The following is a 72,089-nucleotide window of genomic DNA, read 5'->3' on the forward strand; positions in this document are numbered from 1 at the left end:
CCCACGTTGTGTTATGTTATGACTTTTAACTACTGTGTCAAGTATGGTCCAAATCGGTTTATAACCTGATATAGCTCCCATATTATAGCAGAATTCATGGTGTTGGATTCGTCCCGGCCGAACTTAGCACGCTTTTACTTGTTTTTAAATAAATTTTATTTGTGTTTACATTAATGGCAATTATGCTCATAAAACGGCATTATCACACCTATCACGGCATGGCGTAATGTAAACTCATCAGATGGGGGAAAATTGAACTCGTGTTTGAACCGGTTGACTATAACTACTTAAATATTCCATATATTTTATTTTACACTGTACAAGAAAACTGCAAAATAGTCATGAAGAGATGCAATAATTTTAATAAAAAATTTTAGGTACAATAATTTGGTAAGCACCAAAGTGCATTGCTAAAAATAGAGTTCGCATCAAGGCTTAAATTTTTTTGCAACTTTAGAGAATGTAGCCATCTGGCTTAAATTCGCTTTGTGTGTCATATAAACATATCTAGGGGGTGTTAAGCCTAGGCTGCCCATATTACCATTATTGGTGTTATACCAAAATCCGACGTCTTCCGCCTGAAAAACTTAATCATTGGTGTTATGTCTGGTGTTATGTCCGATGTCTTCCGCCTCGAAAGCTTAATCAATTGTTACATTTCCAAGCCAAATCATACAGAATAATCAGCTTTGATATTCTTAGAGAGTGCTATTGTTATTTAGTACTACATTGGTTTTTAGCAACATGATATCTCTGATATATTGGGTTGCCCAAAAAGTAATTGCGGATGTTTTAAAAGAAAGTAAATGCATTTTTAATAAAACTTAGAATGAACTTTAATCAAATATACTTTATTTACACTTTTTTTCTAAAGCAAGCTAAAAGTAAGAGCTGATAACTGTCAGAAGAAAGAACGCAATTACAGAGTCACAAGCTGGGAAAAATTTTTCAACGCCGACTATATGAAAAATCCGCAATTACTTTTTGGGCAACCCAATACTATTGTAGGCTAGTGTTATTTTCAGTTAATTCATCTTACTACAATTGAATATGCACCGGTCCACTCAGTAAGAACGTATTGGAAACAAGAAAGTTCGCGACGCAATTCGATTAACATATTTGAAATGCGCGATTCTAAACAGGATCGGCTGTTGACAATTTAAACCCGCAACGAATGCTGCGAGTTGTTAACGACAGTAACATTTTCATTTGCAAATATCCGACCGATTTGAGGTTTGTCATGCGACTAAAATGTTTATGTAAATCAATAACGTCACAGACTTAAACGCCGAAGGTAAGAAATAATGATGGTGGAGACGGTAGGCAGGTGGTGGTTGGGTGGGCGGCAATTGATGGTTGCTTGTTATTGAGAAACCAGAAAAACAAATTCAAATACTTTTCTTCTGCTCCCCCATGATGATAAAAACCGACTGACCTTCAGTATATAAACGCAAAATAAAAAATGGCACAGCAACTGAAAAGGGGACCTACTGCTGCTGCTGCTCCAAATGAACGAGCCCCCATAACACGAAATAAAGAAAAACAGTTGTTGGCTTGTTTGTTTAAGGCAAAGAAAACAAAAAAAAAAAAACATGTTTACATACTATTAACTAGAATATCTATGGAAATATCCCTCATTTGAAAAACAAAATCTGCGAGTTTACGATCGAAGACAAACAAGTGCGGTGGGAACAAGAACCAATCAAAATATCAATAAAATAAACAAATCAGTGAATAAATGAAATGACTCACCTACATATGTCTTTAATTTTTATTTTTGTTTACCATGCAGGAAAATAAGGTTGACCACCCAAAGAAGGTAATTCGCAATTTACTTGCGAAATTAGTAATCATGCGCCTACTGCAACTCAGGACGCATGCGATATAATGAGTTTTTTATGTTACTGTTGCCGCCACGGGCACACACACACACACACACACGCATCTGAAAAATACAATGAATAAACAAAAATAAGATTGACTCAAGTATAGGGATGACAACCGTTAAAAGATTCATAATACGAATAAAAAGTATTGGAATGCAGGAAAATAAGGTTGACCACCCAAAGAAGGCAATTCGCAATTTACTTGCGAAATTAGTAATCATGCGCCTACTGCAACTCAGGACACATGCGATATAATGAGTTTTTTATGTTACTGTTCGCACGAGCACCCACACACACACACGCATCTGAAAAATACAATGAATAAACAAAAATAAGATTGACTCAAGTATAGGGATGACAACCGTTAAAAGATTCATAATACGAATAAAAAGTATTGGAATCGAACCATGCTTTACAATAAACTGCAAGTTTCCCAATCGTATGAAAATTGAGGCTTCTAGAGGCTCAAGAAATTAAATCGGGAATGGGAGCTATATCTGTTTATAGTCCATTTCGGATCATACTTGACACGGATGTTGGAAGTCTTAACTCAAGTCCTTTTTCTAATTTTTAGCCAAATCGGAAGAATATTGAAGCCTCTAACGGCCCAAGAAGTCAAATCCGGGGATTGGTTTATATGGGGGCTTTATCTGTTTATAGATCGATTCGGCAAGCGGCTCGCCACAACGAGGGATACGTGTGCAATCCCACAAAACCCATGCGGTTGGAGCGCTGGGCCAGTAACCCGCCCCGGAAAACTGAGAACTACTATGAGAAACAAAGGAATATTAAAAACGGACCCCCCAACGTTGAAGACCCACGCAAACGAAAAAAAGGACCATGATTTGCGGAATTTCCGCTCTCTTTATAGAGAAGGTGCAGTATACGCGCTGGCGGATATAGTAGAGAAGTACAAGGCAGATATTACCGCCTTACAGGAAGTGCGATGGACTGGACTAATGGCGTCACTACAACACCAAACGGTGACGAACTATACTATAGCTGCCATAACACGAGGCATGATTTTGGCTGCGGTTTTGTGGTTAGTCGAAGACTGAAGCACCTAGTCTCCAGCTTTACTCCGGTGGATGAAAGGCTAGCCACAATCCGCATAAACACCGAATTCTTCAACATCAGCCTTATTTGTGGCCATGCCCCGACGGAAGACAAAGACGACCACACCAAGATCTACAGGAGTCAGAATGAAGTCCGGAAATTCTACCAAAGAATCAAACCAATGTTGGTTCCCAACATTTTCCATTTTCTCCATATGCTCGGTTTAACAAGGCGTTTTGGTTGGTTCGGAGAGATTATTGATTGGTTCGGAGAGATTATTTATAATTCTGATTGAGGAACGTGTGCCATCAAGGGTCATCTTGCAGTCTAATTAATTTTGCAGGGATACCAAACTCTGACATGGCTTGAAATACCTTTGAATGTATAGGGCCGTCGAAAGCGTCTTTGCAGTCAACGAAAGATGCTAAGAGTTTAGTTTACCTTCTCGGGTCATTTCCAGGATTTGGCGCATGGCAAATATCTGGTCTATCGTTGATTTATCAGGATGCCAATTATCTCATTGCCTTTAGATTTTAATCTTGTATACAGTGCGCAAGAGAGTACCTTGTATGCCAAGGGGAGGAGACTTAGTCCTCTGTAATTGGCACATTTCGTTTTGTCTCCTTTCTTGTGTGCGGGATAAAGTATACTGAAGTTCCAATCTTCGGGTATGCGTTCTTCTAGCCAGATCGCGCAGACAAGCTGATACATAGGCCTTATCAGCGTGACGCCTTCGATCTTAAATAGTTCAGCGGATAACCAATCACCTCCTGCTGCCTTGTAGTTCTCCAGTCGGGTCACTGCTATTTGGACCTCATTCTGACTAGGAGGTAAACATTCTATACCATCATCAAGGATTGGTTATGCGGTATCCTCTTCGCCACCAACATCGGACATTAGTAGCTGGGTTAAATGTTATTTCCATATCCTCAGCACACTGTATCAGTTACCAGATTTCCTTTTTTGTCTCTGCGAGGGGATGCGCCTGCACCAAAGCCATTGGTTTTATTCTTTGGTAGAATTTCCGGACTTCATTCTGACTCCTGTAAATCTCAATTCGCTCACACTCACCTCTTTCCATTTCCTTCTTCTTTCTGCGAAATAGACGTTTCTCATCTTTCCTTTTTTCCCGATACCTCTCCTTCATCTGGCGCGTTGCTACTGATCGCAGGGTTGCTCTGTATGCCGCATTCTTGGCTTCAGTAGCATCTCGATACTCTTGGTCGGATCGTACTCCTCTCTCCATACTCAAAGGTGTGCGAATCTTTGCTGCAACAAGGTAATGATTCGAATCTATATTCGCTCCACGGATCGAATAACGATCGTCTAACACGCTAGATGAATGCCTTCCATCTACCACAACGTGATCAAATTGGTTCCATTCTTCTTGATCTAGGGATAACAATGAGGCTTTGTGTATTTTTTATGTTGAAATCTGGTGCTACTTATTACCATGATTTTTGCTGCGGAGAAATCTATTAGCCTCAAACCATTATCGGACGTTATCTCATGGAAGCTATATTTTCGACTGTTGGACCAAAGATATTTTCCTTCGCTAACTTCACCGTAACGCAGAGGTAAGAATGTCCGCCTATGACGCTGAACGCCTGGGTTCGAATCCTGGCGAGAATATCAGACAAATTTTTCAGCGGTGGTTTTGCCCTCCTAACGCTGGCGAGGTACTGTACCACTTGGTACGACAGCCATGTAAAAACTTCTCTACAAAGAGGTGTCGCCCTTATCATTGAGCTTAAACCTGAATCGGCCGGTGAGAAGTTTGCTCTGTTCCTTAATGGAATGTTCATGGGCAAATTTGCAAAAAAATTGCACCTTTGCCCAGAACTATCATGAGTGGATTCTCACCCTAGGCGCTCGTGGAAAATAAACTTGGTCTGCTCGTCCTTATCTTCCGTCGGGGCGTGGACACAAATAAGGCTGATGTGGAAGAATTTGGCCTTTATGAGGATTGTAGTATAGTTCGTCATCCTTTGGTGTTGTTTTGACGCCATTCCCGGTCCATCGCACTTCCTGTAAGGCGGTAATATCACCCTTGTACTTCTACAATACATCCGCCAGTGCGTATACTGCACCCTCTCTATAAAGAATCCAGACATTCCAGGTGCAGATCCGCAGTTAATGGTCCTTTTTCTCATTGGCGTGGGTCGTCAACATTTGGGGAGTACGTTTTTACTATTCTTTTGTTTCTCAGAATAATCATTAAAATTTTCCGGGGGGGTTACTAGCCTAGCGCTTGAAACGCATGATCCAACACGCTCGTCTCCAGCCGACCATAACCTGAAGCAGACGCTGATGTTGGCCATTAGTTATTTGAAGACGCCAATAACTCGCCTTGTCATTTCGAGTATCATTGGCACTCAGTATTTAAGCAAGAGTCGGTGTCTTCTGACCCCTCACTGATACTCTCCTCTCGAAATTGCTGACTGCCCACGGCCGCATTTGCAGGTACTGCCAGCTAAGCTTCTCGTGATAACCATGAACACCACACAAGTCGGAGCTCAAAGCTCAAACCCGTGATCACATTTATCCCGTGTCGGCCGGGCCAGCCGATCTTCCGATTATGCTTCTTGAGCCTATAGAGAATGCAATTCTTATCAGATTTGGCTGAGATGTTGTACTATGATGTTTTTTATGACATTCAACAGAGATACCATATAAACCGATCTCGGAACTTGACTTCTTGTGCCTCTGGAGACACTCTCACAATGACTCCTATGATCTTCAACATACGTGCCAAGAATGGTCTAAATCGGTCTACAACCTGATGTAGCTCACTTATAAATCGATCTCCCGATTATACTTCTTAAGCCTCTAGAGGGGCGCAATTCTAATCCAATTTGGCTGAAATTTTGCACATTGACATTTCTTATAACTTCGACTATACGTAATAAATATGGTCTGAGTCGGTACATAACTTAATATAGCTTCCATATAAACCGATTTCCCGATTCTATTGGGTTGCCCAAAAAGTAATTGCGGATTTTTTAAAAGAAAGTAAATGCATTTTTAATAAAACTTAGAATGAACTTTAATCAAGTATACTTTTTTTACACTTTTTTTCTAAAGCAAGCTAAAAGTAACAGCTGATAACAGACAGAAGAAAGAATGCAATTACACAGTCACAAGCTGTGAAAAAATTTGTCAACGCCGACTATATGAAAAGTCCGCAATTACTTTTTGGGCAACCCAATATTTCTTCAGTCCCTATAGAGCGCAATTCTTTTCCGATTTCCATAGTGGCTTTTTTTATGACCCCAAACATACGTGCCAAATATGATCTAAATCGGTTTATAACCTGATAAAGCTCCCATATAAACTGATCTCCCGATTTTACTTCTTGAACATGTATAGGACGCAATTCTTATCCGATTTTGTTTTCCATGAGTCGTGATTGTCTCGTGAGCCGTGATTTTCTCTTGAGTATCTCCTCAGTCGGGAGTCACCGTAGTGCAGAAGTTTGCATCCGCTATCACGCCAAACGCCTGGGTTCGAATCCTGGCGAGACCATCAGAGAAAGAAAAAAATGTTCAGCTGTGGTTTTCCCCTCCTAATGCTCGCAACATTTGTGAGGTACTATGCCATGTAAAACTTCTGTGCAAAGAGGTGTCGCACTGCGGCACGCCGTTCGGACTTGGCTATAAAAAGGAGGCCCCTTATCATTGAGCTTAAACTTCAATCGAACTGCACTCATTGATATGTGAGAGGTTTGCCCCTGTTCCTTAGTGGACAAAATTTGCAATTTATCTCCTGAGTCGTGAACGTCTCGTGAGTCGTGATTATTCCGTGAGTGTCTCGTTTGTCGTGATTGTCTCGCGAATGTTTCGTGAGTCGTGAGACATTTTGCACAGTAACCTTTTTATGACCCCAAACATACGTGCCAAATGTGGTATCAAAATACAACGGCTGCGTAGGCTAGGTCATGTTATCAAAATGGATGAAGAAGCTCCAGCAAAGAAGTCTTTTGAAGGCAAACACTGTGGTACACGCAAACCGTGAAGACCAAAAGGCCGATGGAAAGATCAAGTGGTGGGAGACACTTCGAAACTTGGTGTCACAGATTTTAGAATGAGCACAGAAGATCGAGGCGCTTGGAACGCTATTCTACAAATGTTCTGTCACAGCCAATACAAGTGAGTCGCGATTGTCTCGTGAGTCCTGATTTTATTGAGAGCGTCTCGTGAGTCATGACTGCCTCGTGAGTAAACACGAGTCGGCATAAAAAAGACGTGCGTGAGTAAGTACCATTTTCTTCTCGTGAGCCTGGGTGGAAAATCACTCCCGCGCACATCTCTATTCTGAATAACAGATTTTTCTTATTTTTGGTCAGAATTCGCATTGAGCTGTTCAGCGGTTTGCTTAAAAATTTGTTTCATAACTTAAAATGGTCGTAACTCTTTAATATTAGCTGTTTTAAGATGTTTCCAGTATTCACACCTTGTTTGCTAAATTCATTCGGTCTTGAAATAATTCATACAATTGGATATTGTCCGGCTGCAGACCGTAGGGGTTTCAGTTTCTATCACGATCTAGAAAATCATTCAGTCCTATTACAGAAACACATTTCTAACTTAAAAAAAAAGGTTTTTTGTTCGGTCTGCAGCCGGACAATATCTGATTGCATTTCCAACATTAATTTGGAGTATGTGACACCAAAAAGTAAAAGGGTGCTAAGTTCGGCAGGGCCGAATCTTATCTACCCTCCACCATGGATCGCATTTGTCAAGTTCTTTGCCCGGTATCTTTTTATGGGCACACAAAGGATAAAGAAAAAATTCTGTATTAATGGAGCTAATCAGGTTATGGACCGAGTCACACTTGGTTTGGATGTTGGAGAACATTGTAAAAGTCAAAATTTCACAATAAATATAAAAAATTAAACTTTTATATAAATTTCTGATTGAGATATATTTGTCAACGTAGTCTTATACTATAAAACGAAAATATGTTTGTTTTGCTATGATACAATATATACAAATACCAATGGGTTAAACTATATATAAATGCTAAAAAAATTAAAAAATAAAATAATGGCAAGTTAATAAAAACATGCTCTAAATTAGTTTTCTGCATAAACGTGTTATTTTAAAAATATGAGCTAGAGCGAACCAATAAAAATTTCCCTTTTCCCCGTACAAACAATGATCAAAAATTTTAAAATTACCATATAATTATAATAAATAATTAGAACACATGAAAAAAACAAAAAAAAAAACACTTAAATATTCGCAGAGGAAAAACAATTACCCCAATAAAAGAAATCAATCTGGTCAGAGTCAATCATATCTGCCATCTGGGTACAATCAGAATAAATTAGCAGTGTTTAGATGAAATTTCAATATTAACTTGTCCCAGATTTTTAACTTTTTCTACTAGGGTATCTTACTTTTACACACATGGACATCACATCACTGACTTGGACAGCACATTTATGGGTCTATGAAAACACATAGGGACGGGAGGAGGGTTAGTTAGGGGCAATCCAATACTACTTTCTTTTGAACATATTGCTCAAACGTCTTTTATTTGTAGGTGGGGTATTCTGCAAAGGATAAATAAGAAGGATTAATTAATAAATTGTATTTTACGATTCTAACCATTCCATTTATTTTTACTAATTTGTAAGTTGTGTCTACTACAATTTTATTAAAATAATAAAAAATTTAAATGCTTAAAAGTATAAAAAAGATACCAAGAACTGCAGTCCGTTAATCTGGGCCAAAATCGTGAATGCCAACCACCAGGAATATATTTCTAATCCCTTGTAATTTCAGAATGTCGCCTTCTATGAACTTAGGAAATTCAATTCAAGATCGATGCAAATGGGTTCAAAACAGACAAGTTGTAGATCTTTAGAGTACACCCCAAAGCCCACCTGGTCGTTTAATGTGGAACCATCCGTATAGAAGTCTATGTAACTTCTATTACCAGGGATATCGTAGTTCCAATCGGTTCTATCAGGAATAGTGGAACAGTAATTTTTATCAAAAAGCGGCTCAGGTTGGGTGTAATCCACACTGCCTGGATCATCGGATATTGTATCAAGGATAACACAGTGTACGCAGCCGCCACATGACCAATGAGAAAGCTTCCTTAACCACATGGCAGTGGTCGCTGCACTTTTGGTAGCCACAATGTCCAGAGGCATAAGATATAGCATTAAATTCAGTGCATCATATGGTGTCGTCCTCAGTGAGCAGTAGGTGGAATATATAGCATTATAGGTCTGACAACTGCAGTATATACCCAATGTGCGATCTAAACCCCCAACTTTTGCCAATGGCTCTCTTGCAGGTGTATAGGACAAGAGTGGCCTTTGAAGTTCAATTTCTTGTACAGCAAAACACCCAGGTATTTTGCGCCTTCTTGAAATGGAATCTCCATCCAAGGAGACAGGTTCCACTGTTGGCAACTTGTATCTCCAGCTGAAAAGAACTACTTCTGTCTTGCACGGATTTATACCCAGACCACTTTCGGTGAAACTAATATAACGATGACCAGAGAAGCTGTGGTCATCCAACACTTCCCAGTCGCATATTCTTCTACTTATATCTTCCGATACAAAGGTAATATCTAGTACCTCCCGCCTGTTCCTGGTAATAAGGGTCGGTTTATCCCCTTTATTACAAATCACCAGATTGCATCTTATAATATATTCAATAAGAAGCTCATCCCTTTCGTTGACATCCGAACTTCCCCATATCTGGTGATGTGCATTAGCATCACTTCCTACAATGAGGCTTTTCTTCCCTACAGAAGCGGCTTCAACCAGTGACTTAAGGTTTGAAGGCGGCATCTCTGAATCGGGTATAGGGGAAGCCAGCCAGTAATGAGATTTGTTTATTTCAAGACTGGCTACTACTAAATCTGCAGTGCTTAGCGACGGAAGAAGAAAAACATTTAGACTACTCTTTGCAAGAATGCAGGCTCTGTGTCTCCCATTTCCCTTACCCTTGAGAAGTTTAAATCCCGGAATTTTTTGTTCACGAACCATTCCTCCATACACCCATGGTTCCTGGAAAAGAACCACTTCAAATCCCCCAACCATCAGGAGGACCTTTAGTGCCGCCGTAGCGGCCTTACAATGGTGGAGATTTATCTGTAGAAACCGGACCATAGTCACGATTCAGATCTTCCACTATTGTTGTGTTAGTCTCGTCCTCTGACTCCACCAGGGGTTCTGGTTCATCCTCACAAGATTCGTAAGAACTTATCATGATGAGCTTCCGTACGCATCCAGGGGCAGGTGAGAAAGCTGTGGAACCACTCTTCCTCAGGACACTGGGCACTTGAAGTGTGGACGATTTCACCTTAGATGCTACACTAACTGCTGCTGTCGAAGTACTTTCTGAGTTCTGTGCTTCCCCGCTGGTGTACACTTTGAGCCCAGTCCAACTTTGTGAACCACCCACACAGTTGTCTCGAAGTTGGGAGGGGGATTTTCAGTCTCCTGATGTGAATCGTCTCCTGATTCCCCAACCCCACCCCTTCTATAGACCTTCAGTTTCAATTTGTTAAATCTGTAGGATACAATCCCTTCAGACTTGATGAGGTTAGCGAGACAGCCGGAGTTTAGTACGAATACTGCATGTCTCCGGTCACCATCAGCCTCTTCCAATCTTCCAGTCGGTGATTGAAAAATTGGGATTACATTCCCTTAGTCTTCCAAGTATCGCTTCAGGATCTAGTGGAATCCTTGGTATCCAAGCATGTACCTTTGGTCGAGAAGGAATATCTTCCTTCTTGACTAAATCTAGTGCTGCACCTGGCCAGATCTCAACAATCTCTTTCAGCGTACAACGATGCATTTCAATTGAGTGTTGGTCGCCGATGGCAATTAGTCTGTATCATCACAAACTGGAGGAGACCCAGGAAATTTCGCAAGGACATCGGATTATACTGATGACAATCCATTGACTATCCCACTCAAATTATACCTAGATATGCTGCCCTGTTCGTTTTCCTTGTCGACAACTGCCATCACCAAACTGTCCCTAGCGACATTAGCAAAGGTTCTTGGACCCACCTTGCTGTTGTTCGCCCTAGTTCTTTTAGGCATGGGATGCCCTCCAGGTGGCCGCAGCCTCTTGGCTGACTGCGGTGCGGTTTCCGAATCTAGCCCTAAATTGGGCCCGCGAATTCCCGAGCCCAATTTAGGGAATCTCTCTCCCTATTGGTGAGAGTCTTAAGATCATTCGCACCAAGTCTCTCAATAAACCTGAGAGCGATGCGTCTTCTATTATTCCAACCTCTTAAAGAGCGTGGTGGAATAATATAGTTCTGATGTAAACCGGTCTCTCGATCATCCTTGTTCGGTTCCTAGAAGAATAATATTATGCCCTTCAACTAAATTTATTTAGTGTACATTTTTAGCAGAATCTATGGTGATGGGTTCCCAAGAGCACGTTTTTACTTGTTGTATAATAAAAGATAAAAGGCGTTCCGGTAGTATTCGTGACTTTGCTGGAGTAATATACCCCTATATCCAATATGCATATTTCGAAATAAAACAATTGTGATAAGTTTTTATTGCTGTCCGTTAAGTTTTTTTCACTTTGACAATTAATAATACGTAGTTACAAAAAAAAATGTCCATTTCTTTTATGAATAAATCCATAAATTACGCATTTGAGTATACAACTGGTATGGTGCGAGGTATATGGGTATAAATAAGAAAATACTGCATAATGTGGGCTGCCGGTATTCATTCAAAGCGAAAACAAATTATTTACTTATAAAGTCTCCAAATAATTGTGATAATAATTTGTTAAAGAGCGACGAGTTACATAAAACACGATATTAAGAAAAAAATATAGATACAAAAAATTTAAATCAAAAACAATTTTTTTTGAATTTGCCTTGGCTTCGTTAAACGAAAAATAATTTGATATAAATTTTTCTTTAAACATAAACAACGACAAAGTTATAGCTACTTCTTTAAGTAACGAATACAACCAAAATGACATTAATTAAACACACATCCTAATATTTGAAAAGCTTTACTTGGTATGGCACTATTCACTGCCATATGCTGAAACTCAATTTCGGCTAATATGTAGCGAATGCCATTTAAATGGCTTTTCCTTGGCGATTACTTTGTTTGCAAAACTTTAAAGTGTTGTTTTTTTTTTATCCCCTCAGTTTTTGGCATAAAACGACAAAAATAATCCCAGCAATGTTGTAAATGAGGCCAGGGCAGCAAAACTCACTATCAAGCGTGCAGAACTATCCATTTGCTTCCACATGCGAGCCAAATCGGCCACCGTAATCGTTTGATTGGTAATCAAAATGACATCATTGCCTGCCATAGAATCGCAGGATAAGTTGTGATTTTTATTTTGAATATAAATCGAGGATTTGCGCACGTACGTTGTGTTAATGTTGGGCAAGCGTCGATTATAGATAACAGTGCCTCCATAGATGATACGCGATAGATTACCCGGATTGCTATTGGGCGAGAAATTATGTAGGGGCGGCGAATCCACTATGACATTGTGATGAGTTGGACCCTCCCTTAAATCTATAGGCGAAGGTGTCACATTGGAATTGGTGGTTAATAGAATTTGTCTTGTCTCCTGCGATTGAGGCATATATGATGACTGGCTACTGCCAGTGACATTAAACTGTATGCGCTTAACTTCAAAGGGAGCACTTGATTCTGTTTCCAAAACAAGTTTTTCAAATTGCTCCGAACTGCCATTGGAGGCATATGTGGTGGTGCTATCCTTGCTTTTGCTAGCTTTGGCTACCACGCTGACATATCTATCGAACTGCTCTAAATCGAAAGATGTTATGAGTTCTTTTTTAATATTATTTTTCTCTTCCTTGCTAAGACTGTCCTCCTGTTCATCAGTTTTGATGTCACTGGCTTCATCCGTGTCATATTCACAAACATTATAGGGATAACAATCAATGGCATCCTGAGTATGGCAAGCAAAGACTTCAGAGCCACTCACAAAGGATTCATTTTCCACCTCAGTCAGCTCCTCTTCCTCCTGCTTGACGTCTTTAAGAATCACTGTTTGCCCCAACTTATTACGATTAAAGGTGGCATAGTTGTTGTTGCAACTTATATCAAAGGTAAGATTTTGCCCCTCAGGCGATACAATGTCTTGGAACGATCTTAAATCACGTGCCTGGTTAAAATGATCCAGGCGCTGCTTTCTGGATTTACATCTCATTTGATTTTGCTGGATGCCCTTATGGCAGTGGGTACGATATTTAATGAAAATTCCCCCTTTCAAGTGTAGCGAGGGTCGAGCATTTCTTTCCTTCGCTGGCTTCTTTTTGGTGAGACGTTTTTGCAGTATAACCGTTTTGTGTGATACCCTTCCCCCTGAAGTTGTTGTGGTTGCCGAGCCAATAGTCTGCCGTCTAGCCTTATTTTTGGGGGTATTTGAAAAGGCCGATGAAGTAGTCTCTCCACTGGTGGGTGTACAAATTTCTTCAACACGCCTCGACAGACGTCTGCCATAAATCCAGGAATTGCGACGTTTATTTTTCAAGCCCGTAGCTATCGCCTCTATTCGTTTGGTTGGTTGTTTGCGACTTGGAGCCTTTATGATGGTGGGAGAGTGTTGGTACACCAATGCCGTTACCGGAGTTTCAATGTAACTCACATCCGGTGGAGTAATTTTCTTTGCCAACTTCACAGCCTTATTATCCAAAGTCAAGGGGGAGGGTGAAGGTGAAGAGGTCAATAATTGATCCAATAAACGTCTTTGGTCATAGTGCAGTTTACTCTTGCGTGGTGTAGAGGTGCACACCACTCCGCCTAATAAACGACGATTTATGGCCGCCTTTGTGACAGCAAGCTTTTGTTTATCTTTTTTGAAATGTTCCTCATCCACATTGGGTTTATTGAGAGGTTTCTTTGGATAATATAAATAAAAGAAATGGCAATGATTGTAAAATCATTTGAAGCAGAAAAGAGAATTTTTCAACGGTAGGACGCACATGAACTGCTTGCGAAGAAAACGCACACTATGATCACAAATACAACAACGTGTAACATTTTTCATAATCATTATAACACATTTCACATATAACACGAAACACTTTTTATACCAACCACCAGGGACGTAGCCAGGAACAAAATTTTTTAGACATATTTGCAATGAAATTTTTGCTCAAATAACATAGAAATTAAATTTTTTAAAGAAAAACTAGTTAAAGTGTGCTAAAAACATTAGCTGCAAAATTTTAGCCAAATCGGGTAAAAATTGTGGCTTCCAGGGGCTCAAGAAGTCAAATCGGGAGATCGGTTTATATGGTAGCTATATCAGGTTATAGACCGATTTGGACCGTATTTGGCACAGTTGTTGGAAGTCGTAACAGAACACAACATGCAAAATTTCCGCCAAATTGGACAAAAATTGCGGCTTGTAAGGGCTCAAGAAGTCAAATCGGGAGATCGGTTTATATAGAAGCTATATCAGGTTATAGACCGATTTGGACCGTATTTGGCACAGTTGTTGGAAGCCATAACAGAACACTTTGTGCGAAATTTCAGCTAAATCGGATGAAAACTGAGGCTTCCAGGCGCTCAAGAAGTGAAATCGGGAAATCGGTTTATATAGGAGCTTTATCAGGCTATAGACTGATTTGGACCGTATTTGACACAGTTGTTGGAAGTCATAACAGAACACAGCATGGAAAATTTCAGCCAAATCGAACAAAAATTACGGCTTCCAGGGGCTCAAGAAATCAAATCGGGAGATCGGTTTATATGGGAGCTATATTAGGTTATAGACCGATTTGGACCGTATTTGGCACAGCTGTTGGAAGTCATAACAGAACACAGCATGCAAAATTTCAGCCAAATCGGACAAAACTTGCGGCTTGCAAGGGCTCAAGAAGTCAAATCGGGAGATCGGTTTATATGGGAGCTATATCAGGTTATAGACCGATTTAAACAGCATTTAGCATATCTATTGGAAGTCATAACAGAACACAGCATGCAAAATTTCAGCCAAATCGAACAAAAATTACGGCTTCCAGGGGCTCAAGAAATCAAATCGGAAAATCGGTTTATATGGGAGTTATATCAGGTTATAGACCGAGTTGGACCGTATTTGGCACAGCTGTTGGAAGTAATAACAGAACACTGTTTACAAAATTTCAGCCAAATCGGACAAAAATTGCTGCTTGAAAGGGTTCAAGAAGCAAAATCGGGAGAACGCTTTATATGGGAGCTATATTAGGTTATAGGCTGATTTGGACCGTACTTGGCACAGTTGTTGAAAGTCATAACAGAACACAACTGCAAAATTTCAGACAAGTCGGACAAAAATTGCGGCTTGTAAAAAGCTCAAGAAGTCAAATCGGGAAATCGGTTTTATATGGCAGCTATATCAGGTTATACACCAAAAGTGTATATCAAATTCGTAGTCAACTCCCAAAGGACTTTCGTTTGATACCCACTTTGTGACGTTGGACATTCATGCAGGTTTTGGGGGTTTTTTTAGTATTGGGGAGGCCCTGTAGGCACCTTGGACCAATTTTCTTATAACAGATGTGTACTTAACTTCCAAATAACTTTAATTTTTCCATACCCATATTGCCCAAAGCGGTAAGGTGTCCTGTTGGGGGGTTTTTTTTGGGGGTGGGGGACCTCCTTGAACACTTTGGGTAACATTTATATACCAAGTTCGTACTCTACTTTTAAAAACCTTTCATTTGATACCCATATTGTCCCAATCGGTAAATATGCCCGCTCAAGTGGGTTTTGGGATCGGGCGTCCCCCCAGGTTATAGAATTTTAAAATTTTAAACCAATTTCGTGTTTTTGGGGTACCATAAGATGGCATACAAAATTTCGCTTCAATCGGTGGCCTAAGAGGGTCTGCCCCCTTCGGATATCAAAAAATTTAGTACCCTATTTTCACCGGGGGCTCAAACTCTACCATCTGCGAAAATTTCCTGAAAATCGCTTCAGCTGTTTTTGAGGCTTTACGGAACAGACAAACAAACTAACAAGCAAACAAACAATACAAACCAAATGACGAGATTTGGGGAAAATTCACTTTATAGGGCGCCCCCCTAGTTCTGAGAACAGTAACGAGATTCTGAGACAAGTTTAAAGGCCCCTCGATCCCCTAGCAACCCAAAATGCCCCCTCGGGGGAACGTGATACCTATTACTGTCGTTGGCGCTACCCAGGGATTGCTGCGTGGATGTGGCAAACACATTTCAATGAACTGAGGAGTAAATTTAATGTGGAGTCCCTTTACAACCACAATTTGATGTCTTCATACTCGTCACCATCCTCCTCCTCCACTTTATACTAAATTTTCAATAAAAATGAAAATTGCGTTTTCATAATCTACTCCTTTACACCTTTCATTTGGTAACCGTATGGCCTAGAGTTAAAGGGGGTCCAAAGTCCTATAGGTACTTTTCCAGAACCAGGCTGTTGAATTGACTGCCGTTATCCATGATGAATATCTTCGGCGTTCCGAACCTGGCCAATATCCTTTTTCGGAATGCCTTCACCACGGCCTCTGTGGTAGCCTTGCGGAGATATCAGCTCCACCCATTCCGTAAGCGGTCGATAAACACCAATAGCATCGTGTTGCCACGTCTGGTCCGTGGTAGTGGTCCCACGAAGTCCGCGCAGACCGTTGCCCATGGCTCTTCTGGGATCGAGAGCAGCATTTCTGGGGCCGGGGCCATCTGGCTTGTTTAATATTGCTGGCAAGACCCACAGCTCCTTACGAATGTGGTCACAATCGTCTTTCGAATCCCAAGGTGACCAGCAGCAGGTCGTAGCGGGGTAGGCACGCAAAGTTTTCAAAGTTTGGCATAGTCTGGAAACTTGGAGGGGTTCGAGCAAATCTCTTCTATTTTGTTCAAAACCCATTGGCAATCATGTGCCGTCTCTTCGACCGCCCTCTGCAAGGCCTCTCGGGGTTGGCACGACAGGGCATCAGCCACGACATTGAGCCTGCCTTTACGCTATTTGACGGAGAAGGAATATTGCTGGAGTTCCAACGCTCATCTGGCAAGGCGACCGGATGGATTATTAATAGAATTGAGCTCCTTCAGGGCCAGATGCTCCGTTATCACCTGAGAAAACGGTAGCCCTCGAGATACGGCCGCATTTTCCGTATGCCCTACACTATTGCCAGGTACTCCTTCTTCGTAACAGAATAGTTTCTCCCGGCTCCATTCAGAGTTCTGCTGGCATAGGCTATAACGCGTTCCCCTTCATCAAATTACTGCGTCAGGACGCCTCCTAGAACGTAGTCACTGGTATCGTTTTGTAGTATAAAAGTCCTCTCGAAGTCCGGGCACGCTAGGATAGGTGCGTGCGTTAGCCTAGCTTTGAGGAGCTCGAAAACGTTGTGCTGTTCCTCCGTCCATCTCCATTTCCCCTTTTTAAGCAGGGAGGTAAGCGGATGAGCCAGTGTAGCGAACTGTGGAACGAAACGGCGATACCACGAAACTACTGCAAGGAATCTCCGTAAGTCCTTCAAGGTCTGTGGAGCGCCCATATCCTGGATGACAGCAACCTTGTCGGGGTCGGTGTATATACCTTCGCCACTGACGACATGTCCCAGGTATTTAGTCTCCCGTAGGTCCTTTCCAAGTCAATTTTTTTATTTTTTGTTTTAACATATTCGTAATCTACTCGTTTCTTTCATTTCATACCCATATTGCCTAGGTTGGGTATTACCCTCTTCTTTAGTGGTGGGTATAAAATATAGCATTTTGAAGGGCCCGGAGTCGAGTCAAAACGGCTCGACTCCGCAGCCCTGATTAGAAGATCGGCTTATACGGTACATACATTTAAATATAAACCGGCCTGCACCCTAAAGAGATATTTTCGCAGATCGTGGGGAAGTTGTCCGGAAGGAGCAATAAGCTCTACAAGTTTTTGATATAGCAAGGGGCGGACCCTCCCCCTTACCCCAAAGTACCACCCAAAAATTAAGGTAGACCGATCAGGACAATATGGGACTCAAATGGAAGGTATTCGGGAGTAGAATACAAATATGATATCAAAAGTTGGATCCATGTAACTGGGGGGCCGCCCCGACCCCAAACCCCCCCAAAAATAGGTTTATTGGACAATAGTGACAATATGGCACTTGAATGAAAGGTATTCGGGAATAGATTACGAATATGGTCAACAAGGAGGAATGGGCATTATAATTTGTTGATATTGGAAGCGTTACCCCAAAATCAAAAGTGAACCGATAGGGCTATCAAATGGCTATCAAATGAAAGCTATTGGAGAGTAGAATATGAATATGGTATTAAAATTTGGGTTCAAGTATCCAAGGGTCACCTAACTCCAAAAACTGCCCCAAACAGACATATTGGACGTACATATAAATATAGGACTCAAATGAAAGGTATTCGGGAGTAGACTACGAATATAAAGCAAAAAATTAGATCCATGTAATTGATGGTCGCCCCATCCCCGATAAGCCCCTCAAATGGGAATATTACACGATCATAGCATTATAATTTTGTGTCCAAGAATCTAGGTGATGCTTTACCTCCTAAAATCGGCTCCAATAGGTTATTTGACCCATTCAAAACAATGGGGAATCAAAAGATAGATATTTTGAGTAGAGTGCTTCGTTCAAATATGCTCTCAAGAGGCAGATGGACTGTGGCGAACAACCCTCATATAGACACCAAACGGCTATATGCACCAATCATGACAATATGGGGTTAACTTAAAGATATAAGGTTGTGGACTACGAATCTGATATCTTCATTCTGCTCATATAACTAGCGGACCAGCTCACCCCAAAACTGTCGATCAATCATAATGACCTAACAAGACACTGTGATTTAATTAATGTGTGGAGACACAAATAAATGTAGGCTTTGGGGTATGGCGATCTTCGTGATAGAAGGAGTTGGAAACCTTAATGTTGAGATTGCAACCACTTTTACATCATCTATAGACAAGACCAAACGACGTGCTGCTGGGCAACAATTTTTTATTCAAAAGTTTTACATGGTTTAATAGTAAGAACTATCGCCACGCAGCAAATATTTAGACAGGTAAAATAATTCTTTACCACAGAAAATCGTTTAATATGGCAATTTAATATGGTTTAAAAAAAGACCAAATGATGACTATTTAATAGGTAGTCATTTATAGACACCTACCACATGATGATCAATGTTATAAGGGTTAAGCCCTTCCAAGCGAGTAGTAGCACAAAGATTTAAGTTAGCGCCATCTACTGGCTGTTTTCAAATGGATTTAGTTGATTCAATGGAAAACAGTCAGTAAATGGCGCTAATTTGGAGAGGCCAACATGAACAGAAAGAGGGCAGAGTGGTCAACATTGATCATACAGCATTTATCTTCGTTATGACTTTGTTGCGGTTGTTATTGCGGTATTAATTTTTAACTTTCCCACTCGAAGACGTGCCTTAACAATAATTTTCAAAAAACAGATCTCGGAGATGGGTAGGGCGATTTAAGCGAAATGGATTTAGTTGATCCAATTGAAAACAGCTAGTAAATGGCGCTCATTTGAAGAAGCCAACATGAACAGAAAGAGGGCAGAGTGGTCAACATTGATCATACAGCATTTATCTTCGTTATGACTTTGTTGCGGTTGTTTGCGGTATTATTTTTTAACTTTCCCACTCTAAGACGAGCCTTAACAATAATTTTCAAAAAACAGATCTCGGAGATGGGTAGGGCGATTTAAGCGAAATGGATTTAGTTGATCCAATTGAAAACAGCCAGTAAATGGCGCTCATTTGAAGAAGCCAACATGAACAGAAAGAGGGCAGAGTGGTCAACATTGATCATACAGCATTTATCTTCGTTATGACTTTGTTGCGGTTGTTTGCGGTATTATTTTTTAACTTTCCCACTCTAAGACGGGCCTTAACAAAAATTTTCAAAAACACCAAATCTCGGAGATGGGTAGGGCGATTTAAGCGAAATTTGTTTGCACCCTTACATTAACTTAAAGTTAAACATTTGGTATCAGAATCTGAGGTGGGGTGCCTAGGAGGGCCGCCCACCCCCAAAACCCACCAAACGGATTTATAGACAATATGGGTATGAAATTAAAGGTGTTTGAGAGTAGAAAACAAATCTGACATCCAATTGTGGAACTAAGTGTTTCGCGGGTCATTCCACCCGCAAAAAATCCCTCAGATCGAATATATCTATCGACCATGGCAGTAAGGATCTTAAATGAAAGGTCTTTGGGAGAAGAGCACGAAATTCACTTTCACATTTGGGACCAAGTCTCTGGGGATCCAGCACACTCTTTAACAGGACTTTTACTTTTTGGGGTTAAAATATGAGGTATTTGAAATTAGGCAGAAATTTCCAAATTTAGAGTATATTTCTCCAACATAACATTATCGGGCGCATCAGAGCGGGCCGGGCTCAGCTAGTAAGTAAAAACGTATCTCGCACACAAATAGCTACTTAGCACAAACTTAAAACATAAACCAATAACAAGACCTTGCTCTTCAAGCCATTACTTATCACAATATTATCAGCTCATGCAAACTTGCACGTTTTTTCTAAACACATAAAAGTACTAACAAAACTTCAATCCCATGGCAACCGGTTGTACGTACCGGATTGACCCGATAAAGTCCTTCATCGTCAAGGTCTGCCGCCTCAGTGTACAACACACTGCTACAACAATAACAACAACAACTAACAAAACTTACCTCATCTTTGGTGGCATTTCCCATGCTAAAGCGCGATGCAAAAAAATTAAAACGAGCTGGGGTCTTGGAAGAGGATGAAGACACAGCAGCAACTGCATTGGCACCACTGTCAAAGGATTCTTTAAGTATTTCGCGCGCAGGTTCAGAATTCGTGCTGATGCCGCCAAATGATAAGCGACCATTTTTGCTGGGTGTAGGTGGGCCGGGACGTTTGTAGTGGGTAACGCCACTGCATTTTTTGCGAGTACCACCAGCTGTGGTGCTAAGCAAGGCACTCATACTATCATCAAAGCTGTGAGGGCCATCCTAGATTAAGAAAAAATTAAAAAATATAGAAATTAACTAAAAAATTTGCTAAAATATATATACAAATTTATAAAAAAAAACCTTTGGGATAACACAATAACACCCCACACACATACATGTACATTTATATTTTAGAACATTTAAATAAGCTTTTAAGAAGACACAAACATAATTTTGTAAAACATTTAAAGGACGCATCATTTGTAAACAACAACAAAAATTAAACAAAACACAAAAAACATGCATAAAAACCTGTTGTAAAAAATTTGAAAGAAATATGTTTAACAAATTTTGATTTAAATTTATCCTATTTTATTGCTATACAAAATTAAAAGCTGTTTTTTCTTTAAGCAAAAAAAAAAATAAATAATTAAAAAAAAATATAGTGAATACATATACAAGTAAGTACATACTAATACTTTTGTTTTAGTTTTTTTTTTCATAACTTTAATGCATTTTTTTAATTATTTCAAATTATTTATAATTCTTGAAATATTTGGATGAATTTTCCGCATTAGAGGCGTCGAATGTAAAGTTTTCAAATTTTTAGGTGTGCCTGGGTTTATAGAACTTATGTTACCCAATTGTGATGTGTGCAGGATATGCTTGACATGTTGACAATGTTGTTCATTAGTGTGGCATTGTGGTGTCTTATTATGTAGGTTAGATAAATTGTTAACAAAATCACTATGTGACACATTGCTTACTTTCAGTTCATCTTCGCCAATTTCACTTTCATATTGCGCAGCATAAGCACTTCTGAGATGGGGTGGTAGCAAAGAGTTGCGATATTTAAGCTCTTCGGCGCTAAAAGAAGAATAAAAATAAAAAAGATGTTCAATAAGATAATATAATTTCGTCCAATCGAATTGGAATTACCCCATCTAGGGGCTCCAGAGGTTAGCATGTCCGCCTATGACGCTGAACGCCTGTGTTCGAATCCTGGCGAGACCATCAGAAAAAAAAAAATTTCACCGGAGGTTTTCCCCTCCTAATGCTGGCAACATTTGTGAGGTACTATGCCATGTAAAACTTCTCTCCAAAGAGGTGTCGCACTGCGGCACGCCGTTCAGATTCGGCTATAAAAAGGAGGCCCCTTATCATTGAGCTTAAACTTGAATCGGACTGCACTCATTGATATGTGAGAAGTATGCCCCTGTTCCTTAGTGGCATGTTCATGGGCAAAATTTACAATTTGCAGGAGCTCCAGATTCTCAATTCGGGAGATTGGTTTATACTGAAGCTATATCTTAACTTGGATCTATTTGGGCTATTAACTTTACCAACTTACTGAAGTATTTGTGGCAAAATTTCAAGCGGCTAGTTTTACTCATTCGAAAATAAGCGTGCTGTGGACAGTTGTGGTGCGACATCGAACTAAAAACATCGATTTTTTTTAACATCGATGTCGATTAAAAACCGAAAACACAAAACAAAATAAGAAATGCGGAAAGAGGAGGAGTGAAGACATAATCATCAAAGTTTTTCTGTCCATTTCTTTTTTAATTTTTTATGAGGCAATCGGACTGAAGGCAGAAACATCGATGTTTTTGCAGAAGTTAGCTTTTTTTTTAGGTAAGAAGGAAATGGAAACAGAAAACATCGATGTTTATGCCTTCACTCAGAATGTCTCCTCGGTTTCTTATTTTATTTTTGGTTTTGAAGTCCCAAAAAAAAAGATCACAAGAAAACTTCTCAAAAAACATCGATACAAAACATCGATACAAAACATCGATGTCGCAGCCCTAGTGGAGAGAGGGAGTGGACATGGATCGACTAACTTAAAAGAAAAAAAAAAAACTTTGTACTTGTAGAGTCCAATATTTCGAGGCGATACAAGGGGATAGTTATACCCCTATACAAAAAAGGTACACAAATTAAAAAAATAATAAAATTTTGTAAAATAAATTAAAAATTTAAAAAAAAATTTATTTTTTTTAAATTAAAAATTCAAAGTTTTTTTTTAAATTAAATTAAAATTAAAATACAATAAAAAAAAATAAAATAAAAAAATAAAAATATTATTTATCGTTGCCTATAACAAAAAATAAAAAAAAACATGTAAAAGTGAGTTAAGATCGGCCGGGTCGAATCTTATATACCATCCAACATGGATCGCATGTGACAAGTTCTTTGAATGATTTTTTTTCAATATATAGGTGCTATATCAAGTTATTAACAGTACTTGTCATGGCTGTTTAAAGTCATAGAATAATACCACCTCAAAAAGTTGAGGCAAACCGAGGAATAATTGCGTCCTCCAGAGACTAAGAAATTCATATTGGGAGATTCATTTATAAGGCAGCTATATCAGGTTATCGACCGATTTAGACCATACTTAGCACAGTTATTGAAAGTCAAAACAAAACGCTACATCCAAAATTGGACAAGAAGTCTAATCGGGAGATCGGTTTATATGGCAGCTATATCAGTTAAATCAGGAGATGGGTTTATATGGCAGCTGTATCAGGTAACGGACCGATTCGAACAAATCATGGCACGCATGCTGAAGGTTATAGGAGAAGTCGTTGTGCAAAATTTCAGCTAAATCGGAAAAAATTGCTCCCTCCAGAGGCTCAAGAAGTATAATCGGGAGATAAGTTCATATGGGAGCTATATCAGCTTATGAACCGATTTGGGTCATACTTGGCACGATTTTTGGAAGTGTTAACGGAACACTATGCGCAAAATGTCAGCCCAATCGGTTAATAAGAAGTCAAGTCGAAGGATTACATTATATGGGAGTTATATCCAAATGTGAACCGATATGGCTCATTTGCAATCCCCAACGAACTACATCATTAGGAAGTATCTGTGCGAAATTTCGTGCATTTAGCTATACGCGTTGGACCGCTATCGTTGTTGTTGTATCAGTTTGTTGTGTTCTATCTTTCGTCTGCTTGATTCTGTTGAGTGTCAAGACCCAGGAACTCTGCAACTAAGATGGGGTGCGTCCACAGGGATCTGAGTCTTGTGGATCTGGCTGGGCAGTAAAACAGATTACGTTTATTATGCGATCCCTGGTTACAATCTTGACATACATCGTGCACGTCGGCATCAATCCTTTCTCTGTAGGAGTTGAGGCGGCTGCATCTGCCGAAACGTAATTGAGCCAGAACTACTCAGGTTTGCCGGGAAAGGTCAATTTCTTCAGGAAGGATCTTTGTCTACATGAGAACCTCGGAGACAGCCAGTCGCAGTTCAGAGGGCGGCATTCTGACAGATCTGAACATTTTTCCACTGCGTGGAACGCTGACATTATTCCAATGCGTGGAACGCGTGGAAAGCTGACGAGACCACACTGGCGCTGCATAACTTACCACAGACCGGCCAATTGCTTTGTACGTGGTCAAGGTCTCTTTGTCTGCACCCCAAGTGCTGCCAGCAAGTGACTTGAGGGCCTTGTTTCTACTTTTGACTTTATCGCAAATTGCTGTGGCATGTGGGGAGAATGTGTAAGAGCTGTCATAAAACCCACTCACTGCATATGACCTGAAGTAATAAAATTGTTTGTATTGTTGTACAGCCTCGCAAACATGTACAAACAACAACAACAACAGAAATGCAAATCCCTCGCACGCCATTTGTTTCTCTTACTCCCACCTATGGCTTTGCATTCACACCCATAACGAATGTTTAGAAAAAAACAACAACAATTTGCTGTGTTTATGCTTCTTCTTCTTTTATTGGAAATTAATTCCTTATTTTCGTGGCTTGGCTTTTCTTTTCGAAAAATTTCTTTTCATATATATTCGTCGCTTCTCTGGAAAAATATCTTTCGATTGATGCTAATGTCATTAAACGGCTGAATGGATTTTAATCAATCGAAAGATATTTTTCCAGATAAACGACGAATATATATGAAATGTAATTTTCCTTGAAGAAATGCCATGGAAATGAGGAATTCATTTTCAATAAAAGAAGAAGAAGCATAAACCCAGCAAATTGTTTGTTTTATTTTCTACATCATTCTTTATGGGTGTGAATGCAAAACCATAGGTGGGAGTATTAGATGTGAGAGTAAGAGAAATAAATGGTGCGAGAGAAAAAGTATCACTTTTTAGGTGAGGGTGTTGTAGGGGTGGGATGTACTTGGCCCTTCTTGGCATGTACGTCAGCGAATTCGGAATTCCTTAAGGCTCTGCTTTGTCGTGCGAGCCATTTGTATGTTTGTTGTTGTTGTTTCCTAAACCTACTGCCTATGGCCAATGACGTTTGCGGTTTAATATGTTTGCAACTGTTAAATAAAACTTCCGCATTGTACTTAGTTTAATATTGAAGTAAAAATTAAGAGGAGTCAAAGTAACTAATTGTGTGGCCACACTATGCACTTAATGAATGAAGTAGTTGGCGGAGAGTTAAAACAAGTAAAGAAAAGAAGATGCCGAGGGTGTTTTTTCGCTTACATTATGTGATGTGATGATCATGTGATGAAAAAGTGTACTTTATATTTCAGTATCAGAAGGGGTTGTGTGAGGAATTACTCTGTCACTGAACAACCCAAAACGGCATGTAGCGCGATCGGGTAATATGGGGTCCCGAATGGAAGGCAGAAAGAATCTGATATAAAAATATGACGTTGAATGTTTGTGGGTCATCCTTCTTCCTTAAACCAATGAGGGCTTTACAAGTAGAGTATGAACCATACTTTGAAATATGGATTCAGTTTTCAGAAAGTTTTACCCCAAAAGGCACCAAGGGACATTAGCCTTACTATGACAATATGGGGTTCAAATTCAAGGTATTTGAGAATAGAGTAGGAATTCTACATCGAAATTTTAGGCCAATAATTTCAAGGCCCTCCAAACCTGCTCAAAAGGACATGTTTAAAAAATCAGGGTATAAATGAAAGGGTTTTAGGAGTAGAGTACGAAGGTAAAATTAAAATATTTAACAAGTGGCTGAGAGTCCGCCTTATACCTAAGTTAACATGTAGCCCTATAATAGCAATATTATATTCAAATGAAGAGTATATGGCAGTAGCACTAAACAGTAAGTATTGTAAGCACCTGAAATGGCTATATAAAGTTAAGTTTCTAGCGCTCGCCCCCTTGGAATTCCCACAAAACGGACATATAACCCAGATAATAACAATATAGCGCATAAAATAGAGAAGAGGGGTCAAATCGCTCGCAGTAGGTAGTTTGCCATGATCGTGTGTCTAATGTTAATTCTATTTCTTCTGGTGCACCCCAAGGTTCTGTCTTGGGACCTGTTTTGTTTATGCTCTATGTTAATGACGTTCGTTCTTGTGTACAACATGCAGACTTAGCAATATATGCCGATGATTTTCAGTAGTTAAGTACAACTGACTCCGGTGCATTAGAAAGTTACATCTCGAACCTTGATGAAGATGTTGGACGAGTTTGTCAATGGGCTCGGTCAAATAACTTAACAATTAACATTGGTAAAACAAAATGCGGGGTATTTAATAGCTCACGTCATCAATACTCTCCTCAAAATATTATTGTTCAAAACAATGTTGTCACATCGACTGACACTATGATCTCATTGGGCTTTGTTATTGATTCGGATATTGTATTCTCCTTGCACATTGCACATATCTGCTCCAAACTAAATCTTATACTTAAAAAGCTCTACAATTTGAATGTTATTTTACCCACACAAATAAAATATATGCTGGCTCATTCGTTGCTGATGCCTCATATATTGTATGGTGCTGAGGTATATTCCGGATCCAATAGGACTAATCTGCTTAGGCTTCAGAAGTGTTTCCATAGCATACTACGGTTTGTTTGCGGTCGTCGTTGTAGACGAGACTACGAATACTTTGCGAAACTATTACTTGGATGTTCTTTTGGGCACTTTCTCAATATTAGATGCCTTTGCTTTTTCTTCAATATCCTTAAGTACTGTGAACCCAGTTACCTTCTTCCTTATTTTCAATTCTTGCATTCATCCCGGAACTCTCAAATTCGTATTGAAAGTTTCAATCATGTTGTATTTGAAAGATCATTTGTAATACGCTTGTCTAGGCTATGGAATACTCTTCCTACTAGTCTTAAAAACATCTCAGTATGTCAAGAAACTTTTAAGTCTAAGCTAAATCCAACATTTCTTATAGGCAACTCAATTGAATTCATTTTCATCACAAATGATATCTCACATTTGCTGCTTTTTCTTGGTGTTTGAACGGATAATTGTGCGTTTGACTATGTTACTAATTTTCTTTTTTAAAACAATTTTTTTACATTTAATAAATTTGTTAGTTATTTATTTTAGTGATAGTATTATATTAGATTTTAATATGGATTTTTGTATTTTAAAAACCTGAAAATGTTCCAATCTATCATTGTAAAGCCCGGGTGGGCGATGTTTGATTAATAAAAAATGAATGAATCCTACAAATAATAAATGAAAATACAGAAAAAAAAAAAACATTTTGAGCTAAGTGCTTTTGCGGCTTCACAATCTAATATTTTTGAAATTTGCACTGCATTCAATCGAAAGGTATTGGCAAGTTATGTATGCCAACAATGTGGAGTATATTTGAATTCAATATACAGCCAAGAGACCTAGAAGTTTAGATTTTTATTGTCCTGTATACCGTAGATGATACAGCGGAACGTGCTTGGGTGGCTAGTATATATGATTTTTTGTTTTAATTAAAAAAAAACTTGTAAAAAATGGTTTTTATCCTGTGTATTGTAGAAGACACAGCGGAGCGTGCTAGGGTGGGCTAGTATATATGAGTGGTTTTAATTAAAAAAAAAAATAATAAAAAAATACTTACCACACTTCTCTGCTCATGTACTCGGACATGCGACCAGTTTTCAAATCTGTCAAGTAGGTATTATTAAAAACCTCACCCTCCTCATCTTCCATGGCTAGATTAGTGCCAGTGTTAGAGGCTGCCGATGGACCGGTCGAAGAGGATATGGTCGAAACATGTATAGAACTGGGACGTTTAAACTTTTCATTATCTTGAGTTTCCATTAAATGTTTAAATTTGGTTGACAATATGGCATTTTCTTTTTGATATTCCAAAATATTTTCATTCAAACGGACAATCTGATGGGAAAGTTTACGAGTGTGCTCCTCATATTTGATATTCTGCATAGAAAAATTCGATGTGGAGATAAAAATTCCGAAAAAAAAGGTATTCAAATTAAAATGTATTACATACCTGGTTTTTCAAGATTTCCATTTCCGATTTGATAACGGCCAACTCACGCTCCTGTTTCGTTTTCATTTTGGTTATTTCTTCGGTATAGAGAGTTTTCTGTGTTTTTCAATTTTTCATTTAAGAGCAGTGTGGAAGAAGTTGATTTGAACAGAAAGCAACAAAAATCCAGGCAGGTTTTGTTAGACGATGGTGGTTCGATGAATGAGATTGAAAAGGTACAGGATAACAACAAATAATAAGAAATAACATATAATAAAGGGAGGAAAAGAAGAAAAACAGATCAAGTGTAGTTGGTTCTTTTTCTCTTTTTGGGTAAAGATTGTGTTTTTTTTTCAAAATTGGGGGACAAGGTATTTAGCCACGGACAGGGACATCACAAACTGTACTACTTCAATATCGATATCACAATAAAAACACACATTTTATGAATTTAGCAAAATTTGAGTACAAGACCATTTATTTACATTATTGATCGAAACAAAAAATATTCATAAATATTTTAACAATAATCCAAAAGTTAATACAATATTGTATATATATATTTCTAATGTCTGCATATAACTACCTTCTTTCAAGAAAAAAAAAATAATAATAATAATTTGATCATGCATATATACTAAAATCTAATTAATACCTATTATAATTTAGTAGAGAGGCACTGCCTGTGATTTTTCTTGCCCTTTTCCCTTCTGGAAAGGAGACCTATCGTAGAGAAGTAGTTTTCTTCTCTTCAAAACACTGCTGGTTTATTGCTTTTAAATATCAGCTCTAAATCGTTTTTTGTTAAAAAATAATTTAGAATTGCAATAAAAATGAATTGTACGAAAACCACAACAAAGAAATATCGAAAACACGAATTTACGCGATTTTTCCAATGTATTTTTGTTCCAACACTTCTTGAAATCGATGTTGCAGTTTCATACTTTGAAAGTAAAAAAAGGAGAGAGAGAAAAAGAAACAATTAGGCATGATATTTACTCTAAAATTGTGTTTTAAAAATGTGTCCTTATCTGTAAATCATGAAAATGTTGGAAAAATATACCTATTGTGTTTAGTTATGTGAAAAGAACATGCAGGTGTCTTGAAAATGTTGGAAGGAATGAATGAATACTCGACTTTACTCAACGATGACTCCTAAATTCCATTTGCATGATGGATTTGTACTAAGGCAACTATTCCAACTGGATTCTGTACCAGAAAATCTCTCAAGCCTCAAATGGTTAACACCTGGACGGATCTTCGAATAATCTTCTATGGGCCCAGGACCTTACATTGGGAGATTGGTCTATATGACAGCTATATCCAAATATGTTTTGGTCAGTATCTTCTTGACATATCGTTGTTTAGCGGCTACAGCATGGCTACACCAAGGGTTGGACGGTTGGAAGTTCCAAATAAGGAATTTGAGGACAGGCGACTTTACTTTGGCAGCCTTCTTAGATATGGAAGAGATTTTTAATAACGAGGAGCATGGTTTAACACCCCGTTCTCTGATTAATATGAGCGTCCGCCCACTTCTGATGAACTGGATAAATGCTGTTCTGAAGGGCAGAATAATCAATGTGACCAGAGGGGAACCGCATTGAGGGGTTCTATCCCATCTCTTGCGGCTCTTGGTTATCAATGAGATTCTCAGATCCTAAGAGGAGGAAAGAGTGAAGGTGGTTGCCTATGCTGCCGATGTCGTCGATGACGGCGATGGCCAATGAACTTCACATAAACTCCAGGAAGACTGAGCTTGTGTTCTTCACAAGAAGGATGGAGTGGCACTGCCGCGCTCTTGGAAGAGAGAACACTTCTTCCTATTTACGCCGATAGTCCAAGCTGAATGTAAAGCTGGAAAAATATAGATACTATCGAAATCTTAGTATTTGGCTGAATATCGATTGATATTTTTCCTATCGATACTATGGACAAAGTACAACTATTTGCAAAATTGAAAAAAAAAATAGCGATCCGATCGTGAATGTATCCTCAATCATCGGATCGGCCCATAACCTGATATAGCTTCCCTTTTAAATCTCCCGATATAACTTCTTGAGCCTATATGGAGGCCACCGTAGCGCAGAGGTAAGCATGTCCGCCTGTGAAGCTGAACGCCTGGTTTCGAATCCTGGCGAGAACATCAGAAAAAATTTTTTCCGCAATGGTTATCACCTCATTATCCTGGCGACATTTGTGAGGTACTGTTATGCCATGTAAAAACTTCTTCCCAAAGAGGTGTCGCACTACAGCACGCCAATCGGACTAGAGCTGGCATAATATCGATGACACTATCGATATTTAATTTTTTTTTCTCTCAATATCGATACTATCGGCAAAGTTAATTTTTTTGCAGAATTGAACGAAAATAAGTTATCCGGATTTCTTTATGACTTCCAACTGAATATTAAATTTTGTTTCATTCGGTCTGTGCATCGATAGTGCTTCTATATGAATCTATCTCCCGATTTTTACTTCACATCTTCGTTTTTAATATAGGTGATGGGAAATTGACGATATTATCGATACTACCGATATTTATTATTAGAATTATCTAAAACATCGAAGGTTGGCTCTTGGTTATCAGCGCGATTCTGACCCTGTCATGACAGTTGGGCCGATTATGCTTTCCAATTGTGGACTCGTTTAAAGTGCACTGAGAAAGCGGTCTAAATGAGCTCAGGACAATGGGAGGGTCATAATCCCCAGAGAAAAATCCTTGGAGAGTCAAGACAAAATAGGAAGTGAATGGAAATGAAGTTGCTTGCATGCTAGTTCGAAATAGGTCACAGATGATTGTATTCCTGTGCTAAATGATCTTATAGGCGAAGCACGAAGGTTGACATCCGGATAGTATTCTATTACATAAGAACTAAAACCGTGCAAAGTTCGGCCGTGACGAATATTATATACCCTCCATCATGGATCGCATTTCTCGAGTTCTTTGAATGACTTTTTCAAATATATATGGACCGTTTTTGTTATGCCGTACAAGCCACAGGAAAGTATTAGCTCCCAAATTTCAGGCAAATCGAGTAATAATTGCGTCCTCAAGACGCTCCGAAAGTCAAATAGGCAGCTATATCAGGTTATGAACCGATTTACTATACTTAACAGTCATACCAAAACCACATATGCAAAATTTCAGCCAAATTGGATAAGAATTGCGCCGTCTAGGACTCAAGGCTATATCAGGTTATAGAATGATTTTGGACCATACTTGGCACAGTTGTTAGAAGTCATACCGAAACGACATGTGCAAAATTTAAACCATTCGATAATAATCGCGCCCTCTAGAAGCTCAAGAAGTCAAGTCCCAAGATAGGCTATATCAATACCTGGATAGATTTGGGCCATAAACAATCCTAACCGACCTAAACTAATAAGAAGTATTTGTGCAAAATTTCAAGCGTCTAGATTTACTCCGTCGAATATTAGCGTGCTTTCGACAAACAGACGGACAGACATGGCTAGATCAACTTAAAATGTTCTGACAATCACGAATATATATACTTTATTGGCTCTCAGACGAATTTTTCGAGGTGTTACAAACGGAATGATGAAATTAGTATACCCCCATGGTGGAGGGTATAAAAATGAAAATGAAACGCTTTGTTTGTTCCGAGTAGACTCAAACGCTTCTGAAGCGATTTTCATAAAATTGATAGAGTTTAACTCACCGGTGAGATCCGAGAGGGAGGCGGACCTTCCCCTTAACCACAATTTTCAAAAACGCCAGATTTCGGAGACGATAACCCAAAAACACAAAAATAAATTTTAAACGTTAAACAAAAATAGTTAGTTACCCCTCAATCTTATCTAATTGCAAAATAAAATATTCAAAGTATGTCCCCTTTGGGCGCTCCGGTAGCCGAGTTGGTAGTGTGGTTGGATTACCAGTGCTAGGGCCGTGGGTTCGATTCCAACCAGAAGCCTTGGTCTGTCGCTACTGTGGTATCACAATGGACTTAAAATTGTCTAAGTGAGTCTATAAAGAACTGCCACCTTTTCCTAACCTCCTAACCATGTTCCCTTTTATATAATTAAGGACAATACAACAAAAACAAAACAAAGTCATAAATTCAAGTAAAATATTTGGGTCCCGTCCCCTCCCTTAACGCAAATGTGCTACCCAAAAATAAAAGTGTACTGATCAGGAAAATATGGGACTCAAATGAAAGGTATTCAGGAGTAAAGAACGAATTTCATATTTAAAATTTGGTCCAAGTAATTGGGAGGCCACCCCAATCCCAAAACTCCCTAAAATAGGTTTATTGAACGACTCAAATGAAAGCTATTCAGGAGTAGATTTCAATTATGGTCAGGAAGAAGGAAATGGCTTTATAATTTATTGATATCGAATACCGTCATCCCACCGAAAGTCAAAAGTGGACCGATAAGGACAATATGGGTATCAAATGAAAGGTATTCGAGAGTAGATTACGAATCGGACGTACAAAATCATGTCAAAGTATAGGAGGCATAATGGCGGAGTGCCAGCTCCAGCCCCAAAACTCCCTCCAACCCGAAAATATATACCGACCATGGCAATTTCGGGCTTTAATGGGCACGAATTTGAGGTGATCTGATATGATGCGAAATGTCTGAGGTACCATTCCAACTCCAAAAAGCATCGCCCGTCAAATGGATATATAGACCAATCACGACAACATAGGGCTCAAATAAAATAGGAATTATTTACCGACTATGGTAATATGGGGCTGATATAAAAAGTATTTGAGAGTATAGCACGAAGCTTGTATTTACTTTAAGGGCCAAGTGTCTGGGTGGCCACCTCACTCCTGAAATACACACCAGACATATTTACCCACTACATTATAGGAGTCCAAAGAAAGGTATAAGAGAGTAGAGCAAAAATTTGCCCTTGAACATTTCATTGAAGAACAGCGGCAAACTTCTCACATATCAATGTGTTCTGTCTGATTCAAGTTTAAGCTCAATAATAAAATATCTCCTTTTTATGGCCGACTCCCAACGGCGTCCCACAGTGCGACACCTCAATAAGGAGACATTTTTACATGACTCATACATGGCATAGTACATAGTCGCCAACATTAGGAGGGAATAACCACCACTTAAAAATTTTCCAATGTTCTCACCACGATTTGAACCCACGCGTTTCGCATCATTGGCGGACTCGCTTATCTAATGACACGAATTCGATATCCACATTCGGGGCAAAATGTCTCCATCTTAAAACTCAACTAAAACAGAACTTATATATCGACCATTGCAATATAGGTCTCAAATAAAAGATATAAGAGCAATAAAGAGGGTTCTGGGGAGCGGGCCCGGTTCGTTTTCGATAAGATGAAGAATTCTGAAAAAAATCTATAAACAACAGGAACTGGGGAAATAACTTATATTCGTCTATAAAAAGATGACCGGAAAATAAAAAGGAAACTTGGTGAATGCAAAGAAGTGTAATTGATAAGAAATTTATATTTTATATGGTGTAAAAGAAGGCGCAGCGGTGCGGGCCGCGTAAGCTAGTTTTCTATAAAATTTTCGGCAAACGTAAAATTTTATCAAAATTTTCTACAAAAGTCAAATTTTATCGAAATTTTCTATAAAAAAATTTTTTTTTTTTTAAGTTTTCTATGTGAATTAATTTCATCGAAAGTTTCGTTAAAATTTTTAATAAATTTTGTCAAATTTTCTATAAAAATAAAATTGTGTCAAAATTTTCTATAAAAATAAAATTTCGTCAAAATTTCCTATAAAAATAATATGTCGAAATTTTCTAAAAAAAATATTTAGTAAAAATTTTCTTTAAAAAAAATCGTTAAAAATTTTCTATAAAAATATTTTGTCCTCATTTGAAAAAAAAAAAAATAAAATTTTGTCCTCATTTGATAAAAAAAAAATATTTTGTCCTCATTTGCTAAAAAAATAAAATTTTTTTCGAAATTTTCTATTAAAATAATTGGGGTGCTCTGGTGAAAACAACAAAAGCCACATAGGCCGACATTATTTTCTAAAAATGAATACAAAAAGCACCATGCAACAGGAAATCTCTCTCACAATAAATCTAAGCAAAGAAAAAACATACAGTGTGATGCCCCTGGTTTGTAGAATGTATTGTAAATGATTACTAATGGAATGGGGTACATTACAAAATAGCGATATATTCTAAGTGGTAGTTGTATCTCAGGCAATTAACATAAAAACAAATTTGAACACACAAAACAGAAATACAAAGTGGGGTAGATTGATTTGGTGATGTAGCGTGTGTGTGGCTACGACTATTTGAAAAACAGCAACAGACTTACCATTTTGTTTTTCATCTTCTCCAATTTGCCCTCCAATTCTAAGCGATTCTCCTTTATGCGTTCCTCACTATTTTTGGTTGCATCGAGGGCACGTTGTTTGGACTCCTGATATTTGGTGTGCAATATCTGATTGTCCAAACGCAATTGGGCAGTTATTTGTTGTTCCTTTTGTAAAAATTCATCGGTCTGGGAAATTTTCATACGTAATTGTTGCAATTCCGTTTCGGAAATGGTGGCAGCTTGTTGCAACACGGCGGAATGTGATTCGGAGTTATCGCGTAAAGTTTGTATTTCTTGTTGCAAGACCTCGACTTCTTGGCATTTGGAGCCTAAATTCTCCTCCAAAGTGGCTATGCGGCTTTCCAGAGTGGTAACCAGGTTTTTATGCTCATGTAGCAAATGGTCATTTTGGATTTCCAAGTCCTTCAGTTTGAGTGATGAGGTTTCATGTTGCGTTTCGAATTGTGATTTTTCATCACGCATGGCAAGAAGCTCGGTGCGTATATCTTCCATTTCAGAGCAAAGTTTCTCACAATGTTGCTTGGTGATTTGTAGAGCGAGATTGACTTTTGAAAGTTGATCGCTGAGATTCAATTTGTCATCCTTCAACTGCTCCAACTCCTGCTGAAGTTGTTCATTGAGTTCTTGGTGGTGTGTGCACTCCTGTTGAGACAATTCCAGCTTGTTGGCCAATTCAAGTAACCGCTCTTGATTGTTGTGCTGGGCCTGACCTCTGGCCTCTTGCAGCTCCGAGTTGAGCGAACCTATTTCCAAATTCAGTTTCACATTCTCATTTTCGGCATTGTTCAGAGAATTGGCCAATTTACGCATTTTTTCCTCATTCGATTGACGCATTTTTTCTAGTTTATTTAGTTTGGTTTTTCCATCGATTTCTGAAGCTTCCAGTTTTTGTTTGGTTTCCTGAAGTTCAGCATTAATTTGTTCCAGGTTTTGTACTTTGGTGGCTAGATTTTCATGAGCTCTCTCGGCACGAGATAGACGTTCTTTAAGGGCCTTGGCTTCGTTTTGCAGTATGTCCTTTTCCTTTTGCAAAGCATCTAGGGTGGTGGCATTGGCTTCTAGGGTTTTGGCCAATTTCTCATTGTCCCTTTCGAGTTTGGTGCCCTTGGCCTGAGAGTCGCCTAGCTTAAGGGCCAGCTTTTCGATTCTCTTGGTAGCATTTTCCTGAGATTCCTTCAGTTTTTTATTTTCTGCGGTTAGCTTATGGGCAGTGGCTTCACGTTTCTCCAAAGTTGCCTTAACGGATTTCAGTTCATTTTCTGCAGCCAACAGTTTCCTCTCCAAATCTTGAGATTTCTCCACAATAAATTTGAGTTTATTCTCGGAGCTGGAATGATGTTTGCCAGTTTCATCCAATTGCTTGCGCAGCAAGGAATTTTCCTCCACCACTGCCTCTTTTTCCAGACGTATGGAGGAAATTTGTTGTATCAGTTGGGTGACATTATCATTGGCCCGCTGCAAGTCGGATTTGGTATCGCGAATTTCTTCGCGCAAATGTTGCTTGTCCTGTTTCAAACTTTCGATTTCTTTGCCCAGGCGATTGTTCTCCTCAGAGGCAGTTTGTTGTTGAGCCCTAAGGAAGTCGATGTCACGACGCAATTGCTGGGCATCCGAGTGCATTTGTTGCAGACTGCTTTCGCTGTTCAGCTTTAGGGTTTCCGACTCGTCCAGTTTACGGGTGGTCACTTGCAATTGTTGTTCAATGTTTTTGAGAGATTGCAAAAGTTCGGAGATTCGATGATTCATGCCCAAGAGTTCTTTGGTTTTGTTGGACACTTCAGTTTCCAGGGAGTCGTTGGCGGCTTGCACTAACTTCAGCTTTTCTTGCAGTTTGGCCTGTTCTGTTTGTTGTGATTTCAGTTCAAGTCGCAGCTCTTCATTTTTCTTTTCCTCTTTATGCAATTTTTCTTTAAACTCCCCACTCTGCTTGTCTAGATGTTGCAATTTTGTGGATTTCTCTTTGAGCTGACACTCCAAAAGCTTACATTTTTCCATAATCTTTTCTTGAGTTTGAGTTTTTTCCTTGATAAGCTGTTGCAAAGATTTTTCCTCTTGCTGTAGTTTTTCAAGCAGGGTGGTTTTGGTGCATATCTCCTCTTTGAGCATTAGTTTTTCCTCCTCCAATTTGTGCAGCTTGGCATTGGCCATTTTGAGATCCTTTTCTTGGATGCTCATGGTTTCTTGCAATTGCAAATTGCCATGGGTTAAACGTTCATTGACCTTTTCCAAATTCAGAAGATCCTCCTCCAGACGTAGAATTTCTTGAGACACTCTTTTCTCTGCTATGATCTCGTCATTCTCCACTTGTTCTCGTAGCTCTGTCAACTGCTTTTCTTGTTGGGCTATCTTGGCCTGCAGATTGGAGTTGGTTTTTAGGGTGCTTTCCAAAGTAGCCAAAGCCTCGTTGTGTTTGAGGTTGAGCTCCTTGAGCTGTGTTCTAATTTGCTTATCCAAATGTAAGATGAGATTTAGATTTCCTCTCAAATTATTAAGTTTATGGTCCTGCTCGTTGCAGTCTGTGGTGGTGTTGAAAAAATTCTTCACTTCGACCTGCTGCTGTAGTTCATGCTTTAAGTTGAAATTATTTTCCATAATGACCAATATCTCCATTAAAGCCATATCAAAGTTTTCCAATTGTTCCGAGGTCTCAGACATTTGTTTACGCAGCAAATTCAATTCCTGCTCAAAGCCTTCCCGTTCTTGCTCACGATCCTCCAGGCTCATGCGCAATTCAGCCTCACGTTCCAACAAATCACCTTGCAATTTGGTATTTTGCACAGTCAGCTCCTCCAGCTGTTGTTTGAGTTCAGAGTACTTTTCCTGCATGCTGGTCTTTTGCTGTTTACTGTCATCCTCCAAAGATTTCAATTGATCCGCTTGTTTTTCCAAGGACTCTATGAGTAAAGCCTTCTCCTCTTGTTCCCTTTGGATTTGTTTATCCAGCGTATCTTTGCGTTGTTCAAATTTGGCCAAGGTCTCTGAAAGTCTATCAATGGCTTCGCTTTGCTCTTGCAGCTGGCGCTCCAGATCTTGTTGAATCTCCAAGGCTGATTGCAAAGCATTCTCCTTTTCGCTGAGAGTCTCTTGTAGACTCCAATTTTCCTTTTTTATGGACTCTTGTTCCTTGGTTATATCGAACAATTCCGAAAGGGCTTTGTCGGCTTCCAAGAGCCGCATAGCATTCTGATGCACTTGTTGTTTGAAACTTTCAATTTCCTGCTGCAGGTGATTATTCTCCTGTGAACATTCGGTAATTCGCGACTCGTATAATTTCAATTTTTTGTTTTGTTCCTGCACAACTGTTAGGGTTTCCATGAGCTTTTCAATTTCCAGCTCCTTTTCGTTTAGCAGTTTCTTCACTTCATTGTGTTGGGCAATGACCAGTAACAATTCTCGTTCCTTGGTGGTATGATGCTCCTTCTCAAGTGTTAACTCCGAACGCATAGCCTCCAGGGAGTTTTCATACTCTTTGGAGGCTTGTTGCATTTTCTCCACGAGCTCCTGTTGCTCAGTTTTGGCTTTTTCATTGATTTGGGCGAATGTGGATTGAAGATTAGTTATCTTCATATTACTTTCATCCAGCTCATTTAGCAACTGCTGCATTCTCTTAGAATCATGGTTTTGTGTCATTTCCAGGGCCTTCAATTGCATTGTTAAGTCACTATTTTGTTGCAACAGCTTCTTGACTTCCTGCTCCAGATTTTTGATATTCTCCAAACTATCTTGCTGAATGCTATCGGTTTCGAATAGTTGCAGAATTTGTTTTATTTTCATATACAGGTCGGCCAGCAATTGTTGCCTTTCGTTACTCTCTTGGGTTTTAAGGTTAAGCAACTCCTTGGTTTCCTCTAGCATACATTGTAGGCTAGTATACTCTTCTGCTAGTTTCTCGATTTCTCGTTGATGTTGGGTTTTTAAGCTTTCGTAGTTAAGTCTCTCCTGTTCCCATTGGATTTCTAGAGTTTTGTTCTTGTTGCTTAACTCCCTTATGTCCAGTAGCAATTTTTCATTCTCTTCTTGTTTCTCTATGCGTAACTTATTGAAATTATCTCCCAAGGATTTGACTTCCTCATGATGGAGAGTTTGCAAGCTTTCCAGAGCCTGTTTTTCTTGCATGGCCACTAGCTTCATGTTTTCAATTTGCTCGAACAGATTCTGATTCTTTTGCATGCTAGCCGAGATTTCTTGCTGCTGTTTTTCTGTCTCACGTTGGTATTCTTGTTGCATTTTCTGCAGAGTTTCTTCCAAGGATAGAACTTTTTCCCTACTATTTTCATGCTTAAGTTTTTCCTGTTCATAATCATGCATAAGCAACGACATTTTCTCTTCCAAGGCCTTGTTAAGGGCACTAGAATTTTCTATGTCTTTTTGCAATTTTTCCTTCTCATCTTCTAATGCCTTGATCTCTTCTTGGGAATTACTTTGGGCCACTTCATGGTTATATTTTTCCTGTTCGAATTCTTGCATGGTGGTATTGATTTTCTCCTCCAGTTTTTGGTTTTTCTTTGTAAACTCAGTGATTTCATTTCCCAGTTTTTCGATTGCCTGTTGTTTCTCTTGCAAAAGGTTTTTCATTTCTAGCAAATGATCATCTGCTTTACGAGCCTCTGTTGTTAGCTCCCCATGCTCCTTGACCAACTCTTCGTATTGCATTTTCAAAGTATTTCTGTCAGACTCAAGGTTTTCCATAGCGACTTCTAAAGTCTTTAAATGCATTTCATATTCCTGTGTTTCTTGCAAAGATTTCATCTGCAATTCCTTGTAGTCAAATTCTAGACGATTGCTATTTGCGATCAAGTCCTTTTGTTGGACCAACAACTCATCCAACTGCGTTTGGAGTAGCGAATTACTTTGGCTCAACTCCTGATGGGTTTTGGCACTCAAATCCATTTTCTCTTTTAAGGATTCCAGCGAATCGCTTAAGCCATCTTTAAGTGCCATGGTATTTTGTAATTCAATATAGAGATCCTGCTTTTGCACCAACAACTGATCCAACTCCAAATGGCATTTGTGCATGGCTTCTAGCAATGCTTTGTTTTCCGTTTCCCTCTCATTGACTTTAGTTTTCAAACGCAAAATTTCCTCATTGCCATCTGCCACTTGCAGGGATAGATCGGCATTTTCTGCCTCCAATTCTTGAATTCTCTTCTTCTCCATTTTATGGTAGCTGGTTATTTTCTCCATGCAATTGGAGAATAAACTTAGCTGCCCCAAAGGATCACTTTGTATAGAAGATTCTTCTGGTGACATTTCGCTTTCCGATTCCACATAAATGCTTTGCTCCAAGACTATATCAAACTCCTTGGCTTGTTTTTCAGCCAATTCTTGCAAATTTTTAGCTAAACGTTTATGCTCATCTTTGACCATTTCTAATTCTTCCTTGAGTTTGGAATTTTCATGTTCCTTTTCTCGCAGTTGTATGTCAATGACAGAGGCTCCCAAATTTTCCGGGCTGCTTAGGTTACTCGAGGCATTGTTATTGCCAATGTTGCGGGCAAATGAGCCATCGAAACATTCCATGGAACCATTTAGATCACTGTTCGTATTACCCAAACGATTCTCATTGATGAATTGTTCAAGTTCCATCTTATTATCCGTTAGGTATTTGATGGTGTTATTCTTTTTCTATAAAAGGCAAGAGAAAATTTGTTTAAATGTCTATTTTTTAGGAATTTTTGAAAAAAAAAACTTACCTCTATTTCTTCATTCAATTCTTCAATTTTAAATTCCAATTCAGTTATGCGACTCATGCATATGACGATCTGTTTTTCGGCATAGCTTAGCTTTTCCTGAATTAAGGATTTCTCTTCACGTAGTGTGCGTCCAATGTCGTTAAGTTTAAAGATCTCATCTTCTTTTGCAGATATTTCCTTAAGAAGGCGTTTTTGTAACTGAAATAAAAATGGAAATAGAATTAAAAAATTTATTAAAAAAAAAAAAAAAATACATTTTAGTAAGATTTAAGTTGATAGCAAGCACGGTTTATCAGTCCGGGGCTAGCAACCGCTGACCGCTTCACTCGTGGACCTTTAATCTATCATATTTATCCTGGATATTGACAGTGTGAGTCAGGGTGTGTGTAGCATTGTAGTGCAACGTAATAGAGGGAGCAGAAACTAGAAGCTGAGAGCTACAGGTTGCGTTAGTGGAATGATCCATACGGAATAGCTGCAACTGCAGTCGAGTGTAGAGTATCTACGAAAGACCGGACGGCACCGGCTCTTGCTTAAATACTGAGTGCCTATGATGCTCGACATAAAAGGCAAGATTTTGGAGTCTTTAAATAACCAATGGCCATAAATTGCCTGCGGCGATTGGCCCTATGGATATGACCTGATCGGTCCTATGGACCTATCACGCGAATGCCTGTCTACTGCATCATCAACAAGGAGGAAACACCAGATCATAGACATAGCGGCCGGTTGTACGTACCGGATTGACCCGATGTAGTCCTTCATCGACAAGGACTACCACCTCAGTGTACAACACACTGCTACAACAACAACAACAACCAGATCGAGAGCAAGAGCTCCCGTAAGAGAAGGTTCACTTTATGCCTCTACATAATAGCAACATGGCTATGTAATTGGAAAGCACCCAGACAAGAAAAAAAATATTGTATACCTTGGGAGAGGGTCGGCCTCCCTTGGCATTTGGCCCCAATTTTTTTAATCGATTCATATTTGAAACCCGAATACCTTTCAAGTCACTTACCGATCTATTACCGATCAGTTCATTATTCCCCTTGTAGGTTTTTTATTTATACCCAGCACCATAGGATGTGGGGTATACTAATCTAATCATTCCGTTTGTAACACCTCAAAATATTGAACTTGGACCCTATGAAGTATATATGTATATTCATGATCATCTTGACATTCTGAGTCGATCTAGTGCGTCCGTCCGCCTGTCGAAGTCTCGATAGTGTTCGAATTAAGGTATTCGCTGGAAATTTGCCAAAGATACTTCTTATCAATGTAGGTCATATCGGTGCAAATGGATCATATCGGTTCAGATATGGATACAGCCCCCATTATGAACCGATCTCCAATTTTGACTTCTTTTGCCCCTAGAGACCTCTATTTTCATCCGATTTGGCTGAAATTTAGCAAAAGGACTTTCGTTTTGACTTCCAATATCAGTACTGAGTATGACTCGAATAGGCCTATAAACTGATAAAGCCCCCATACAAACCAATTTCCGGATTTGACTTCTTGAGCCCCTAAAGCCCGCAGTTCTTATCCGATTTGGCTGAAACTAGGCACAAGAAATTCTGCTATGACTTCCGACATCTATGCCAAGTATGATCTAAATCGGTCTATAAACTGTCATAGCCCCCATACAAACCGATCCCCGGATTTAAATGCTTGAGCCCCTGAAAACCGCAGTTCTTATCCGATTTGACTTCTTGAGCTTCTGAACTCCTCAATTTTCACCTGATTTGGCTGAAATTTGATACAAAGACTTTTTAAATGACTTCCAGCTTGCGTGCCAAATATGATCGGAATCGGTTACAGACTGATACTGGCTGAACAGCGACCGCTCCGCCCTCTTCTTTCACCCTCTTATTTTATCTGAGCCCTATACTGGTGCGGTCAGGAAATACGTCCTGTTTGAGGGTGCTGGTACGGCCTTTCAGATAGTTTGCCCCAATATTAGTACTCTACTCCCAAATACATTTCATTTGAGCCTTATATTGCTATGTTTGGTAAATATGCTCGGTATGTGGGTATTTTTGGGGGTTAGGTGGACCCTCAAATAGCAAATTCGTGCTCTAGTCTCATTACCTTTCATTTGAGCCCCATATTATCATTATTGGTCTATATTTCCGTATGACGGGCTTTGGAGGTGAAACACTTGGCTATAAAACAGGTAAGATTTAAGCCCCTTTTTGCCATAATCCAAAAATATGTCCAGTTTGAGGGGTATATAGGGACCCACACACTTAGCCCTGAAAAATATCAGTATCGTGCTCTACTGTTAAATTTCTTCTATTTGAGTCGCAATTGGTTTAGGGGGAGTTTGTGGGGCGAGACTACCCTCAAACACATGGTTTCAAAATTGGATATCAAAATCGTTGTCTACTAACAAATACCTATCATTTGAGCTCCTTAATGCCAAAGTATGCAAACATGGCCGGTCAAAGAAATAATATAAGCATCGTGCTAGAGCATGATTTTGTTTGGACCCCATAATATCAAGCATTTTGAAGGTGACGATTCGCCGCTACAGGCATCGTTCAGATACACACTCTTTATTTTTTTTTTTGTATTGGTTATCCATATTCAACATCATATTTCAAAGCTACCACTTGGGATAGCACATTTTTAAAGATCCGCAGGTTCTCCTGCGTTTATCCCAATTTGAGGGTAGAAAGTGTACTCTACTACCAAAGACCTTTTATTGCTGTCCGATTCTATCCTGATCGGCCTTCATGTATTATTTTTAATTCTTTTTTTTTGGGTAGGATGACATGCCCTTTTATTTGAGCACAATATATTCTAGGTCGTCCTACATGACAGTTTGGTGTTATTTTTTTTTTGGGAGGTGAGAGTCGGTCCCCCTCGACGCTAAGACCCAAAAGACAAAGGGTGCCTTATTGTCGCGATCAACATGTCCTACTGAACGGCAGGACGTCACCCAGATACTTGAATTCTTATATCGATATTTAATTCGAACTCTACTGTCATAGACTTTTTGTTTAGTTCCCATATTGTCCAGATCGAACTACACGTCTCATTGAAGCGTATTAGGTAAGTGGGCCGGCCCCAGACCCTTTCCGAAACGGGTATATCAGATCCGTGGTCAACTCTCAAAGACCTTTCATTTTATACCCATTTTGTGACGTTGGACATGCATGTTCATTTTGGGGGTTTTTGGGATTGGGAAGCCCCGTAGACACCTTGGACCAAAGTCTTATAACATATGTGTATTCAACTTCCAGGCACCTATCATGTGATACCCATATTGTACCATTCGGTAAATATGTTCTGTTGAGGGGTTTTTGGGGGGTCGGTGGCGCCTAAGATAAATTTTGATAAATTTTTATATAAGTTTTTTTCTATTCTTTAAAAAACGTTTTATTTTATACCCATATTGTCCCAGTAAGGTGGGTTTTGAGATGGTCGTCCCCCAGGTTAGTTGACCCCAAAATTGGTGGCATACATAATTTCGCTTAAATCGGCGCACATATCTCCGAGAAAGTAAGGGTAAGGGTAAAATAAGGGTAAGAGGGAGGGTCCGATTACAACTCACTGACACCGAGCAATGATAGAAATGGTCCCGGCAAAGGGATCAGAGCCAAGGTCCCTGGATATTCTCAATTCCCCCAGGGACCAAAAGTATATGGAGCAAGCACTTCTGGCTATGCCTCTCCCTTTTAAATCCATATCTCCCGTGACCGTTAAGGATTAAAACGGTTCAATCCGGTACATAGAGCCGGCTGACTTGGGATTAGGTTTTATTAAATAACTAGCAGGCCCGGGCCAGCTCCGCTGCACTTTCTTTTACTTCATATGGAACAAAATTTTCCTTTGAATATTTAATTTTGACAATTAAAGAGCTTTTGGTGAAATACCATGCTACGAAAATAGTACATCGCTTATTTAACAGTTTAACAATATAAGTGCCTTTATCTGAATCCCATATTATCTTTATTTGTCTACGAATTTAAGTTTGGATGTAAGATGAACTCCATTCTTAAAATACTATATTTCACCCCGATATTTTCATGATATGTGATTTAGGGGTATTTTCGGGGATGAGGAGGTCCCCCAGGCACTTGATCTTAAAAAAATATCAGCATCGTGCTCTTCTTTCAAGTACCATTTATTTAAACCCCATATTGCCATTGGTTTAGGGGAGTTTACACGATGAGGCGTCCCCCAAACACATGGCCCCAAAATAGGTTATCAAATTCCTTTTCTAATCTCTTGGGGGGTGTTTTGGGGGATGGGCGGCCAATCAGTGAGTTGGCCTTGAAATTCGTATTCTACTCTAAAAACCCTCTTATTTGAGTTCGCAAATACTTCCTATTTGGTTGCTGTTGTGGGGGTGGGGTGGCCACATAGACACTTTTCCCGAATATTAATTTCAGATTTGTGCTTTACTCCCAAAGACCTTTCATTTGAGCTCCATATTGGTTTGGTCGTAAATGTGTACCCTTGGGGATGTTTTTGGGGAGAGGCGCCCCCCCAAACCCTTCGTCCCATATTGGGATATCAGATTCGAATTCTATACTTAAATACCTTTTATATAAGCCCTATATTCCCATGGTCAGTAAATAAGTCCTGTTTGGGGGGTGTTTTGGGGAAGGGGTGGACCCCCAGAAACGTGGTCCCACATTTGGATATTAGATTCGTATTCTACTCGCAAATACCTTTCATTTGAGTCCCATATTGCCATGGTCGGTAAATATGTCCGATTTAGAGGTGTTTTGAGGGTTGGGGTGATCCCCCTAACACTTGGTCCGACATTTGGATATCAGATACGTTTTCTTATCCTAAATACCTTTCATTTGAGTCCCATATTGTCGTGATTTATCTAAATATATGTTTGGTAGGTTTTAGGATGAGGCGTCCCCCCTAGGTACCCTATCCGAAATTTTAATACCAAATTTTTATTTTAGGGTACTATATGAGAGCACACAAAATTTCGTGGAGGTTCCGCCCCCTTCAGATATCAAAAAAATTTAGTCCCAGTTTTTCACCACGGTATCATTATGCACCATCTGTGAAAACTTCAAGAAAATCAGTTCAGCCGTTTCTGAGTCTATAAGGAACACACAAACAAACCTACAAACAAACACAAATTGATTTTTATATATAAGAAGATTAGGTGCGCACAGAAAAAATTGCAACTTAAATTATTAATTAACAAAATAATTGGAGGCGTGGCTTTGACTATGACGACGAACGCATGGGTTCGAATCCCGGTGTGAAGGTCAAGTGGTGTCGTTAAGCGGCACACCGTTCAAAATCGGCATAAAGAGGCCCCATGTCAATGAGCTAAAAAAATTTGAATAGCACTGCACTCTTTGATATGAGAAAAGTATCCCCTGTTTCTTCATGGAATGTTTATGGGAAAAATATGTATGTAATAGAAGAATCACAATGGATCATCCCCAAGAGTCACCTAAGCAACCTGAAACCTTAACATGAGAAACATGCAGGCGTAAAGAATTTCGTAATTTTCCATGAAATTCATTTTCTTTAAACTACTAACGACATCCTTTTATGAGATTTTTAATTTTGGAATCCCATTTGGGAAACCTTACTACAATTTTAGTTTTCAACATCAATGACCTCTGCTTATCGTTATGGGTATACAAAAGTTTGATTCGGCGAAACCATTTTTATCGTTTTATAACGCTTTTACTGGAATTTTACTATATATATCGAGTTAAATTTTTTGGAATTTGCAAATCCATTACAAACATCAATGGCTGATTTTGTTGTTGTTGTAGCAGTGCGTTGTACACTGAGGCAGCAACCATTGCCGATGAAGGACTTCATCAGGTCAATCCGGTACGTACAACCGGTTGCCATGAGATTGTTCTACAGGTAGGTAGGGCAAGCAATAAAATTATGGCCTCAAAAAGGAAGACTTGGAAGAGATTTCTCGGAATCGTCTTCAATTTACCTTTTTGCGAAATCGCCTACCTGGTTCTTTGGATTTTTAGAGCAGATGTTTTCACCATTTCGATAACACATTGGGATTTAACAGAGGTTTAGCATACCTGAGATTTAGCATCGTCTTCATTCGTGGAACTGCTGTAATCACTGGTACTAACTAATAAGTCATTTTTCAAATCTTGGATTTGGTGAAGTAACTTCTTGTTGTCTTGATCTGCAAAAGAAATAAGAAAAAGGGATTTCATTGATTTTGTTAAAATCTCTATATATGTTAAAATCTCTATATATGTATCTCTATATATGGAAGCTATATCAGGTTATTGACTGATTCCGAATATATTTTTTGGCTGGGATGTTGGAAGTTATAGTAGTCATGGTGCAAAACTTTATATCAGAAAAGAATTGAACCCTCTAGGGGCTAAAGATGTACCAACGGAAGATGGATTTATATGGCAGCTATACGAGGCTGCCTGAATAATTTGCTGAAAAAAGCACATTTAAAGAAAAATCGACATTTTCAGCACTCAAATTTTAAAAAATTTCCAAAAAACAGCAACTTTTTAACATTTTGTAACCTTTTTTTTAAATAGAATGCACAATTTTAATATAGAAATGAGAACAAATGCCATAAATTCGGATTTACATTGTTATGGCTTTAATATATTTAAAAATTTGTACACAAGAGGATAAAAAATACTTTAAATGAGGTTAAGAAGACGTACAGGGAAATCAATCTACAAGGCAGATATATCCAAATTTCCTTTGATTTGGAATGTAATTTGGATTATCAAATTTCGGTTAAATCGAGTTAAAAGTAGGTTGGTTTTAAATCAGCTCTAGAAACTAAACTTGTTCCGATTTTTCCTATTTAGCATGAATGGCTAGTTCTGGTATTAATCTCGGGTTAAAAAAAAGCTTTTATGGAGCTAAAGAAGCTAAGTGGGTTAAAACAGCCCATTTTCAAATTCAACTGCTATATTTGCCAAGCTACAGCGCAATAACAACCATACGAACGGACATAGATAGGCTCCCTTAGAATTTTACGACGAGTAAGAACTTGTATACCTTGTAAAGTCAGAATGGATGTCTAGATGGGAAACGGAGTTACAAAATGATAATATTGGGTTGCCCAAAAAGTAATTGTCGGTAATATAGTCGGCGTTGACAAATTTTTTCAACGGCTTGTGACTCTGTAATTGCATTCTTTCTTCTGTCAGTTATCAGCTGTTACTTTTAGCTTGCTTTAGAAAAAAAGTGCGAGAAATTTTGTTTACATTTGTTTGTTTGGCGTCAATTTTAATATGGGTACCACATGTATTGAAAGAAATTCATTTAACAAACCGAATCAACGCTTGTGATATGCACCTTAAACGCAATGAATTCGATCCGTTTTTAAAACGAATCATAACTGGAGATGAAAAATGGATTGTTTACAACAACGTTAGTCGAAAACGATCATGGTCCAAGCATGGTGAACCAGCTCAAACCACTTCCAAAGCTGATATCCACCAAAAGAAGGTTATGCTGTCTGTTGGGTGGGATTGGAAGGATGTGGTATATTTTGAGCTGCTTCCAAGGAACCAAACGATTAATTCGGATGTTTACTGTCAACAATTGGACAAATTGAATACAACCATCAAGGAGAAGCGACCAGAATTGGTCAATGGTAAAGGTGTCATATTCCACCAGGACAACGCTAGACCGCACACATCTTTGGTCACTCGCCAAAAACTGAGCGAGCTTGGCTGGGAACTTTTGATGCATCCACCATATAGCCCTGACCTTGCACCATCAGACTACCATTTATTTCGATCTTTGCAGAACTCCTTAAATGGTAAAACTTTCGGCAATGGTTATCGAACAAAATGGCAATTATATATTTGATTAAAGTTCATTCTAAGTTTTATTAAAAATGCATTTACTTTCTTTTAAAAAATCCGCAATTACTTTTTAGACAACCCAATATATACCCAAAATAAAAAAAATTTAAAAAAAGGAAAATATTTTTGTCGACGTTTGAAACATTGTCTTTTTTGAGTAAAAATTGGTAAATTGCGAAGCAATTGAAGCACAGCTAATGTGCTTCACCGCCACTGGCTCTTGCACAAATACTTGGTGCCTTTGATGCTCAATATGACAAGGCGATTGAGTTAATGGCGCCTTTAAATAACCAATGGCCACCTTGTTTCCGCGGCGTTCGGTCCTTTGGACCAGAACGAGCTTGCTCACATACTGGAGTTTGACGAGGATTGAGATCTCCACATGAAAATGTAAAATTGCAAATTTTGCCCATGAACAGAGGCAAATGAGTAAAAAAAAACTTCACACCAAATATCTTGCGAATCGGTTAAAAATTGGGACAACTGCAACAATTGAAGTGAAAATCGGGCGAAATATATATATATATATATATATATATATATATATATATATATATATATATGTATATATATATATATATATATATATATATATATATATATATATATATATATATATATATATATATATATATATATATATATATGTATATATATATATATATATATATATATATATTTCGCCCGATTTTCACTTCAATTGTTGCAGTTGTCCCAATTTTTATATATATATATATATATATATATATATATATATATATATATATATATATATATATATATATATATATATATATATATATATATATATATATATATATATATATATTTCGCCCGATTTTCACTTCAATTGTTGCAGTTGTCCCAATTTTTAACCGATTCGCAAGATATTTGGTGTGAAGTATTTTTTTACTCATTTGAAAGTGAAAATCGGGCGAAATATATATATATATATATATATATATATATATATATATATATATATATATATATATATATATATATATATATATATATATATATATATATATATATATATATATATATATATATATATATATATATATATATATATATATATATATATATATATTTCGCCCGATTTTCACTTCAATTGTTGCAGTTGTCCCAATTTTTAACCGATTCGCAAGATATTTGGTGTGAAGTATTTTTTTACTCATTTGCCTCTGCCAAATTTAATCAAAATCGTTTCAGATCGCCCGATTTTCACTTCAATTGTTGCAGTTGTCCCAATTTTTAACCGATTCGCAAGATATTTGGTGTGAAGTATTTTTTTACTCATTTGCCTCTGCCAAATTTAATCAAAATCGTTTCAGATTTAGTTTATAATGGGAACTATATCCAAATCTGAACCGATTTTGATCAAATTTAGCAGAGGCTTTCAGATGAGTAACACAACATTTCATACAAATTCATTGAAAATTTTAGTAACTAGGCCCTTATAAGTGGTGATTAGTTTGTATCGGAATTGTGAAAATTAAGGGTTTCAGCTCTCTTACTGTGCTAAGGAGAGTTGGAGGACTTATTGAGCCCTGTTTCAAAACAAAAGCGTGATCTATACCGTACTCAATAGTATTTGGGTATGTAGGGTACCTTAATCAAAGGTGTTAATGAAGATACATGATATATCAGAAATCATGTTCCACTAAGGCAATTAAAGCGTTTTGAATAATAACACATACTTGCTCAACGTTTGTAAGGTCTTTGCTATGGTATTCTTTGAATATTCTTTCAAAAATCACGAAAGTTTTTAGGCCACGTATACTATATATCGCTCTTTTGCCAAAATAAGTCTCATTGAATTACTTTGTATTAATTACCTAAGACATTACTTAGAATATGCTGTATTAAATACTGTTTACTTACTTAGTTTAAGGATTTTATCCTCGTTTTGTTTGATTTGTACCTCCAAGAGACCCTTTTCATAACGTTCCGTTTCCAGCTGGGCCTGAAACCATTGAAAAATTATGTAATAAAAAAAAATTTTTGGTTTCCAAAATCTCAAACTACTTACCCTTAAATTAAACAATTCACGAGTACGCTCTTCGAGCAAATTCGATTTGGGTGTTGTCGGTGAAATTCGTTGCGTTCCCGCGCAGCGTTTGGGAGTTTTCAATGGTGAATCACAACGACCAATACCTGGCGATAATAGGCTGTTACTGATGAGACTTCCAGCAACAGATCCACCGCTGCCTCCACTTCCACTTCCCATACCTCCTACGCTAACGCCACTACTAACCGATTGATTGCTTGAGAACGAATCATTACGTTGTCGTGGCGGTGTCACATGTGTGCTAACAACATGTCCTATCGCATGACGCAATGTCTCCTTGTCGGGAGATTCTACATCGAGTAATTCCTTAAAAAATGAAGCTATACATTGTTGGTCATGTATGGGTAAACGTTGACATATCTCATGGAATATAGTGTGTGGATGTTTGACACAGGAGAAATGGAGCAATATGGAATAGATGTATATGTAATCTGAAGAACTGAGACAATTTTCATCGTCTTGGTGTGCTTCAAATTGTGGATAGAATTCTAAACATGAAAAAGAGGAGGAAGAAAAAACATTATTAGTTTTAGCGGTAATTCATATTTGATAAAGGACGATTTGGAACTTACCTTTAAGAAAATCACTTATTCGCTTATATTTGCCATTGGATGTTTTGGGATGTTGCGAACTAAAGTTTTGATAGAATACATCAATATCGGACTGCTCGATATTAAAGTAGTTACGTTCCATAAAACCACATTCGGTGATCTGAAAAAAGATAAATGAAATGTTTTTTTTTAAATAAATATTTTTTTTGTTTGTTTCTTTTTCGAGACGAGCTCAATGATCGGAGATGTATAATGGAAAAGGAAAGCAAAAAATAGCAACTCACACCAACCACTATGAGACGCGTTTAGTCTTTTATTAGAAGACTTCTCAGCCATATTAGGTGTAATGGCTTCAAGAGCCGTGCGTTGATATGTTGTATTTGAATCGTATTAATAGCGAAAACGCATCTGTGATACAATTACCACATTAACCACGCTCGACAACCCTGTCTATTAGCTGTACTTTTTCCCTATGCATGTATTTTTGTATAATGACAGACATTCTTCCTGGCAAATTACACTTCTTCCTGCTTCACAAGATTCTGGGCATCTGTTGGAAGTTGTATTGATGGCTTCGAACGCTAGGCAACGGCTCTCGCTGTTGCTCCGTGTGCCCAGGTTCGAATCCCGGCCAGGCTCTGCCGAATCCTTTCATTTTTCAAGTTTTTTGCCTGTTAGGGCAAAGACCATTAAATTTAACCATTTCTGTTTGTTTCTCTTTCGAGACGATCTCAATGATCGGATATGCAAAATGATTGTTGTTGTTATAGCAGTTTATTGTGTTCTATCTTTCCTCTGCTTGATTCTGCTGAGTGTCAAGACCCAGGAACTCTGCGACTAAGATGGGGTGCGTCCACAGGGATCTGGGTCTGAGTCGAGTGGGTCTGGCCGGGCAGTTAAACAGGTGAAGTGTATCGTGCAATCCATGGTTACAATCGGAACATACATCTTGCACGTCGGCATCAATCTTAGCTCTGTGGGAATTGAGGTGGCTGCATCTGCCGGAACATAATTGAGCCAGAACCACTCTGGTTTGCCGGGGGAGGTCGAATTCTTCGGGTGCAATGGGTGGCGGTCGTTCTCCAAGGACTACATTCACCCGGTAGCCAATTACCGCGTCTGCTACCATGTCTGCATGAATGTTGTTCAGACCTGCAGACACGGTAGCAGACGCGGTAATTGGCTACCGGGTGAATGTAGTCCTTGGAGAACGACCGCCAAAATGCAAATGGTCGGTGTGTGTTGCTATCTTTGGCTTTCATTTTCATTTTGCATCTCCGATCATTGAGCTCGTTTCAAAAGAGAACCAAACGAAAATTGTGAAATTTAATGATCTTAGCCCTAACAGGCAAAAAACTTGAAAAATAAATACATTTAGGAAAAACTTTTTGCATCGTTTATGAAATTTGTAAAAGAGACATTTTTAAAAATTTCCGTGGTTTTTGCGATTAATCTATTTTTAATGTGACCAAAGAAATCTAGTTATAAAATGAATTGGCTTAAGAGAGATGTGAGGAATTAAGTTAAATGGGAGCCAAATGTCCCGGCTCATTTGTGGACCAACTATTTCCAATCCAAAAAGGCAGAAGTCGAGAAGCACTTTGTTTCTTAATTTACTATAGCATATAAGTGAGATAAAGAAGCTGAGAAGGCGTAATGAGGGTACATATGTATGTCATCCGGGACATTTGATACCAATGACGAACTAATTGTAACCCATACGTTCTAGTCCTAATTAGGAGATGTCAGGAAGCGCCTGATCTTCTGCCTGACTCTTGGCAAGGACCTCGTTGCATAAAATTCCTAATTTGGCCTAGCTTTCTCTAAAGGGTTCTTTGATTCATAGGGCGGTAGGATTGCTAGATGGAACTGCGCTTCTCACAATGAAATTCATTGCTTGGAATCCGCTATTTATAACTCTAGTGACCTCAGTACTAGAGAACTGAATCTGGAAATCAATATTGTGGTCAACGAAAATAACCGAAATTTATGTCTAGAGCGCAATAACTAAAGTTCCGGTTATTGTTGTTGGTAGTAGATCCACAAGATGATGATTTGGATGGTTCCTCCGATAATAGCCCAGAAGGTATTGCTTGGACAGCATGAGGTATTGCTTAGACAGAAACTGAGGAGACAGCCCATCGCAGTTCGACAAGCGGCATTCTAACAGATCTGAATATTATTCCACTACGTATCAGATAGCTGACGAGACCACATTGGCACTGAATAACTTACCCCAGACCAGCCAAATGCTTTGTACGGGGTCAACAAGTTTTTTTGTACACACCCTAATTGCTGCCGACTAGAGGACCTTGTTTCTACTTTTGACTTTATCTTAAATTGCTGTGGCATGTGGAAAGAATTTATAAGAGCTGTCAAATATGGCACCAAGTAATTTTGGATCACTTGATGGTCCGAATTGGCACTCCATCGACCATCGCTTTCAGCTCCATACCCATACCATGCGCGCTACATGCGAACAATTTGGCTGAAGTTTTAGTGGCAGATATATTCAGATCTCTTGCAGCGATATAAGAGGCAAGTACGTGGAGGTAAACGTTAATCTATTGCAGATGTCATCAATGGGTGGGAGAATGGAAATTCTCCAACGAAATTCGGGAGAAGTAGTCCCTTGAACGTCTTTGCTGCAGGTAAGTAGAGGAAAGAAGATCGGTCTGTACGACCCACCTTCCTCGGACCCTTTCCAGGCTTTAGTAGCGGCATCATACTGCCCATCTTCCAGACTTCGGGTACTATAAGAGTTTTAAGAGACAGGTTGAGAACCATAAGTTACTCAACTCCAGGTAGATCTAGATTCTTCATCATGAATGTAGAGATTCCGTAGGGGCCCAAAGCCTTGAATGACTTGGTGCATCGGATGACGTTCGTAACTTCGTCCACGGTAAATTGTGATAGCTGATTGTCAACGACAGCAGTTACAGCTATTCCGTAGGAAGCATTCCACTATCCGCGGATAGTGGAAACACCAAAAACAACGATTTGGATATACTCTCATGCCCATAGCACCCGAAGAAGTAAACGTTGTCCATCAAAAAAGGCTGTCTGGTAAAGCCGCCTCAACTTTTACTGGTCTAGGATAGTTGCCAACGTGCTGGATATGTGTCCTACTTATAACCAGAGACTACACGACTCACATCACCTATCGAACTGTCCAACCAATTCTACTCAACTGATTACCAGATCACTATGAACGCACACCATCCAAGTTAAAGAGTCCTTAGACAATCCCATGGCAGCCGGTCGTACGTACCGGATTGACCCCATGGAATCCTTCATCGGCAAGGGCTGTCGCCTCAGTGTACAACACACTGCTACAACAACAACAGCACCAGAGTCTTTGGATATGGATATTTAGTAAACCCCATCAATAACATTAGGCTGGAAGAGTTTTCAGAAAGCTTAACTTATGATCTCTTTCTTTCCACAAAATTGTTCTTTTTGTCATTAAACTATGCAACTTTGGTCAAAGTGCACTTTCGCGTCTACCCTAGCTAATGTTTTAGCAGCGCATTTGTCCTGAAATTTAAATCTGTTAATTTGATAAATCAAGACCATCGAATTTTAAACCAATATTTGGATGTACACACTACATAAAAAAACGTTTATCTATCTTTGCCTACAAACTCCTAACATAGGCTGCTAGGATATTTCGAATAAAGACAAATTTTTATATATTTCTAAAGCATGAATGCCTGTCACCACATATTTTTGTAGCTATCATAAGCTATGGGTGGTTGGATGGCGGCAATTGAACCATGACCACGGCCATCCTTTTGTTGACAATAAAACATTAACACACACACACACACATAGGCACTTTTACAATGGTATGCTTCTTTTATCCGGCAACAAGCAAGCAAAGCATGCGTATTTTCTTTTTTTAGTTTTGTCTGTTCCTTTGATCCTCACACTTACCCACTGCAACAGTACTTTTTTCCAGCTGCGCATATCCATTTTGTTGTTTTGTTTGCTTTTAGCGTCTGTTCACTCACTCCAAATTCCTCCAGCAGGAACTGTTGTTGGATTTGTACCAAAATAAGTCTCTTTCCACAACGATTCAAAGATTTTCTGTTGGAGCTAAAACACAACTTTGTTTCCTCCTCCCAGAAAAACAAATTTTAGTGAAAATCACGTTTTATCCTCTTTTTTTTTCGTTTCATGCGCGCTATTTGTTGTTTTGTCTAAAGGTGTCTTTTTTTTGGGAGATTACGGCTCGCGATACACACACAAAAAATTAGCACTAGTATTTCTGATTTCTAGCAATTCACTACGCGGCTTAATTTATGAATGTTTCTTTTCAACGTTGTTTATTTTATTAATATGATGATGAGAAAACATTAAATTTTTTATTTACATTAGATATAATGTGCAACGTTCATTGCTAGCTAGCCTTTCTAAATATGCAATTTATTTTTATTTCTTGTGTGTGGTCTTGTCGAGGCAAAAATATAAACTGCCGTTAGAATATTTCGAATATCAATTTTGACATTTGAAGCAAACTTTCTTGCTTCACTACCTGACATCTGCTGATGGTGGTGGTGTTTTTGTGTTAATCGGTTATTTGGTACTCACACTGAGGGTTGCAAATGAGTCACAAGGGCTTGTATATGGGTGTTTTCATAATTTCTTTGAATAGAGCATTAAATTCAAAGAAATTATTTACATATGTAGGTAGCTAAGTTAAATTGTACATAGCGGTGGATTTGACAGATGTTAGTTACATTTTAAACGACTTGCTTTGGGTTTGCTTATTCGTGTATATTTAGTCCTGTGGAACTATATACACACACACACCAAAACTCATTGAAAAATAGTGCAAGTCGCGAGCGAAAATTGTACTCAGCTGTAACACTACTTGGTAATTATGTTACGGTTTAACGCAAGCCGCCGGCCATTATTTTTTTCCATTATCATGTGTAGCAGCCACAAGATCAAAAGATTTATGATTATAAACGTGTAAATTATAAATTAAAACAATTTAAATGTGAAAGAAGAAACAAAAGGTGAAAATATTTTAAAATCCAACCATGCATTTGACGTTCTAGTGGGATTTGTATACAACTCTGGAATTGGAGAATTCCATGAGCTGGGCAAGTGAGCTAACCTTCTTTAGTGAACCATGGTTGTTCTTCTTCGCATATTTTTTCGCATATTCTCTGTCCATGTACACAGTATCTGCACACGTATACACAGACGTACAAAAATTTCTTTGTTTATGTTGGCAAAACGTCGATCGATGACGCTTTTACCATACGATTTAATGTTGTTGTACATATGAGCCGGTTTATAAAAAAAATAATTTTTTATGTTTAAAATAGCTGATTATATCCCAGTTGGTTGGGAAAAGAACGAATGCATTTGTTCTAAGTGAATTGCAGTTTTTTCAATAATTGTTCAACAAATAAGTTTGGTAATATCTGGAACCAATTGTCAAAAAACCGGAGCAATAACTATTTTTTCAGAACTAGCACTAAAACGGCATAGGGTTACCAAAGCAAAATAAAGAATCGCACCAAAGACAGAGTATTTCAATTGCGCCAGATGTCGTTAGTAAAAATAGACCCCATCTTTCAGTTATATTTTAGTTACAAGTGGTGGGAAGAGGTTTTTTTTATAAATTAAGCCTAGTACTGACTTCATTCGCTCCGAAAATGCTTATTGAATTATTGCGAAATCCGACGGACTCTTTGCTTTGCCAAAACACAAACAACAAAGGCAACAACATTGAAGCAGAGTTGTTGCCCATTTCGTTTGCATTAAATTACATTGGCAATTATTTGGAGCGAAAATTGCGCGGCGACATGTAGCTACTATTTTGCTCATAGAACTCAGTACCACTTCTACGGAATATGTTCCCATTTTCTTCATCACAATATGTTTATAATGCGTTTTGACAGTTGTTCGCCAAAGTCATAAATATGTCCTTTGGTCGCCAGATGTCGTTAGTAAACAGGCGCCATCTTTCAGGTTTATTTTAGTTTTAAGTAGTGGATAACAGGTGTCGTTGGTCAAAACGGGTTCAATCTTTTTCAGCGAATTTCCTAAAATTTGATATTTATAGTCCTTAAATAAATCTATTTATCGATTTACACGTGCACTGTGTACTTTGTATAGAATATGTGATAGTAGTCCAATTCCAATGAATACAATGCCATCTAGGCGTTCAAAATTATCCCTAATCGACTTTTGCAAATGCCGTTTCTTATTGTAAAGCAAAGACATTTGAAAAAAATCGATTAGTGGTAATTTTCAATGCACGGATTGCATTGTGTTCATTGGGATGGCACCACCATCACATATTCTACGTGCGGATTAATTTAATCAATGAATATATTTATTCAAAGGCTCACTGATGCAAAATTATAGTTTAAATATCCAATTAAATAAAAATCGCTAAAAAGGTTGGGTCCATTTTGACCAACAACATCTGTTGACCAATACTTGGAGCTAAAAATTGGGCATATTTTTTTATAACGACATCTAGCATTCAAAAGGTGCAATTGAAAACTGTATGAAAATGTAAAGACGTAAAGAGCCATATGCAAAAACCTAGAAGATACGGCATTTACAAAGTCGATTAAGGATAATAAAGACGTAAAGACACATTGGATGAAAAAATCTACAAGATCGTCATTTGCAAAAGTTTGGCATGGCAACACTTTCACATAATCTATAAACAGTAAACTGGCCGAGTGCATATGTGGATTAATTTAATCAATGAATTTATTTATTTAAAGGCTCACAGATGCAAAATTACACTTAAAATATCAAGTTATTAGAATATTCCCAAAAAAAATATTGGGTGAATTTGACCATCGATACCTGTTTACCACTACTTGTAACTAAACAATAACTGAAAGATGGCCCCTGTTTTTACTAACGACATCTGGCATCCAAAAGTCACAATTGAAATACTGTATCTGTTGTATGTTTTTGGCAAAAGTGCTTGTTTGGAAAATTGTTGTTGGTTTGTGTCTATGGTTGAATAAACTACTGCTATTCATTAATGGGTGGCGCACTGAAATTCCCGAACAGTTGACAATTTCAAAAGTAGTTTTTTACACAGAAAGAAATATGTTCATGATACTAATCATTTGCCATAACATCTTTGAAAAAAATGTTTAATTACATTTAACTGACTTTTCATAACATTTTTGAAACACGTTTCATAAATCGCAAATCAACGAAACATATCATTACAAATATGAAAACTTTTAATAACGTTTATGAGCATTTATCATAATAATGAGAAAAGTTCATAAAATTTATGTTGTTGTTGTTGTTGTAGCAGTTTATTGTGTACTATCTTTCGTCTGCTTGATTCTGTTGAGTGTCAAGACCCAGGAACTCCGCGACTAAGATGGGGTGCGTCCACAGGGATCTGGGTCTGAGTCGAGTGGGTCTGGCCGGGCAGTTAAACAGGTGACGTGTATCGTGCGGTCCCTGGTTACAGTCGGGACATACATCTTGCACGTCGGCATCAATCCTAGCTCTGTGGGAATTGAGGCGGCTGCATCTGCCGGAACGTAATTGAGCCAGAATCACTCTGGTTTGCCGGGGGAGGTCGATTTCTTCGGGTGCAATGGGTGGCGGTCGTACTCCAAGGACTACATTCACCCGGTAGCCAGTTAACGCGTCTGCTACCGTGTCTGCATGAATGTTGTTCAGACCCGCTTGATATGCCGCTTGATCTAGAGGTTCTCTCTTGTAGCGCTGGACCTCACGCTCTAGATCATGTAGATCTACCTTAAGGCTTCTGGGCGGTGGGTATCTATCCACAAGATGATGATTTGGATGATTTCTGCGATAACAGCCCAAAAGGTATTGCTTAGACAGCATGTAGTTATGTCTTCGCACTGGTAGGATCTTTGTCTCCTGGTGGAGGTGGTCCACATGAGAACTAAGGAGGCAGCCCGTCGCAGTTCGGAGGGCGGCATTCTGACAGATCTGAATATTATTCCACTGCGTGTCACAAAGCTGACGTGACCACACTGGCGCTGCATAACTTACCACAGACCGGCCAATTGCTTTGTACGTGGTCAACAAGGTTTCTTTGTCTGCACCCCAAGTGCTGCCAGCGAGTGACTTGAGGACCTTGTTTCTACTTTTGACTTTATTGCAGATTGCTGTGGCATGTGGGGAGAAAGTGTAGGAGCTGTCAAATGTGACGCCAAGTATTTTGGGACACTTGATGGTCGGAATCAATTCTCCATCGACCATCACAGTCAGCTCAGAATTCACCTCACGCGTATTTGTAGTGAACAGTGTGGCTGAAGATTTGGTGGCGGATATCTTCAGATTTCTTGCCGCGAAATATGAGGCAAGCTCGTTGAGGTAGACGTTCAACCTATCGCAGATGTCATCAATGGGTGGGGGGCCTGATGCCAAGATCGTACAGTCGTCCGCATATGATACGATCTCTATGCCGTCTGGAGGAGGTGGGATGGAGGAAAGGTAGAGGTTAAACAGAGCCGGAGATATCACCCCGCCTTGGGGAACTCCCTGTTTCACTCTACGGTGTTTTGACTTCTTATCCCTAAATTCCACAAATGACTGGCGGCCACACAGATAATTCGCGACCCAACGTTTAAGGCCTGGCTGGAGGGACGTGTTGGCGATGTCCTCAAATAATTTGGCATGGCTGACCGTGTCGAATGCCTTCGATAGGTCCAATGCCACGAGGACCGTCCTATCACATGGCCTGGGTTGATTGAAGCCACGGCAAATGTGTGTGGTGATGGCATGCAAAGCTGTTGTTGTGCTGTGCAGTCTCCGAAATCCGTGTTGATGCTCGGCGAATGGAAATTCTCCTACGAGGCTCGGGAGGAGTAATGCCTCAAGCGTCTTAGCCACTGGTGAGAGAAGGGAGATCGGTCTGTACGACTCCCCCAAACTCGGGTCTTTACCAGGCTTCAGTAGCGGGATCACTCTGCCCATTTTCCAGACATCGGGAACTATAAGAGTGTTCAATGACAGGTTAAGGACAGTGGTAAGGTACTCAACTCCAGGTAAATCCAGATTCTTCAGCATCAATGTAGAGATTCCGTCGGGGCCCAACGCCTTGGAAGATTTGGCGCCACGGATGACATTCGTAACTTCGCCCACGGTAAATTGTGATGGCTGTTCATCGGCTCGGAGACCACGAATACGGCGAATGGCTCTCCTCCTTGCCCTGTCTCTCTCGGGATGCACGATAAATTGACGGTTGAACAACCTGGCGCATCTCTTCGGATCAGTCACGGTTAACTCGCCAAAAGTGACTGAGGTCCTGTCGTCCCGTCTACCGGGGTTCGAGAGAGACTTAACAGTGGCCCACAATTTGCCTGCACCGGTGCCTAAGTTACATTGCTCCAAGTGTTCCAGCCACAAATTCCGCTTATGTTCGTTGACTACCCTGTTTATTTCCAGATTCAGCTCGCTGATTCTGGGGTTAGCGGGGTCCATAGCACGAATCCCATCACGCTCGTCTGCGAGTACCACTGCTTGCGCCGGGAAATTGGGTCGCACTTGCGGTATTCGACCGGCTGGTATAAAGCGAGCGGCTGCTGCGTTGATGATGTCTCGGAATTTCCTCTCGGCCACAAGCACATCAGAGGGGGGTGGCAGTTCATTGAAGCGGCGATTGGTATACTCTCTGAAGCCAGTCCAATTGGCCTTCTTATAGTTGATGAACGTTCGGCGCTCAGAGGTTATGAAGTCGGGTGGTCGGTCGATGGTGAGGATTATGGGGAGGTGGTCTGACCCCAAAGAGATGACGGCTTGCCAGGATACGTCACTCAGGAGATCAGGGGATGCGATTGAGATGTCTGGCGAGCTGCTGCACCTCCTCGTAATCCTAGTGGGGGCATCCTCATTCACCGTGCAAAACGTGGAGCTATCTATCTGCTCTGCCAAAGCTATGCCACGCTGGTCGTTGCCTAGGGGAGAATGCCATGACGAGTGATGTGCATTGAAATCCCCCAGAACCAGACGACTATGGCCAGATAGCAACCCACTTATGTCGGGGCTGTAGGCCTGGCCATTAATCGGGACACAGCTGCCAACCGGCGGTATATACACGTTGTATATCTCTATCTCGGCAGTACCAGACTTGACTGCTACCCCCATACATTCCATGTATGGGTCACTAGCGTCAAGCGCAGGCGAGATAGGTCTATACTGCACGGAATGGTGTATAACGAAGGCCAATCCCCCACCTCCATTCCTTGAGCGATCCTTACGTAGCACATTGTAGCCGTGACAACTGTGCAAGCTGCAGGTGTTAGTCAGCTTTGTCTCCTGGATCGCTGCGACCGATATGCTCTTCCGACTCATAAAATCCACAATCTCATCAATCTTGCCTCGCAGTCCATTGCAGTTTAACTGCAGGAACGATACATTTCCCGACACTGGCCTGGCAATAGTAGGGCTAGGGTGCTGTCTTTGCATAAATTGCCGTACGGGAGAGGTCGGGGGGGTCACATAGTCCGACGACGGCGACGCTTGTGACCCACTGCTGGCTGAGTTCGCACAGCACCTAGCGACATAGCCAGTATGACTATACTCCCGTAGCGAAGTTAGGCCAGAGCAAGAACGGAAATGTACCCACTCCAAGCACCTGTTACACCTCACCGACACTGACCGATGATGAAGGCGGTTCTGGCAAACGGAACAGAACCAGGGTCCGGGGTTCTTTTCAATCCCGGCACGGACCAAAAGCATACGGAGAAGGCACTCCGGGATGTGCCTCTCCCATGACGAAAAAAGACGAACACGTACACTGAGGCGGCAGCCCTTGCCGATGAAGATTCCATCGGGTCAATCCGGTACGTACAACCGGCTGCCATGGGATTGCATAAAATTTATAATAGTATTTAGTGTACTCATGAAACCATATTCTAATTAGTATGGATTCCGCTAGAAAAATAAAAGCAACATCTTGGTTATTTAGTTAATTTGATTAGGAGAAAATTAATTGAACGTAAATCTAGGTACTGTATTGTTGTTGTAGTCACACTTGCGTGTGGAAAAAGGGTAGCGAATCTTTACCAGTCTCTGGGAATGTTGAATCGTTCCTATACATAAAACCGACGCCTTATTGAGTTCCTGTTCCACAGTTATAGCCCGATTCGGACCATATGTGAATTGAATGTAGAAGACCATAGTAGAAGTCATTGGGTAATATTTCAATCCAATCGGATAAGAATTGCGCCTTGCAGGCGCTCAAAAATCATAATCGGGAGATCGGTTTATATGGGAGCTATCAATGCGGCTTTAGACCTGGGAAATCCACCCTGGACCAGATATTCACACTGCGCCAAGTCCTGGAAAAGACCCGAAAAGGACAAATCAACACCTGCCATCTCTTTGTTAACTATAAAGCCGCTTTCGATACCCCTTTAGCAACAAAGATTTTTCAAGCCATGTCTGAGTTCGGTATTCCTGCAGATTGGATAAGATTTTGCAGAATGACACTTGCTGACGCACATTCCTCAGTAAGAATAGAAAAGAATCTCTCCGAACCATTCAATACCGAACGAGGTTTCAGACAAGGAGACAGCCTATCGTGTGATCTCTTTAATATCCTGCTGGAGAAGATTATACGAGATGCAGATCACAATAGAACATATGCTACTCGCCTATGCCGAGGACATCGTAATCATAGGTCGGTCACCGGAAGTAGTAACTGCAGCCTTTGAAAGAATCGAAAGAGAGTCAGTGAAAATGGGTCTGGCAGTAAATGGAGATAAGACGAAATGGATGGTTTCAACTCCCAAAAAGCCTTGCACAACCGAGCAGATAAAGAAAATGGAGAAAGTTGGGAACAACAACTTTGAGACAGTCTGTAACTTTATCTTCCTCGGCACCGCCGTAACCGAAATGAATGACACCAGTTTTGAGATTAAGCGAAGAATAATACTGGCAAACAGGTACTACTTTGGATTAACTAAGCAGTGTAGAAACAAGGCCACCTCTCGACAGACGGAGATTACACTATACAAGACACTGATACTACCAGTGCTGTTATATGGTTCTGAAGCATGGGTATTTGAGAGAAAGATTCTTCGAAAAATATATGCACCCGTTTGCGTTAATGGAGAATATAGGCGATGTATGAACCACGAGCTGTACGAGCTGTATGACGACGATAGCATAGTTACACGCATCAAAATACAACGGCTGCGTTGGCTAGGTCATGTTGTCAGAATGGATGAAGAAGCTCCAGCAAAGAAGTCTTTTGAAGGCAAACACGGTGGTACACGCAAACCGGCAAGACCAAAAGCCCGATGGAAAGATCAAGCGGTGGGAGATACCCCGAAACTTGGTGTCGGAGATTTTAGAATGAGCGCAGAAGATCGAGGCGCTTGGAACGCTATTCTACGTTCGGTTAGGGGAACACATATTCTGTCATAGCCAATTAAAGTAAAGTATGTAAGTATGTTGTCATGTTGTGCATTCCTAGCTAACAATATGATTCGACTTTGTCTTAAGTCCGACATGTCTACACATCGTCGCACGAAACATACGACAGTATATTACTCTATATTATTTTTTCTATTCCGACATTTAGGAACCAAATCTTAACGATTTCTGTACGGCGTATCGGAGTAATATTTTGTTTGGCTCATTTTTATTTTTACATAGCTACATTTCGCTACCACATTTGTGGAATTTACACAAGTGGTGGATATTTTGTTTTTTTTTTGGAGTTGCGTGTGGTGCCGTTAACTGTTGCCTTGGAATTTTTGTTTTGTTTGACCAGTTGTAAGACATTTGTCAAGAAATTTGTCCGAGATTCGACCGATTCGTCGGCAATATCGCCCATTTTTTGTAAGACATTAAGAAAGCGGTCCAAAATCGTCTAGGAATTCGGTCCCAATTCGGTCCATCGGTCCGACAATCTGATGAGTCATCCGATATCGGATCCGATGTCTTACCGACATCGCAACTAAAGACGGGAGAAGTGGTTGTCATGTTGTCGGAACGACACGGCTGAGAGAAATCTGATATATTTACCGCCATATCGTACCGATATCGGACCAATGTCGGAGCAATTTCCATGGAAATTCTAATGGAAAATTTTACGTCGTACCGAATTAGGACAGAATTCGTAGACGATTTCGGACCGCTCTCTTAACGAATGTCTTACAAAATTCGGACGATTTTGCTGATGAATCGGTCAGATTTTGGACAGATTTCTTGACGAATGTCTCACAACTGATCAAACAAAACAAAAATTCCAAGGCAACAGTTAACGGCACCACACGCAATTCCAAAAAAAACAAAAACATATCCACCACTTGTCTACATTCCATACACGTGGTAAAGTATTCGATTTCTTTGCGGATTTGGTAAGAATTGTCGTATTTTTCGTCCGATTATATGCAGACATATCGGACGTCAGACAAAGTCGGATCATATTTTTGCTCAACAGTACAGAAGCTCATCATGACAAGATCTTACGAATCTTGTGAGGATGAACTCCTGGTGGAATCAGAAAACGAGGCTAACACAACAGGGGTGGAAGGTCTGAATCCTGACTATGATCCGGTTTCTACAGATTAATCTCCACCCTTGTAAGGCCGCTTCGGCAGCACTAAAGGTCCTCCTGATGGCAGGGGGATTTGACGCGGTTTTTATCCAGGAACCATGGGTGTTTGGAGGAATGGTTCGTGGACTCAGAATTCCGGGATTTAAACTACTCAAGGGTACGGGGAATGGGAGACACAGAGCCTGTATTCTTGCACAGAGTAGTCTAAATGTTTTTCTTCTTCCTTCGCTAAGCACTGAAGATTTAGTCGTAGCCAGCCTTGAAAAAAACAAGTCTCATTACTGGCTGGCTTCCCTATATATGACACACGATTCAGAAATGCCGCCTTTAAACCTTAACTTGCTAGTTGAAGCCACTACTTTAGGGAAGAAGAGCCTCATTGTGGGAAGTGATGCTAATGCACATTACCACATATGGGGAAGTTCGGATATCAACGAAAAGGGTGAGTTGCTTATTGCAATCTGGAGATTTGTAATAAAGGGGATAAACCGACCTTTTTACCAGGAGTAGCAGGAGGCACTACATATTACATATGTATAGGAAGATATAAGTGGAAGATTATGTGACTGGTAAGTGTTGGATGACCACAGCTTCTCTGATCACCGTTGTATTAGTTTCAGCCTTGGAGAAAATACTGCAGAAGTGCTCCCTCGGCTAAACAGAAAAAAGGTGGATTGGAGGAAAGAACTCGCTAGAGCCAAGAAAAGGGGCAAACAGCGACCGCCATGGTGGACCCTAGAAGTGGTTGGTCTAAGGAAGGACTGCAGAAAACTCTACAACAGAGCAAAAGCCACAAGAGCACCACACTATTGGGACATCTATAAGGATGAGCTAAGAAAATATAAGGGCGAGCTGATAAAGACTCAGAAAGCTCCCTGGAGGATACATCTGAGGCCTCTAGACTAAGTAAGATTCTGTCCTCGAGACCTATTACGGTGGGGTGTATTCAAAAGTCAGAGAATGTGTGGACAATGTCTAGTGGAGAAATACTGGACCTACTTTTTGATACACATTTTCCGGGAAATTCTCCAACGGACAACGTGGTGCCATAAGACGTTGTCACTGGTATGCATTCGTCGGAGGTTATTAGGAAAATTTTGTCTGCGCCGAAAATCGTTTGGACGATAAGAAGTTTTGACTTCTTTAAATCGCCAGACTCTGATGATATATCGCCGGTTGAGTTACAAGTTCTGTCCGATAGACTGGCACCTTGGCTTAGATAGATATACTCTGCATACTATTGGGTTGCCCGAAAAGTAATTGCGGATTTTTCATATAATCATATAAAAAAGTGTAAAAGAAATATATTTGATTAAAGTTCATTCTAAGTTTTATTAAAAATGCATTTACTTTCTTTTAAAAAATCCGCAATTACTTATTGGGCAACCCAATACATGCATGTTGTATATACCTGTGGAACGAAAGGACACAAATATCATTTCCTTCCAAAAGCAGGAAAACCTTATCACAAAAAAGGCAAAAGATTTTCGTCCTATTAGTCTGACGTCTTTTATGCTGAATACTATAGAGAGCTTGTAGTAACATACCTTAGGGCAAAGATCCCTGCATATCGCATGTCACGGCAGCAGCATGCATAAAGTAAAGGCAAATCCACTGAAACAACTCTTAACGACCTAGTCGGCTACAAAGAGGGTTCTGTCAAGGAATATACAATGTTAGCATTTTTTGAAATTGAAGGTGCTTTCAATAATGTAAAATCGACGTCAATCATGAAGGAGTTGGAGTTTCTAGACAACAACTCTACCGTAAGAAAGTTGATTAAAAACTTACTTACTAAAAGATGCATTCCGACAGGCTTGGGATCTGTGGATCTCAACAGATGGGTCAGCAGAGGAACACCTCAAGGAGGTGTACTGTCTCCTCTACTTTGGAACATGGCCATTAACAATGTCTCTTGTCTCTGGAAGAAAAATTTGTTAAAGTGGTCGATGTGGCAATTGCGGTTAGGGGAACGTTTCCCAGCACTCTAAGAGATATACTTCAGGAAGCTCTACGTGCAACAGCAAAGTGGGCTACTGAAAGTGGTCTAGTTGTACATCCGTGTAAGACAGAAGTAGTTCTTTTCAGCAGGAAATACAAGTTGCCTACAGTGAAAACTGTCTTCTCGGGAGGAGAGAATGTTCCATTTACAGAAAGCGCAAAATACCTGGGTGTTTTGCTGAACAGGAAATTGAACTTGAAATCTAACATTTTGGAAAGGACAAGAAAGGCAACTCTGGCCCTATACACCTGCAAGAGAGCCATTGGCAAAAGTTGGGGGTTTAGACCGCGCGTCATGCATTGGGTGCAGTTGTTTGTCCTAAAATGCTATATGGTGGTGTGGTGTGGTGGACGGCGCTTCAAAAGTCCACCTTCTGTTCAATACTTTACCAGATCCAAAGGATGGCTTGTTTTTGCATTACAGTCGCACTGAGGACGTCACCTTCTGATGCACTGAAATAAATGCTACACCTAATGCCTCTGGACATTGTGACTACTCAAATTGCAGCGACCACTGCCGTGAGGTTAAGGTAGCTTTCTCATTGGTCACGTGGCGGCTACGGACACTGTGTTATCCTTGATGCAATATCCGATATTACAGGCAGTGTGGATTACACCCTACCTGAACCGCTTTGAATAAAAATATCCCTGGTAACAGAAGTTACTTAGACTTCTATACGGATGGTTCCAAATTAAACGACCAGGTGGGCTTTGGGATGTACTCTAAAGATCTAGAACTGGTCATATCGAAAAGGTTATCCGACCACTACAGTGTGTATCAAGCAGAGATCCTTGCAATTATACAATGTCATAACGACGATTGGGATAGATATCTACTCAGACAACCAGGTAGCCATTAAATCCCTGGAGAACATATTTCTGGACACAAAAAACGCCCTAGCAGATCTCTTAAAGAGTTAGCTGAACTATTCAAAATTCACCTTTCTGGGTGTCGGGCCACTCAGATATCCCAGGGAATTCTAAATCAGACGAGCTTGCGAGACTAGGAACTACCTTACACACTCCAGGGACACTGGAATCTATGGGTGTGCCTCTAGCAACATGTTGTGAGCATTCCAAAACTATTTGGCCTAATCTAGATTTGAGAAGGTCTACCGCCTTGCTGTCACTGGCAAGAACGGACGTCTCCGTCATTGTGTCCATCATGATGGGTCACAGTCTAATCGGAAAACATGTTGACAGACTGAAGGTTGCCAGTAACGACTTTTGCAGAAGCTGTGAGGACATCCAAGAAGAAGAGACTATAGAACACCTTCTGTGTTTGCGCCCTCCACTAGCAGTTAGAAGGAGTTCCATTTTAGGTTCTCATTTCTTTGAAAACCTGTCTGATTCAGCGGATGTGAACATTCGCAAGTTATTGGGCTTTTTAAAGCGATCTGGATGCTGGAACTAGAAGGCATCTTCCTTCTTCTGTTCCTGTGGTATCACAATGTACGAAAACGTCTAACTGTGTCTGATGGTGGACTGCCACTTAAACCTAACCTAGGTGTATATGTAGGGTATAAAACATTCGGCACCGCCCGACTTTTGTCGTTCCCCACTGGTTTTTTTCTGTACAATTGTTTTGTGAATGAATCTTGTTTGCAAACTCTAGGCACCGCAGCAATGTTTTTGTTTACTTTTAGCTTTGATTTATATGCACATATTTCTTAATCGATTGTTTTTTGCTCTTCTTATCACTGCACATCGTAAAAGGTTTAAAAATAGAAATAAATTCTCACTCATCGTGGAAACTTAGTTTGTTGTGCAGATATTCAATGATTCAATTGATAAAAAGGCATCGGCCAAAGAGCTTTTATTTGAAGACTTTTTTCTAGAACGAATGGATGGGGGTATACTAATTTCGTCATTCTGTTTGTAACACCTCGAAATATGCGTCTTAGACTCCATAAAGTGTATGTATACTTGATCGCCATGACATTTTAAGTCGATCTAAACATGTCCGTCCGTCTGTTCGTCCGTCTGTCTGTCGAAAGCCCTCTATCTTTCGAAGGAGTAAAGCTAGCAGCTTGAATTTTTGCACAAATATTTTTTATTAGTGTAGGTCGGTTGGGATTGTAAATGGGCCAAATCGGTCCACGTTTTGATATAGCTGTCATATAAACCGATTTTGGGTGTGGACTTCTTGAGCCTCTAGAGGGAACAATTCTCGTCCGATTTGACTGAAATTTTGCATGTGGTGTTTTGGTATCATTTTCAACAGTTGTGCTATGTATGGTTCATAACCTGATATAGCTGCCATACAAACCGATCTGGGGTCTTGACTTCTTGAGCCTCTATTTGACTGAAATTTTGCACGTAGTGTTTTGGTATCACTTCCAACAACTGTGTTAAGTATGATTCAAATCGTTTCATTATCTGGTATAGCTGTCACATAAACCGATCTTGGATCAATTGTGCTAAGTATGGTCCAAATCGGTTCATATCCTGATATAGCTGCCATAAAAACCAATCTGGGGTCTTGACTTTTTCAGCTTTTAGGGGGCAAAATTTTTATCCGATTTGGCTGCAATTTTGCACGTGGTGTTTTGGTGTCACTTCCAACAACTGTGATAAGTATGATTCAAATCGGTTCATTATCTGGTATGACTGTCATATAAACCGATCTAGGATCTTGACTTGTTGAGCCGCTAGGGGCGCAATTCTCATCTAGTTTGGCTGTAATTTTGCACGTGGTGTTTTGGTATCACTTCCAACAACTGTGCTTAGTATGATTCAAATCGGTTTATAACCTGATGTAGCTGCCATATAAACCGCCTCTAGAGGGCGCAATTCTTATCCGATTTGGCAGAAATTTTGTACAACGGCTTCTTCCATGACTTTCAATATGGTCTGAATCAATATTTCTAATATGGTCTGAATCGTTCAATAGCTTGATACAGCTCCTATATAAACCGATCTTAAGATTTTGCTTCTTGAGCTCCTACAAGACGCAATTCTTATCCGAATGTACTGAAGTATAACACAATGACTTCCAGAATGCTCAGCATTCAATTCATTTATGGTCCGAATAGGACTTGATATAGCTTTGATAGCATAACAGTTCTTATTCATTATGTCTTTGTTTGCCTAAATAGAGATACCGCGCAAAGAACTGGACTAATGCGATCCATGGTGTCACGTCACTTTCGTGACACTTTTATTGTTCAAGACAGCAACACGGCAAATTTAATTGCAAACCAAAAGTGAAAACAATTGACAATGAATTTTCTGGTCACATCATTTTACATTGTCGTATTGAATCGAATACTAAAAATGATAACACTGTGGAAACACGGGGCAGTGATTATGAAAAAGCAAAGGCACTACTGCCAGCTTTACGGGTGATTCATCTGCTGATATGTCTCATTTGCTGTAATACTGTAATCCAATTAACAAACATAAGAAGGAAAAAAGGGAAGGATTTGTCAAATATGAGCTATCACCATGGATTAATTCCAATTTGGAGGCGGGTATAGAATTTACTTTACTTAAGTTGGAAGTTACAGAAAATTTATTCCTTTAGCCGAGCAAGGAAATGATTTCCAAGAACCGCGATTTTCTGCGCTTTTTCGCCAATCTCTGACATCTCTGACACGCAGTTTCGATATGTCTCTTTCCACTTGATTATGTTATCGGAGTTTTGGCCTTCCCTTCTTTGCGGGTTTTATTCATCCATTCTGACAACTTGAACAAGGCAACGGTTGTAGATCCCATGGCAGCCGGTTGTACGTACCGGCTTGACCCGATGGAATCTTCATCGGCAAGGGCTGCCGCTTCAGTGTACGTGTTCGTCTTTTTTCGTCATGGGAGAGGCACATCCCGGAGTGCCTTCTCCGTATGCTTTTGGTCCGTGCCGGGATTGAAAAGAACCCCGGACCCTGGTTCTGTTCCGTTTGCCAGAACCGCCTTCATCATCGGTCAGTGTCGGTGAGGTGTAACAGGTGCTTGGAGTGGGTACATTTCCGTTCTTGCTCTGGCCTAACTTCGCTACGGGAGTATAGTCATACTGGCTATGTCGCTAGGTGCTGTGCGAACACAGCCAGCAGTGGGTCACAAGCGTCGCCGTCGTCGCCTTCGGCGTCCTCGTCGTCGGACTATGTGACCCCCCCGACCTCTCCCGTACGGCAATTTATACAAAGACAGCACCCTAGCCCTACTATTGCCAGGCCAGTGTCGGAAAATGTATCGTTCCTGCAGTTAAACTGCAATGGACTGCGAGGCAAGATTGATGCGATTGTGGATTTTATGAGTCGGAAGGGCATATCGGTCGCAGCGATCCAGGAGACAAAGCTGACTAACACCTGCAGCTTGCACAGTTGTCACGGCTACAATGTGCTACGTAAGGATCGCTCAAGGAATGGAGGTGGGGGATTGGCCTTCGTTATACACCATTCCGTGCAGTATAGACCTATCTCGCCTGCGCTTGACGCTAGTGACCCATACATGGAATGTATGGGGGTAGCAGTCAAGTCTGGTACTGCCGAGATAGAGATATACAACGTGTATATACCGCCGGTTGGCAGCTGTGTCCCGATTAATGGCCAGGCCTACAGCCCCGACATAAGTGGGTTGCTATCTGGCCATAGTCGTCTGGTTCTGGGGGATTTCAATGCACATCACTCGTCATGGCATTCTCCCCTAGGCAACGACCTGCGTGGCATAGCTTTGGCAGAGCAGATAGATAGCTCCACGTTTTGCACGGTGAATGAGGATGCCCCCACTATGATTACGAGGAGGTGCAGCAGCTCGCCAGACATCTCAATCGCATCCCCTGATCTCCTGAGTGACGTATCCTGGCAAGCCGTCATCTCTTTGGGGTCAGACCACCTCCCCATAATCCTCACCATCGACCGACCACCCGACTTCATAACCTCTGAGCGCCGAACGTTCATCAACTATAAGAAGGCCAATTGGACTGGCTTCAGAGAGTATACCAATCGCCGCTTCAATGAACTGCCACCCCCCTCTGATGTGCTTGTGGCCGAGAGGAAATTCCGAGACATCATCAACGCAGCAGCCGCTCGCTTTATACCAGCCGGTCGAATACCGCAAGTGCGACCCAATTTCCCGGCGCAAGCAGTGGTACTCGCAGACGAGCGTGATGGGATTCGTGCTATGGACCCCGCTAACCCCAGAATCAGCGAGCTGAATCTGGAAATAAACAGGGTAGTCAACGAACATAAGCGGAATTTGTGGCTGGAACACTTGGAGCAATGTAACTTAGGCACCGGTGCAGGCAAATTGTGGGCCACTGTTAAGTCTCTCTCGAACCCCGGTAGACGGGACGACAGGACCTCAGTCACTTTTGGCGAGTTAACCGTGACTGATCCGAAGAGATGCGCCAGGTTGTTCAACCGTCAATTTATCGTGCATCCCGAGAGAGACAGGGCAAGGAGGAGAGCCATTCGCCGTATTCGTGGTCTCCGAGCCGATGAACAGCCATCACAATTTACCGTGGGCGAAGTTACGAATGTCATCCGTGGCGCCAAATCTTCCAAGGCGTTGGGCCCCGACGGAATCTCTACATTGATGCTGAAGAATCTGGATTTACCTGGAGTTGAGTACCTTACCACTGTCCTTAACCTGTCACTGAACACTCTTATAGTTCCCGATGTCTGGAAAATGGGCAGAGTGATCCCGCTACTGAAGCCTGGTAAAGACCCGAGTTTGGGGGAGTCGTACAGACCGATCTCCCTTCTCTCACCAGTGGCTAAGACGCTTGAGGCATTACTCCTCCCGAGCCTCGTAGGAGAATTTCCATTCGCCGAGCATCAACACGGATTTCGGAGACTGCACAGCACAACAACAGCTTTGCATGCCATCACCACACACATTTGCCGTGGCTTCAATCAACCCAGGCCATGTGATAGGACGGTCCTCGTGGCATTGGACCTATCGAAGGCATTCGACACGGTCAGCCATGCCAAATTATTTGAGGACATCGTCAACACGTCCCTCCAGCCAGGCCTTAAACGTTGGGTCGCGAATTATCTGTGTGGCCGCCAGTCATTTGTGG

General features: G+C 39.9%; 1 protein-coding gene across 4 annotated transcripts; it reads right to left on the reverse strand.

Annotated features, from left to right (window-relative positions):
* Window positions 1-8,106: 8,106 nt before the first annotated feature.
* LOC106096004 (interaptin) lies at window positions 8,107-54,518 on the reverse strand. Of its 4 annotated transcripts, XR_001222838.2 has the most exons (13): window positions 54,454-54,518; window positions 50,539-50,677; window positions 49,928-50,454; window positions 49,780-49,861; window positions 46,117-46,226; window positions 40,073-40,270; window positions 34,359-40,004; window positions 28,084-28,179; window positions 27,691-28,010; window positions 21,644-21,743; window positions 20,631-20,936; window positions 8,344-8,499; window positions 8,107-8,250 (listed from the first exon to the last, which is right to left on the reverse strand). XR_001222838.2 is itself a non-coding variant. In XM_013263502.2 (12 exons), the coding sequence occupies exons 1-12, from the start codon at window positions 54,490-54,492 to the stop codon at window positions 8,446-8,448; spliced, it is 7,617 nt and encodes a 2,538-aa protein (XP_013118956.2). In that variant the 5' UTR covers window positions 54,493-54,518; the 3' UTR covers window positions 8,107-8,445. The 4 variants fall into 4 exon arrangements, 3 of the variants coding, with proteins under 3 accessions (XP_013118956.2, XP_013118955.2, XP_059222832.1); XM_013263502.2 differs by having other exon boundaries at window positions 8,107-8,499; XM_013263501.2 differs by lacking the exons at window positions 8,107-8,250; window positions 8,344-8,499 and adding an exon at window positions 11,871-13,828.
* Between the last annotated feature and the right edge of the window lie 17,571 nt (window positions 54,519-72,089).

Source organism: Stomoxys calcitrans, chromosome 4, assembly GCF_963082655.1.
Source record: "Stomoxys calcitrans chromosome 4, idStoCalc2.1, whole genome shotgun sequence".
Lineage (NCBI taxonomy): Eukaryota > Metazoa > Arthropoda > Insecta > Diptera > Muscidae > Stomoxys > Stomoxys calcitrans.

Excerpts from the sequence above, each read along its gene's own strand:
- LOC106096004 (XM_013263501.2), bottom strand. The coding sequence starts at position 54,492 with ATGGATATGCGCAGCTGGAAAAAAGTACTGTTGCAGTGG. Across the intron at positions 49,862-49,927 it reads GTGAATTGTTTAATTTAAGG|GCCCAGCTGGAAACGGAACG; the intron begins GTAAGTAGTTTG and ends CAATGGTTTCAG. Across the intron at positions 13,829-20,630 it reads GAAATGCCACCAAAGATGAG|AAACCTCTCAATAAACCCAA; the intron begins GTAAGTTTTGTT and ends TATTATCCAAAG.